Genomic DNA, 61,661 nt, shown 5'->3' with positions numbered 1-61,661 from the left:
AGGCGAGGCAGGGGCGAACGTGACAGTCGCTGATTTTTCTGTTCTGTTCTATGCTTATCTGATCTGTTTTATTCTAACCATGCGTTATTTTGCCTGACATTCCTACCGCTGTGTTTCTTTTGTGGTGTAATTCTCGATTGCACCCTGATTTGGTATTCTGACCTGTTTGCTGAATTTTGTAAGGGTTCACATACTCCCGGAGAAAGTAGCTTGCTAGGTATTCCACTTTATTTGTGGGACACCATTGTGGAGATTCATCCTAATTACCTAATTGATTATAATATGGAGATTCATCCTAATTGCCTAATTGATTATAAAATATTGCCTTTGAATATGTGATCCTGGCCCTCTCTTTGTTGCCTTACGGTATTACGGTATTACGGTCATGTCCCGCGAATGTGGGGATACACTTAGCAGAGACCCTCCGATTAAATCATCATGTCCCTATAAGATAAATCATAGTCCCTCGGATGTTGCCTGCGAATATATGATTTTTGTCCCTCGATGACCCGTCATTGTAGCCTACGGTTAAATGATGATCGTCCCTTCGAATGCTAAGGTATCCTTACAGATGTTGCCTTCAATGACCAATCGATGACCCTACGATGTCCCGTTTACATCCAAAGGATAAAACTACTTACTTCTCAATAGAAAGGACAGTTTTACCCTCATAAGGATAGGAAATGCCCATAAAGACCTTGGGTAGGTATAACTCTTAATTGCTAACTCGCAACCTAAAACGTTTTTTTCATACATCACACTTTGCAAAACATCTACTAGAAAATCACCACTTGGTATACATTCATACTAGAATCATTGCCAAGTTATATTTTTCTAAACAACTTTCAAAATTAAACGAGATAAATACTTTGTATACATTCGTACAAGAATCATTACAAAGTTAAACTCTCTTTTCAAAACATTTTCTAAGCGATTCACAAACACTTTTTTCAGACAAGGAAAATAACATAAGTGATCAAGCAATTAAGAGCCCATGGATAACCATGGATACAAAGGGTGCTAACACCTTCCTTTTGTATAATGTACCTCCCGAACCCAAAATCTAATTAAGGTCTTTCCTGTTCTTTTCCACCTTTCCTTATTGGATAAAAGAAAAGTCGGTGGCGACTCTTGCTAACCGCGACATTTGCTTTCCAAAGCAAAAACACACAAAGTCAGTTCACCGTATGACACATACATAAACCTATTTTCATAATCACTCAGATGAAACAGAAAGTGGTCTAGAGTCTTCTATTCCTTTCCCGAGTATTAGGATACGAATTATCTTACTCGACTATTCGAGTATTCGTCATCCATTCAAAACACTTTAATCATCATTAAAATCCTTTTATAATTAAGGATGAAAAAGAAAGTGGTCTAGAGTCTTCTATTCCCTTTCCCGATGCTTGGATATGAGTTGTCTTACTCGTTTATCTGAATATTCGTCATCTATTCAAAACACCTTAATTACTATCAAATCCTTTCTATAATTAAGGATGAAAAAGAAAGTGGACTAGAGTCTTCTATTTCCTTTCCCGACTATTAGGATACGAGTTGTCTTACTCGACTATCCGAGTAACCGTCATCCGACCAAAAAACATCTCAACCAACCAAAATATCTCAACACAACCAATCAAACAAAATATCCAATATATTAATCCAACTTGTCGCCCCCGTGTGACCAAAAACTCTTTTCAGAAAGAACACTATTTAAATCCTTTCTAATGCGCACAAGAAACTAGTGCTTAAGCCTCCGCCGAGAGTAGACAAGTCAACGTTTAGCCTTTAGGATGTGATCTAAACAGTTGTTCATTAAAAAACACCAACCAATCGTAGTTCCCCGAACTACGAATGCTCTGATTTCCTTGTTTAAGGATACGTAGGCAGGAGATTGATGTATCTTCGCGAGCACACTAATAAAAAACCTCCCCTTTCTCCTTTCTGAGGTTCTCATCCATTTCTACTTTCAATATTTTATAACCCAAGGATAACAAACAAACATAAATTAACACTCGAAACACAAATTAGAACTGAAAGGTTCCCGTTGGGTACAACGGACGTAAGGGGTGTTAATACCTTCCCCTTACGTAATCCACTCCCGAACCCGAATATGGTTGCGACGACCATTATTCCGTTTTCTAAAGGTTTTATCGATATTTTCCTATCTCTTCATTGGGATAAATAAAGTTCGGTGGTGACTCTGTTCGAACATTAAGTTTTTCCGCGACCATCGCGAGGAATCGTATTTTTCGAGATGCGACAATGAGATGAGAATTCAATAGCCTTAAGTGGCACATGTCTAACCTAATTTTGAGGACTCCTACGATCTACATGTTATGAGAAACATTCCAGAGGTAAATTATTTTTAGGGTTAAATATATTTTATCCCATGTTATGTGAACGAATTTCAGTTTACTCCCTTGTAAATTTTTTTATGGATTTAATTGATATACACTGACAGTGTAAAAAGATTTTACACCGTCAATTAATCATATCCGTTGGATATTGAAATAAGTTTGACTTTTATTTTAAAAATCTATAAAGTAATGCAAACGGGTGATTGTGATGAATCAACAGTGTAAAAAATCTTTTTAAGCCTAACAATGCATAGTAATTAATCCTTTTTTTTTATTATCCCCTTGTAATGTTTAAAATTTGTTTCTTTGTCCCCCTTCGGTGACGTGACAACTATGTAATCCTTATAGTTATTGATTGGGCAGGCCACATGTTTTTTTTAAATCCACGTGAATTTTTTATTTTTTATTTCTTTTTCAATTTTTTAGTTAAATATATTTTACTTGAGCGAGCGAATTTTGATTTATTCTCATGTAAAAAAAATTACAAGAGAATAAACCGAAATTCGCTCACATTACATGGAGTAAAATGTATTGAATCCAAAAAAATATTAATAAAATAATTTATAAAATAATTTTATAATTTTTTTATTTAAAAAAATGACTTGAATTATAAAAATAAATAAATAATAAAATTAAATGTCACATGATCTGTCAATCATCAAATATGAAGATTTCATAGTTGTCACGTCATCAAATAGATTCAAAGAAACAGAATCTAAACAAAATTTTCTTTTAAAGAGATAACCAAAATTAGTATTTAAACTTATTTTTATATGTATATACTTATTAGACCTTATTAATCATGTATATTAATTAGTATTTATTAATTAGTTAATGGTTAGGGTATATAGTCTTTTAAGATCTATTTAGCGTTTTAAAAGCATCATGTAATTTCACGGGAATAATTGTAGAACATTTAGTGTTCCTAGTTCACGTTGCTAATCGCTTATAATAATGGAGATATATGCATGGTTGGTCATGTCATAACGTCATTATGGCATGATCTTTTAATCTTGTTGAATTTATTACTAAAAGTATAGTTATCAGATTTTTTAATCAACATAAAGTAATTTAATTTCATAGTTTCCTTCAAAATATGGTAGTAATAAATAAATAAATGCAAGGCGATCCAAAACATTCGAGATTCAATTGCGTTCGTAGAATCTATTGACACCGGTAGTAAATGATATCTATAATAAAGTTGTTTGAATATGCTAATATATATATATATATATATATATATATATATATATATATATATATATATATATATATATATATATATATATATATATATATTATTGTTAGGAATCAATTTATTAATAGTTATTTATTTTTCGATTTATGTTTTATGTAAGATCCTTATACAAGAAATTCATTCACTCGAATGAATTAACTCATAAATATAAATTCGTCAACTCTTAACTCACATATGTCATAACAACACAAGTGAATTAAGAGACATTCTAGGTTGTGGAAAGACTTTAAAAATATGCTTGTATCGATACCTTATAATGTTAGGAAATATTTTTATTTTAAAAATTCTTATAGATTATCAAGATCGTCTTAAATAATTTGAAGGTTCTGTTTTAAATTTAAAAATCGATTAACAAAAAATATAAAAATATAAAAATGAATTTCTATAAAAACTAGATAATATATATTTTAGTAGTTTAATACATCTTTAAATATCTAATTAAAAAATATTATTTATTTATATTAAAGAAATGAAATAAAAAATATTAAAGAAAATGAATATTATTTATAATAAGAGCCTATACTTTTATAGAAATATGTTAGATCAATTGGTAAAGAACTATATTATTAAAATAAAAAATGCATGTTAAACCGTTCGAATTAAAGATGTGTAAAATATTCGGTTGTGAGGTTTAAATTCATACAAATCAAATTCATTTGAAATATTTGATATAATTAAATAATTATTAATCAGTTTAGTTATTAATGGTTGGTTATTTAATTATATTTTATTATTGAATCCGATTATAATTTGGTTATCAAATGTCTCAATTAAAATATAGCTTTTTTTCATAAATAAATAATTTCTTTTTAATTTTCAAAAAAAAGATATTTCAAATATTATTATTTTTAAACCATTTAAATAGTTTGGATTCATAACCATAACAACATTTCAATTAAAACTGAATATAAAACCGATTATAAATTTGGATATGTTTATATAACCGGTTTTCTTTTAAAAAATCAGTTTTAAATGATTTTCTATAAAATATAATTTTAACTAATTATTCAAAAATTTGAAAAAATAATAGATTATTTTTTTATTTAAAATTCTTTTATTTTGTTAAGTTTTATTATTATTTATTAAAAATATTGGTTTGCAAAAAAAGTTATAGATTTGCAAAAATATTGTTAAATTTTTCAAGGAATAAAATGTTTTAAAAAAACTATTTATCGGGAAAATAAAAAAAAATGAAAAACCAATCTGGAAATTTATTTTTCAAACAAAAAATTGAAAATAATTATTTACTTTGGAAAATACAAAAATATTTTTACTTTCAATTTTTTTATTTAATTCAGAAAAAAAATCTGTATTATTTTTTAAGAAAATAATAAAAATCGAAATTTAGAAATATATATATTCGGAAAAGAATTCTTGGAAATGTATTATGAATAAAAAATTATTAAATTCAGAAAATAAAAAAAATAGTATTTTTCAAGAACAAAAAAGTTGGAATTTTTTTCATCAAATTTTAAAAAAAATAATATATATATATATATATATATATATATATATATATATATATATATATATATATATATATATATATATATATATATATATATATATATATATATATATATATATATATATATATATATATATATATATATATATATATATATATATATATATATATATATATAAGATACATGATTTTTGGAGTGGTCTAATTTTGATCCAAAAATATCTTTTAATTTCTTTTTAAATAAATGACACAATATAATTTAAAAAAATTGTGTACTTTGTAATTTTCAACTACAAAATTAAGTGGTTAATAACTTCCTTATCTTTCTATGTAAACTAATTCTCATTTTCTTTTACTTACAAATTAATTATTTCTTTTTTTCCCACCCTTTTAATTAATTCGTAAATAATTTTCTTCACTATAATTTTTTTATATCATTTGATTATTGAAGATGTTATATTAAAAATGTAAAATCAACAACTTTGACAATGTAAGTTCTTTTTCTTTTAGTTTATATTGCATCATATGAACATCAACGAAAACTATAAGCCTTTAATTTTTAGACTCGTCTATTTTTATTCCAATGATACACTTTAGAAATATTGTAATTATATTTAAAAAAGTTAATTGTTTATGTATTAAGATGTTTAACGGAACACATACAATAACACTCAATTCTTTGTCTTTTATTGTTATCAATTCTTCATCTCTCTATTTCTTTTTTCTCTACACTTCCTCATCTCTCTTCTTTGCCTGGCTAATTTTTTTTCCTTTCTTATTTTCAATTCTTAATTTTCTTTTACATAAATTTGATAAAACATGAAGATAAAGTCATGCGGGAATTATTCATTCAATTAATCTTTCTTTTTAATTCTTAATTCACTCCATCTATTTGATCCTTCTTAATAATTGGGTTTTATTTTTTATGACCATAATCTTCCTCTTATGATCTTTGTATTTGATGCATTTCTCCTTTTGTTAATTTTGTTTGGTGTAGTTTTAAAGTGTAATGGTCACGTTTTAGAGAGAGATAAATTTAAGAAAGGAAAAACGGTGCACAAACATGGAAAACAAACCTCTACACCGACGAAATCCATACTCTACCATGATGATGATGATAACATATGCACTTTTTCGTTTAATTATTTTATTTTTTTAATGTGTTATATATTATTTTATATTAATCTTTCATGAGTAAAATATAATAGAGAATCACACCGGAAATATGAGCCATGAGAATATTTAATTTGACATTCTCCAATTAAATCTAACATATATGTTTGGAGTGAAATGATCATGATATCTTTGTAAAAATTTCGAAAATTTTGTGAATTTCCATGTTTTTACCGTTGTTATATGACAAATTTCAAAATTTTCAAATTTTGGAATATTGAACATTATTTAAAAAATAAAAAATTGAAAATTTAAATGGAATTTGATTTTCGTCTAAGTAGTTATCTTATCCCACTTGTGCGTGTGTGAGAGAGAAATATATAGGGAGAGAGTTTTATATTTCTCATTTACGCACTAAAAATGAAAGGATAAACATAACCGTGCATATCAAAATTTATTATATAAATAATTAAAATTAAAATTAAAATTAATAAAAATAGCGATTATATTTTTGACGCGTGTGTTTATTTAAAAAGTGGACAAACCTCGTGTCCGTTTGAACGTTAGATTCAGCATAAATTATATATAATAAATTTGTTTATGTAACTTTTAAAGTCAAATAAAATAATTTGAGACCCCTCTTTTTTTTTAGATACTGTGCAATGGGCTAGGTTGGTTGCAGAGATACCAATCTTACTGAATATTATCAATAATTGTATATGAAGGTGAGTTTTAAGTGGAATATGTTATTTTGTGCCGTAAACACTATGTGTTGATTTATATCAATTTTATGTTAATTTATTTAAATCTTATAATTTATTTATATTTATATTTTTTATTCACTTTTATTAAAACAAAAAATCAATAGAGTCATTTTAAATCTTGAAAATAGAAGTATTTTGAAGTCTTAAAAATCTATCTTATAAATAGGACACAATCCAAAGTTAAGAATTTTGATTATAAAAAAATCTTCTAAGTTTTTTTTAAAAGTAAATACAATCTTACAAAATCTTATAAAATCTCTAAAATAAATTGTTAAAATAATCTTTTAAAATGTCAATATAATGCATCTCTCATGTTCACTTCAGTGGCATATCATGATTAAGGTTGTAACCTTTCTAAACTAGTTTCAGAAAGAAAAAAAATATTGCATATGAAATCAACACTTACATTTAGTTATTTTACCGTCGTTGGTTAACACCCTCTCATGTAAAAGAAATGTTGTGTTCCCAACATATGTAAGAATCTCATTTTTGTTGATTTTTCTCTTGTCAAACATGCATTATTCGTCGAGTTCATTTGTCTTTTGATAGACTTATAATTTGTCCATAGGTAACTTTTATGAAAGTCATTGTCTTTTTTTTTCTTTAACTCAATTCTACAATTCTGACCTTTTAATGTAGAATTAATTACTAAAAAACTTCAAAATAACTGCACTAAGATTTGTTGGTTTTATGACTCGTTTTTTATTAGACTTGAGTGGAAAAAAACCGAACAGGGAACGATGATATTGTGTAAGAATAGTGAATGACGAAGGATGTGAGCAAAATATGCTCAAAGGTTGAAGATTTCTCTTTTCCATTATAAAAAATTTGAAGTTGTTGTTGAATAGAGAGATGACTGGTCATTTGATCTCAAAGTAAAAAAAAAAATATGACTAAAACATTATTTATGTAAGTTGGCAAGCGCACGCAATTATTCTTTGTTGAACGTGTTACTTTAGCTAAAGTTGTTATAGAAGTTTTGCCCACTTCCTCCATGATGTCTATGGTTGTCCCAAAAGTTTGTCTTAAAAAAATGTAGCATTATCAACGCTCCTTCATTTGGGGTGACACTCAAGATAGGAAGCATCTCCATTCGATTAATGGAATACTGTGTGTAAAGCAAAGAATCAAGGTGCTATGTGTTTGCGTAACCTCAGTATTATAAATACAGCTTGCCTTGCCAAGTTGGGTAAGAAATTCAAATATAAAAATTCTTCGATTTGGGCTTTTATTATGAAGAATAAATACCTTTCGAGGAGGATTGCTTTTGGCAGAATTATTGTTAAGCCAGCGGATTCTTATCTTTGGAAAGCCATTGTTGAGATGCGTCCCAAGATTAATTATCTTTCCTATTAGGAGCTTGGTAATGTGAATTCTATCAATGTGTGGGACGTTGCGTGGGTTGCGCCGAGAGTGTTTCTCAAAGACCATGTGCAGCCCCAAGTCATTCCTAGGATGTCATCTTCTACTGTGTCTGCGTTCTCTACTTCTGTAGGGCGTTGGAAATGGAATATGTTTAACAAGTTATTTCCTCCGGCCATTTTAGATAAAATTTGTGCCACTCCTACTCCTTTGAGCATGGAAGACTCGGTGGATATTTTCCTTTGGGGAGGCACCAAAACTGGTATATTCTCCATCTCTAGTCTTTATGCCATCCTCAGTAATTATTCTAAAGACTCTACCTCTAAGTTATGGAAGACTATTTGGAATCTTAAAGTGCCTAAGCGAATCTATTCTTTCATCTGGAAAGCGTTTCATAACGGCATCATTTCCAACGCCTATCATAATCATTTGCAACTGCATGACAACGTTTGTGACATATGTGGTGTTCAACCGGATTCCATTTTACATGCTCTTCGGGATTGCATCACTCCAAAAAAAGTTTGGAATCATTTAATGAGTATTAACCATAAAATCCTCTTCTTCTTAAGATCTTTTTCTAATTGGTTGGTCCTCAATTTGACGCAGCAGATGCATCTGGTCTCTTCTGATTGGGTTGCACTATGGGTCACGGGCTACCATTTCATCTGGTCGTGGTGGAATAAATTCCTTCATGGTTCTAATTTTGTGCATCCTTTCAATTTGAAGGGGACTATTAGTAACCAAGTTCTTCTCTATAATGCTAGCATACTTCTGACTCGTAGGCTTCATACGGTGTGTTCTAAGTCGCCTTCGAGTAAGTGGTGTCCCTCTCCCATCGGTTGGATATGCCTTAACTCTGATGGTTCTAGTAAGTCTTCTGGTGCCGCTCGTTGGGGGGGCATGTTTCGTGATAATCTTGGTCATTGGCGTGGTGGTTTTCATAAATACCTCATGATAATCTTGGTCATTTGCCCGACAGCTTATTGTTCAAGTGGAAAATAAATATGTCGTTGATTCTCTTGTTGAGAAGGTTTTCGTCTTTAGTCAAGGATCTTCCCTTGTTCGGCGCATCATGCTTCTCTCTAATCACTTTGAAGAGGTTATTTTTTTAAAAATTCCTAGAGATTCTAATAATTGTGTTGATTTGTTGGCTAAGTTGGAGCTTCTTCTGTGTGATGGGGCGGTGGTTGCTGGTTGGAAGTTTGTCTGCATGAGATGTCACATTTGGTGTTAGCTGATAGTGTGGGTTCGGGTGTTGCGCTTATTCCCTAGCCTGGTGTGTTTGGGATGTTGACCCTCTTATTGTAAAAAATAAAAATAAAGTAGTCGAGAATTTTTATTGTCATTTGATCTCAAAGTTTATCTTTTTAATAAAGCATTATTTATGTAAGACAAGATTTTAAACAAAGCAGTCAAGAATATTTATTGTCAGTCTTCTTTCATTTAAACTCACTATGAAGTAACAAACTTGCATACCGCTTCTTCACAAACTTCCTAACTAAATCAACAACTTGCACACAACTTTCAAATGAACATTCACTTCTTCACAGATTTTTGCATATAAAAATGTGTATGCACAAGTTGTTGTCCGACAACAACCTGTTGTTGTATAGTCACAACAAATAAGGGAGCAAGAAGAAGAAGAAAGAAGAAAAAATATGCTCCAAAGAGCACAAAACTACTTTTTAATAGTTATTTTTCTATTTTTGTTTAGATTGTGTGTTGAAAATTATGGATAATTAATTCTCATGGGTGTGTTCCAATATGACAAGAAAAGTGAAGTTGAGTTAATGACAATAAATACATTGCCAACAAAAGTGGTATTCACTTTAAAAGAATTTATAAAGACTTCAAACTATTAAACTCAACAAAGAAGCTAAAGAGGATAAAGTGTCACATGGATAAATATGGTGGCCCCAAACATTATGCCACATGTCTCATCCAAACAACCCATCGTCGGTGTTGCCACCGATGACACTGGCTCTAGCTCTAGGACTGGGTTCGAGGGAGTGGGCATAGAGGCGCTAGTGGCGGCTTATAGGGGGCACTTGAGCACTTAGGCACGACGCATCGGTGGCACTTCGGAGGGAAACAGCTTGCGACCTCCATGTAACAACTTAATTTTAATTACTTCTCCTGGTTTTGGTCGTTGCTTAGAGTTTGTATTTCGAATTCGAAACATGCAACACTTCATGAAGTGGTGCATAATGTATCCATAGGCGAACCATTGCAAACCTAAGCTGAAAAGGTGTTGTTTCATCAAGAGTTGCAACCTTGTCAAACAACACATGCATGACCTATAAATACATAGTTCAGTATTCGAAAATCAACATCATCAAAATCATGCATTCTTTTCTCATAAATTCCATACACACTTCCCTGCATTTGAATCTTCAGCAGTCTTGTGTAGATTCGATTACGAGGATAAATTATCCTGGGTATTCTTGTGTTCAACTATAAGAGAATAAAGAGAGTGATTGAAATACTTTTAAGGAAAGTGACATTAAACACGATTCAGGCTTGGATCCGTTCAACTTTACAGACTTATCTAACAATCCTAAAAGTATTCAAATAATGGCTTCAGATGCTGCAGTTTCAAGCATCAAAGTTATGAACCAATACCTTTTCAAGTTGGATCGCTTTGATGGAACCAATTTCACCAGATGGCAAGACAAGATGACATTCCTAGTGACCGCTCTAAAGGTTCATTATGTCTTAGATCCTGACTTGACACATATTCCTGAACCAATCGAGGATGACTCTAATGAACTCAAGAAGGAGCGTAAGAAACATAAAGAGGATGAATTGCTATGCCGTGGACGTATCTTGAATACGCTATCTAATCTTCTCTACGACCTGTATACGAATACTCACTCTGTAACAGAAATCTGGAAAGCACTCGAATTCAAATTCAAGGCTGAAGAGGAAGGTACGAAAAAGTTATTAATATCTAAATACTTTGATTTTAAAATGATAGACTGCAAGCCTATTCTTGCACAAGTACACGAGTTACAGGTTCTCGTGAATAAAATGAAAGTTGTAAAAATAGACATTCCAAAAGCTTTCCAAGTTGGTGCAAGCATTGCAAAGTTGCCACCTTCGTGGAAAGGATACAGAAAGAAGTTGTTGCATAATTCTGATGATTTCTCCTTGGAGAAACTTCAGAAACACCTTCGAATTGAGGAGTAAATGAAGGTAGATAAAAGTCAGAGTCTGTTGGATACTCTAAAGCCAATGTTGTGATTGGAAAAGGAAAGAGGAAACATGATGGCATGAAGAACCATCTTTGTCCTAAGAAAGAACATAACAAGTTCAAGAAATCTGGTGGACCAAAAGGAATAAAAGGAGACTACTATATGTGCGACAAACCAGGCCACTATGCTCGAGATTACAAGAATAACAAGTCCAAAAACAAAGGCAAAGTGCAAGATTATGGCAATCAAAGGAAAAGTGTAAGGATGGTGGTATGATACGTGTGCTACCGTGCATGTTTCTTATGACAAAGCAACATTTAAAAACTATTATGAAGTAAATGATGGACAAGAAGTGCATATGTGAAATGACATACGATCTAGAGTCGTTAGAAAAGGATCCGTCAAACTGAATTTCACTTCTAGAAAGAAAGTTACTCTTGTAAATGTACTTCATGTCCCCAACATGAATAGGAACCTAGTTAGTGGGGACTTGTTGGGAAAACTTGGTATTAAGTCTGTATATGAATCAGGCAAACTAATATTGACCTGTAATATTTTATTTGTAGGAAAAGGATATTCCGCTGAAGGAATGGTCAAACTTTGTACTATCGATAATATTATTAATTAAATTTCTAATTATGCTTATATTCTTGAATCTACTTCTTTATGACATTCTAGATTAGCACATATTGATATTAGTACTACGAATAGACTAATTAAATCTGATTTGATCTCATGCAATATTCATGATTTCAAAAAATGTGAAATATGTGTCAAATAAAAAATGATCAAGAAATATTTCAAAAGTGTTGAAAGAAAATCAAATTTTCTTGATCTAGTGCACTCTGATTTGTGTGAGTTTAATGGCATGCTAACATGTGGGGGGAACCGGTATTTCATAACCTTCATTGATGATTGTTCTAGATCCAGACATGTATATCCTCTAAAGCATAAAGATGATTCTTTTAATGTATTTAAAATCTATAAAGTGGAAGTAGAAAATCAATTAAGTAGAAGTAGCAAAGTCCTTAGAAGTGATAGGGGCGGTGAATATTTTTCTACGGAATTTGATGCATATTGTGAGAAATATGACATTATACATGAATGTTTTGCGCCTCGTACACCATAACAAAATGGTTTAGCCGAGAGAAAGAATCGAACATATAAAAAAATGATAGATGATATGTTAATGCATTATGAATTTCCATTTAATTCGCGGGGTGAGGAATTATTATCCGCATGTTATATAATGAATAGGATTCCTTTAAAGTTAATCGGTATCTCTCCATATGAGATATGTAAAGGTAGATCGTCAAATATAGGTTATTTTAGAGTGTGGGTGTGTGGCATATTACAAAAATATGGATCCTAAAAGAACTAAATTGGATCCTCGAGGGATCAAATATGCTTTCATAGAATATGCATCCAATAACAAGCCATATAGAATTTTAAATCTAGAGTATAATGTAATTGTTGAATCCCGAGATATGGAATTTTTTGAAAAACTTATCACAAAGGATAAGGAACCTGAGATTCCCACGAATGAAGAATCTCGTGATGAAGACTTTTCACAAATTGTTGGAGAATAACCCGAAAGTATCTCGCGGATTATTGAAATACAACCTGAGCCTAGGATAAGCAAAAGAGTCCGAAAAGCTAAAGTTCTAGGACCAAATGAAATCGATTCTCAACTTATTTCCTTTTATCTAGTTGAAGGAAATTGCAATAATGATGTTCATAAGATCCCTATTATTCTCCAATTAGAAGATGACCCTAAAACCTATAAAGAAGAAGCGGCTTCAAGGGACTCTTCTTTTTGGAAAGATCTTATCCAAGACGAAATGGATTCGATCATCTTAAACCACACTTGGGAACTTGTCGATCTTTCAAAGGGTTCAAGGCCCATTGGATGTAAATGGGTGTTTAGAAAAAAGTATCATCGTGATGGTACATTAAACACCTACAAGGCTAGATTAGTAGCAAAAGGGTTCAGGAAAAAGGAAGGCGTTTATTATTTCGACACATATGCACTAGTAGCAAGGATGACGATAATAAGAGTATTGTTTGCATTGGCTTCTCTGAATAACCTTATTGTTCATCAAATGGATGTTAAAATAGTATTTTTAAATGGAGATCTCAATGAGGAAATCTACATGGAACAACCAGAAGGTTATGTGCTTCCTGGAAATGAACAAAAGGTATGCAAACTTGTCAAATCCTTATATGGTTTAAAACAGGCACCAAAACAACGGCATCAAAAGTTTGACTCTGTCATACTTTCAAATGGATTTACTCCAAATTCTTGTGACAAATGTTTGTACACAAAGGTGCGTGGAAACATTGTAATATTTTTGTGTCTATATATTGATGATATGTTGGTCATTAGCAATCAGATGAATGGAATTTTAGAAACAAAGAGATTTCTAACTTTCACGTTCAAGATGAAAGATCTTGGATTAGTTGACACTATTTTATGGATAAAAGTCAAACAAAATAGTGGGGGTTATGAACTACTCAAACACATTATATTGAGAAAATGTTGGATAAGTTCAAACACTTACACTTTAAGGAAGTAAGCACTTCATTTGATCCTAGTGTCAAACTTCAAAAGAAAAATGGGAGAATTATGGCCCAAATGGAATATGCAAGTGCAATTGGATGTCTAATATATTTAATTTAATGTACCAGACCTGGCATAGCATTTGCAGTTAGTAAGATGAGTAGATTTGCTAGCAACCCAAATGGTGAACATTTGAAGGCCATAACTAGGATTTTCGTTTACCTTTTAAAAACTAAAAAATTCCGTCCTTCATTATGGTAGGTTTCCTGCCATACTAGAAGGATATACCGATGTGAGTTGGATATCGAGTGCTAGAGATCATAAATCTACAATAGGGTGGATATTTACATTGGATGGAGGTGTGATTTCTTGGAAAATGAAGAAACAAACATGTATTACTCTTTCGATCATGGAATTGAAGTTTGTGGCTCTTGCTTCCGCTGATCAAGAAGTTGAATGGTTAATGGACCTTCTGTTGAAAGTTATGTTGGCTAAAGACAATGTTTCGAAAGTGTTGATACATTGTGATAGCCAAGCCACCCTAGCAAGAGCATTCAGTGAAGTATATAATGGAAAGTCTAGGCACATAGGTCTTAGACATTCTTTCGTGAGAAAACTAATTAAGAATGGAATCATTTCACTGACATATATACAAACAAGCTATAATTTAGTTGATTCGTTTACTAAGCCACTGGCCAGAGACTTAGTAAAGACTATCTCGAGAGGTATGGGATTAAAACTCCGAAAATAAGGGTCCCGAAAACGGTAGCAACCCAATCTGAAGTTAATAAACCTTAACCGAAGATTCAATAGGTAACAACAAGTCCTTGAGTTGGATGATTGTGCAACAGCTTGTGACAATGTTGACTGTTACATATTGAGGGTTGAGTTTTTCAAACTCTTAATGAAGTTATTTTTTCGAGGACATGTATCTTAAGAAATAGATACAAAATGAAGTTCATCTATATGAATTTCGAGATGGTGTCGTCTCAAAGTGAAAGTTGGAGTTTCTCTCATGAAAAATTCACGAAATCAGGAAAAACACATGGCCATAAATAGTGTTAGGAGAGAGATGCAAGTGAAGAACTATTAAAGAGTGTGTGTAAGGTAATACCGATATAATCACAAGGGATAACAGTTCAAAGCATTGTTATCTAACATTCCGATTAGACTTTGTGTTATCCATACTAAGGTTAAGTTCAAATCGAAAGATACTTAACTGTATTAACATTCTTTATTTATCTTTTCTGAAATTGGTCTTGTCATCATTAGAACATGTTGGAAATTATGGATAATTAATTCTCATGAGAGTGTTTCAATATGACAAGAAGAGTGAAGTTGAGTTAATGACAATAAATGCATTGTCAATAGTCCCACATAGAAAGTGGTGTTCACTTTAAAAGCATTTATAAAGATTTAAAAATATTAAACTCAACAAAAGAGCTAAAGAGGATAAAGTGTCACATGGACAAATGTGGTGGTCCCAAACATTATGCCATATGTCTCATACAAACAACCTCTTGTCGTCGACTCCGAGGACGTGGACGTAGAGGTGCTAGTGACAGCTTCTTGGGGGCACTTGAGCATCAGAGCAATCAGACAACTCGCGGCGGCATGCAACAGACTAATTTTAATTATTGTTCCTGATTTTGGTCGTTGCTTTCATGGTGCATAATGTATCCATAGGCGAACCATTGCAAACTTATGTTAAAAATGTGTTGTTTCATCAAGAGTTGCAACCTTGTGAAACAACACATGCATGTCCTATAAATACATTGTTCATTATTCGAAAATCAACATCATCAAAATCGTGCATCCTCTTCTCATAAATTCTAGACACACTTCTCTGCATTCGAATCTTCATCAATTTTGTGCAGATTCGATTAAAATGTTGAATTATCCTGGGTATTCTTGCATTCAACTCTAAGACAATAAAAAAAGTATTTGAAATACTTTTAAGGAAAGTGACATCAATCACGATTCAGACCTAAATCCATTCAAGTTTACCGATTTATCTAACATTGTGATCACATATAAATCTATAAGATGTACGTGGAATTTCAAAACAATTTAAGTGCCCATTTGATAAGATTTTGATGCTAGTTTTTAACATTTTATAATATAACTTTTTGAGTGAACTTTGGTGCAAAAGAATTTAGCAGTGTTTTGTAGCATTTTTATATAATTTGGTCTTCACTTTGACACTAGTTTGACAGATTTTTGATGGTTTGTGATAGTATTTATGGTCTATTTGATAATTTGAGAGCTAAAACGTACAAATTAAACTTCAAAATCAAAATCGCATTTATAAGAGGAAAAGAGAGCACATATGAGGCAAATGCAAAACGCTAATAGTAGAAGAATAACCAAATATTAACTCGTGTCAGTCACTGATTCGTAGAATGCACTATTGTAAGTGTTAAAAAAACATGTGTACGTGTTGCAATCAAACCAAATGTATCAGATGCTCTCAACACACATCCAATGCACCTTAAAAATAAGAATAATAAAGGAAAAACTAACCCACCCACCCTTAATCCAATGGTTTTATTATACTGCCTCACACGCTTCACGCTCCCTTTCTCTTTGTTTGGGATACCTAATGCGTTGTTGGTAACCAAAAACCCATGGTTTTTAGCCATCTTTTACACTAAACCACTCCCTTCTTCTATACACATTGCCGTATCTAAATTTCTAAAGGACCTTTTCTTTATCTTACCAAAGTGCATCAAATAAATAAACAATAAGATACAGGATCACAGGAAAAACAACATGTGCATTAAAAAAAGTTAGAGTATTTTACTATATTAAGAAAACAACAAAAGAATCAACTGATCATAACAGAAACCAAAGTGAAAACAACTGTCTCAGACTGTGGATTTCATCTGAAACCATCAAACTCCACCAGCCATAGTGCCACTCCTTTCTCTTTCTTGGCTTCAAAATCAAAATACTTTTGTTAATCAACCTACTCTTTCACCAACTCACTATAAATATGCAACCAACTTCATACACTCTTCATTCAAAACGACACCAATTATATATTCACCTCTTTACAAAGACTTCTTTCATTGTCAGCTTTTGTGCAACTCAATTTAATTCAATCTTTGAAGATGGCAGAGAGAAATGTTGCTGCTAACTCTTCTATTGATAGAACTAGTTTGGCTTATCTAGATCAGAGGATGGCCATGGCCAAACGCTGTTCTCATCGTAATGCATACTTTACCAACTAGTTACTATCAATCTATAATATAATCTTTTGTTTCCTTTGTTTTTTATGTTTTTGTTTCTCCATTTGTTGTGTAAACAGAAGGTGTGATGGCTGGAGCTAAGGCTGCTGTTGTTGCTACTATCGCCACTGCCATTCCAACTGTAACTCCTCCCTCCTTCCACCTTTTCTATTTTCTTTCATTCTTTTTCACACAGATCTCATTATTAGTTTACATTTTGAAATATTCTAAGAGGTTTTTGATATGCAGCTGGCTAGTGTTAGGATGCTACCTTGGGCAAGAGCCAACCTCAATCACACTGCACAAGCTCTTATAATTTCAACAGGTTACTTTACTCATCCTTACTGTCAAAACATTGAGCTATTATTCTCCTCACAATCATTGTTGGTTGGATACTTACTCTCATATTCTGTTTGTTTCTAGTGGCTGGAGCAGCATATTTCATAGTAGCTGACAAGACTGTCTTGGCAACTGCAAGAAAGAACTCCTTCAACCGACCCTCCAATGCATGAATTCCAAACGCATCATAACTTAGGATCGTGGTTTCGGATGCATTTTTGCATCCAGCTAATCTTAAATTCTTAATCAACATTAAGCTAGTTTCGTCCTGTACTCTTCACATATGTAATTATAAATAATGATTTGCATTTCAATAGTGAGAGTTCTTATGTACTACCAACCAATCATAGTTAATCATTGATAGAATCAATTCAGTATCTAAAAGAGAGATTCAGAAACAATACAAGAAAACTGATAAAATTACTGATTTGATTAAAGAAATAGGCTAGAGTTCAAATGGGATCTAGCAAAATCAGTACAAGGAAAAATGCAGAATGCCGTAAAAAGAAGAAAGATGATAGAGGCACTTTGAGAGGCCTTTTCTCTCCTAGGGTTCAGATCCAGTGGAATATTTTCCTCCCTCACCAATGATTGGGACCCCGTCATTTATGGAATTATTCCTAGGTCCTATTACCATACAGCTGCTGCCAGCTGTCTCAACCCATGTGCTACTGCTAACAGAATTTGTCCTATTCTCTCTCTTTCTCTTTCTTACGTTTCCTTACATATTGCCTCCCATATCTACCAATTCCCCTCCCTTCAAAAACTTCCTTGACCTCAAGGAAGAAAACTGGAAATTCCTCTTTTAACCTTTCAGCCAACTCCCAAGAATTCTCAAATTCCGGAAGGTCTTTCCATTTCACCAAGACCTCCCAATCCCCTTGATCATTCCTCCTGTAATCCATTCCTTTCTCAGGCACGGGTTCTAAATACCAATCCTCATTCATACAATCTGGAAGAGGTTGGGGTTCTGCAGAGGCACTAATAGCTTTTTTTAGCAAGGAAACATGGAATACTGGATATACTCTAGTATCATCAGGCAGCTTAAGCTGATAAGCCACCTCTCCCACCCTTTTAACTATTTCATAAGGTCCATAAAATCTAGGGCTCAGCTTCTGGTTCAGCCTTTTAGCTAAACTCTTCATTTTGTAAGGCTGGATTTTTAAGAAAACCTTATCTCCTACTTCATAAACCACCTCCCTCCTGTGCTTGTTTGCTTGATTTCTCATCATATCCTGTGCTTTGAGTAACTGCTCCTGCAGTTCCTTGATCATCAAGTTTCTTTCCATTGTCAATTTACTGATTTCATCAACTGCAGACCCAGGGGTGTCTCCTCTAATTAACACTGGAGGTGCTCTTCCATATAGGGCCTCAAATGGAGTGGTCTTCAGTGAGGCATGGTAGTTGGTGTTATACCAATATTCTGCCCATGCTAACCACTTAGGTCATTGCTTAGGTTTGAGCCCTGTAACACACCTAAGATATGTCTCCAAGCACCTGTTGACTACCTGTCATACCCCAAAATTTGCCCGTTGATATTATAAAACATTTTTCAAGATACTTCGACTTATTCTGCAAGGCACTAGTCTTCAAGGGACGAAAGCACAGCTCACAATAGGCCCAATCCAGAAAATGGCCCAAACTGGCCTGCTCGCTAGGCGAGCAATTCCTTCGCCTAGCGAATCCCTCGTTATGATGCTCGCCCCAGCGAAGCATCAGATCCAGTAAAAGCCCAAACTAGCTGGCTCGCTAGGCGAGCAACTCCTTCGCCTAGCGAAGCTTGCGAATAGCAGAATTTCTGGGCTTCATTCTGAGCCCATTAGGTCATCACAATCACTATAAATAGCCAAGTTTCAGTCATGAAAACGGAGGACCAGGACGGGAAAAAACAAGAGGAAGACGGACGGAAACCCTGGCACAGAAACCCTGGAGGCTACTTTAGAGAGTTCCGAGTGAAGAAACCCTGAAGGCCGCCCCTCCGCTCCGAAGCTACCGCCGCCCAACTCCATCCGATACCAAAAGCGATCAGTCTCTTCAACATAGCAGCTTAGTTGCAAGCAGGTTTGCGCATCACTATTGTTTTATGCTTTTAATCGGTAATCTCTATATACATAAAGCATCATGATTGAAGTTTCGAATATGTAATTTGATTTCACATGCGAATTTAAATATGCTTGAATATCATGAATGTTTGTCCATGTTATTCCTGTAATCAAGTGCCATACAAGTTGAGGTTTTCGGAGGTCATGCTGCTGTCAAAATCCAAACCCGTGGCCGCTCGCTAGCACATCGCTAAGCGAGCCTATAGCGAGCATTCGCTGAGCCTTCGCTAGGCGAAGCAGAGGCGAACGGGACAGGGGCTGCTTTGTTTCTTTTCTATTATGCCTTATGTCTATCTAACCAAGACTTATTATAATTCTGCATCGTTTGGACTGAGATTATGACTGTTGTGTTGTAGTGCAATTTTCAATTGTACTTTACTTTGATGCTCTAACCCGTGTGTTGAATTGTGCAAAGGTTTACATATTTCCGAGGAAACGGCCGGCTAGGTATCCGACTTTATGTGTGGGAGATCCTTATGGAGATTCACCCTGAATTACCCAATTGATTTTAATGTATTCATTTCATGGTGAAGATTCACCCTAATGGCTTAATTGATCTTAATGTATTGATTTTAATATGGACCTAATTACCTAATTGATTACGGCTATCTAAGTAATTACAACACATTGCCTTTAAATAAGTGATCTTGGACCTCTCTTTGTTACCCTACGATTACGGTATTACGGTCATGTCCCGCGAATGTGGGGATATACTTAGCCAAGACCCTTCGGTTAAATCATCATAGTCCCTCGAATGTTGCCTTTGTCCCTCGATGACCCTTCGGTGTAGCCTACGGTTAAATGATGATCGTCCCTTCGAATGCTAAGGTATCCTCACAACTGTTGCCTTCAATGACCAATCGATGACCCTTCGATGACCCTGCCACATCCAAAGGATAAAACTGCTTACTTCTCAATAGTAAGGACAGTTTTACCCTCATAAGGATAGGAAATGCCCGGAAAGACCTCGGATAGGTATAACTCTTAATTGCTTATTCACAATTTAAAACTACTTTTCACACCTTACACCTTTCAAAACCTCCATTAGAAAATCACCACTTGGCATACATTCGCACTAGAATCATTGCCGAGTTATATTTTTCTAAACTATTTTCAAAACTAAACGAGATAACCACTTTGTATACATTCATTCAAGAATCATTACAAAGTTAAATTCTCCTTTTCAAAACATTTCCTACACATTTCCCAACCACTTTTTCAAACTAGAAAAACATAAATGATTGAGCAATTAAGAGCCCATGGATAACCATGGATACAAAGGGTGCTAACACCTTCCCTTTGTATAATGTACCTCCCGAACCTAAGAATCTAAGTTAAGGTCTTTCCTGTTCTTTTCCACCTTTCCTTATTGGATAAAAGAAAAGTCGGTGGCGACTCTTGCTAACCGCGACATTGCGATTAAAAAAAACACATTAAAGTCAGTTCACCGTATGACAGAACTGGCGACTCTGCTGGGGATATAAAGAGAGGTCACCTTAAAAATCATTTATGTTTTCAAATTGTTCCTTCTTTTAAGGGAATTTTTGAGTGAAAGATCCTACACCCGGATCTAGTGTACCTTAGGTAAGTAGCAATAGATCATCGCGACTATCCGGCGTATACTGGAATGGTTAAAATGATGGCTACGGTTAATGTGACACTTTGGATGTCCTGATGTTCCTCATGTTTACTTGAGGAAAAATTTGGCATTCGCGTGGTGTCATCAAAGCATTAACCAGACCTTTAGAACCCTAATTGACTCATCCTAGCCATTAGAAAGTAGTGAGATAACTGACTTCGGTTCCGACTGGGGTTGGTTGATACTCGATACTACACTCTTTGAGATTGGACTTTAGGGAAGCTTTGGTCAACCACTTGGCGTTGCACTGAAGTGGACTTAAAGAAAGGTCGATGATCTGAGATCCTTCTAGAACCCGGTTACTATTCTAGGACAGGTTGAACCAACCAAACTTCAGTGGGGAGGGTACTTACCTATGGAACTCATGCAAGCCTTAAAACTTAGGAATGATGGTTGTGTGACTTGCTTGTGCTTGTTATTTACTTAACATCATAACATCATAACATCATGACATCGTGACATTGTACTAACCATTTCAAGGACTTTGAACATTGAAAACATTTCATACATTGCATAGCATAACATCGCATAACAGGTATTCTAAGGGATCAGTGTTCTCACGGTTTTCCTCCAAACAGAAAAATGGACCTCGAACAAACTGTCAAAGCTCTCCATGCTCAGAATGCTCAACTCCAGGAGATGATCTTGAACTTATCCAAGGGGCAGGAAGAACTGAAGGCTCTCTTGCTCGAGAAGAAAAAAGAAAAGAAATTTGTGAGGCACATTAACCCGGGAAGAAGGCAGTTTACGAAGATCAATATGACTTTAGCACAAGCACTGCAGGGTATGCTAAAAGCAAATTTAATTACCCTCAGAGATCCTCCTGCAAAACCCAACACTACTTCTCCTAGTTATAATCCCGACGCCAGGTGTGCGTATCACTCCGATAGCCCCGGGCATAATACGAACGATTGTTGGTCGTTGAAGAATAAAATTCAGGATATGATCGACGCCGGAGAATTTGAATTGGATCCGCCTGAGACTCCTAAGGTCATCACTGCTCTTCTGCCTAATCATGACAAAACTCTTAATGCTATAGAGGATGCTGACAGCGATTGCGACCTGGATAGCTGGGTCTACCCAACAATTGGTGACAGACTCAATAATTGGAAGGCTGAAGACACTATCCCGATTTCCTTTAGTCGGGAGTAATTGTTATTGCTATTTTGGTATTTCAAAAGCATTGTGTCTATACCCGGGGCATAATAGCTAATTTTAAGGGTTTGTCATTTTCATAAGCATATTCATATTCAATAAATCAATGGACTTTTTGCATTCAAATATTGCGCTCTTTATCTTTCCTGTCATTTTTCAAACAAGCTATGTTTCTTGCACACACTCACGTAACAATTTGCCGATCCATATCCACTCTGGATCCTGTTGATAATAGTTCTGCTACTGTTCATTATGACTTTGAAAATCCGATCTACCAAGCCGAGGATGGAGGTGAGGAAGATTGTGAAGTACCTGAGAACTTGCCAGACTGTTGCTGCAAGAAGAAAAAACTATACAGCCGCATGAGGAGTCAATTGAAACTGTAGATCTAAGTACTGAAATAGACAAGAAAGAAGTCAGAGGTTTCTTGGGGCACTCGAATTACATTGCCCGATTCATTCCACACTTGACTGCTACCTGCAAACCCATCTTCAAATTACTAAAAAAGAAAAATCAAGAGATGGTATGGAATGATGAATGACAAAATCAAGAAGTATCTCCAAGAACCTCCAATTCTGATACCACCAGTTGAAGAAAGACCTCTTAGCACGTATTTGACCGTGTTAGAAAATTCAATGAGGTGTGTGTTGGGGCAACATGACGAGTTTGGTCGAAAAGAGCATGCCATATACTGCCTTAGCAAAAGGTACCGACTGTGAAACAAGATACTCACAGCTCGAGAAAGCTTGCTGTGCTTTGGCTTGGGGCTGCTCGCCGACTAAGACGGTATATGTTGAATCATACCACTTTATTGACTTCTAAGATGGATTCTATCAAATATCTATTTGAGAAACCTGCCGTCTCCTGAAAGAGTTATCACTGACAATGGTACTAATTTGAACAACAAGATGATTACTGAACTTTGCACGCAGTTCAAAATAAAACACCATAACTCTTCTTCGTACCAGCCAAAGATGAACGGTACCGTGGAGGCTGCTAATTAGAATATCAAGAAGATCATACAAAAGATGACGGTGACGTACAAAGACTGGCATGAGATGTTACCGTTTGCTCTTCATGGTTATCGCACTTCAGTACGCACTTCGACAGGGGCAACTCCTTTCTCTTTAGTCTACGGAATGGAAGCCGTCTTACCGGTGGAAGTTCAGATTCCCTCTCTAAGAATCATGAAAGAGACAAGCTTAGATGAGGATGAATGGATTCAGACTCGACTCGATCAGATAAATTTGATTGATGAAAAAAAAGACTCGCGGCTATTTGTCATGGGCAGATATATCAGAAGCGCATGACCCAGGCATTTAACAAAAAGGTCAAGAGGCGGGTGTATCAAATTGGCGACTTGGTGATCAAGCGTATCGTTATACCACAAGGGGATCCCAGAGGCAAATGGACTCCCACATACGAAGGGCCATTTGTAGTTAAGAAGGTATTCTCTGGTGGAGCCATGATGCTTGCTACAATGGATGGCGAAGACTTCCCGCATCCTGTGAACGCTGACATAGTTAAAAAAATACTACGCATAAAAGAGACCCGCTAGGTCGACGTATCTAGGCAAAAGTAAGGGCATCCCGGCGAACCAAAAGGGTTCGGGCAAAAATTAGGGATAAACATATAAAGACGTACACCCGGCAAGTCGAAAACCTGAAAAGGCGGCTTGGGCAAAAAAGGGTATCCCGGTGGACTGAAAACCTGAAAAGGCGGTCCAGGCAAAAATTAGGGATTAAAGCGTAAGACTATGTCCCGTTCTCAGTCAGCTTCAACCAAGTTCCAAGGACTGAACAAGCCAATCACTTCTATCCGACAACAGGAGATGAGACGCTTGAAGACATAATGACAGTAGTGGAATTAAAATCAATAGGGCCTTTTCTGCATAGCTTTCTCTTTGTTTTCTTGACGATTTCCTCTTACTAGGATTTCTGTCTCCTTGTACACAAATTGCCTGTTTACAGGCCCTCTTTCAAAATCAATACAATTTCATTTCCAAAAAGATGCTTTTGTTTTACCTTCTCTGTTTTGTTTACGTAAACGTCCATTGATTTAACTTGAATTGATATATGCATTTGAATATGATCAATGTTTATCAAAATACATGCCTAAAATAGCAATGGCAGTTACTAAAAGACTTCAGGATTGAGGATAAGGTCTAACCAGGCTTTCCAACAAGTCCGGTTACAAATCCATTCCCCAACAAAAACCAGCTATTTCCCAGAAGAGGTTGGCATCGCCAGACAGACTGGTCATCTCTTCTACCCCCAGCAAGGCTCTGTTGAATATCTCTGCCATCAGATAAAAGTCAAATACCCCTAGCTAAGGAAGGATCATCAATACAAATATCTCCGACCAGAAGACTGAGATTTATTTCCCCAGTAGAGTCCCCTGGAAGAACGCTTCAGACACATAGTGCATTCATTACATCATTTCACATCACATACCTACATACAATTTTCATTCCGCATCATATACATTACATCATTTCATAACATATACATGTATACAATGCTCTCATTTATTCCAGACGCGTAATTCACTCATTACATCATTTCACAGCACACGCATGCATACAACATTTGCATCTCATGCATCATGACATGGCATGAAGCTAACTTTATTTTTCAGGTTAATTATCCTCTTGATACAGTCAAAACAAAGGTCCATTCAGACGGACAGCTTTATCAATTACATTCAGGATTCAACTACATCTTTCAGATATACTCCATGTCAACATTCATTCTGACATCCTCCTAACGATGGCATCTATAAGCTCATCCCAGACATTTATCGCAAATACGGCATACACAAATACTATCAGATTCAGCCTAACGTACGGTTCGTTCTGATTCAGCCCAACATATGACTCCTTCAACTCAGATACGATCTAGCGTACGATCCATTCTGACCTTCAACAACTCAGATACGATCTAGCGTACGATCCATTCTGACCTTCAACCACTCAAATACAGTCTAATGTACGACCAAGTTAGACCTTCAAGTCCTCAGATAGTGACAGATACGGTTTAATGTACGACCCAGTTAGACCTTCTGCTACTCAGATGCTACCTAGTGACAGGTACATTTCTGAATTGTAGTCTAGTGTACGACTACCCCTTTTATAAGCAGATTCAGCCTAATGGACGGCTCATTCTGCTCAGATGCGGTTTAATGTACGACCCAGTTAGACCTTCATCTACTCAGATGCTACCTAGTGACAGGTACATTTCTGAATTGTAGTCTAGTGTACGACTACCCCTTTTATAAGCAGATTCAGCCTAATGGACGGCTCATTCTGCTCAGATGCGGTTTAATGTACGACCCAATTAGACCTTCATCTCCTCAGATGCTACCTAGTGTACGGTACATTTCTGAAGTGTAGTCTAGCATATGACTACCCCCTTTCATCGTCAGATTCAGCCTAATGGACGGCTCATTCTGCTCAGATACGGTTTAATGTACGATCCAGTTAGACCTTCATCTGCTCAGATGCTACCTAGTGTACGGTATATTTCTGAAGTGTAGTCTAGCATATGACTACCCCCTTTTATCATCAGATTCAGCCTAATGGACGGCTCATTCTGCTCAGATACGGTTTAATGTACGACCCAGTTAGACCTTCATCTGCTCAGATGCTACCTAGTGTACGGTATATTTCTGAAGTGTAGTCTAGCATATGACTACCCCCTTTCATCGTCAGATTCAGCCTAATGGACGGCTCATTCTGCTCAGATACGGTTTAATGTACGACCCAGTTAGACCTTCATCTGCTCAGATGCTACCTAGTGTACGGTATATTTCTGAAGTGTAGTCTAGCATATGACTACCCCCTTTTATGATCAGATTCAGCCTAATGGACGACTCATTCTGCTCAGATGCGGTTTAATGTACGACCCCATTAGACCTTCATCTCCTCAGATGCTACCTAGTGTACGGTATATTTCTGAAGTGTAGTCTAGCGTACGACTACCCCCTTTCATCATCAGACACAGCCTAACGGACGACTCATCCTGCAACTCCAATACGGTCTAGCATAAGACCCATTTGGATCTTCAACTCAAATACGATCTAGCATACGATCCGGTCTGATCTTCTATCCCCAGTGAAATCACCCGCTTAATGGAGGTTTTCGTTCTGCAACTCAGAGACGATCTAGCGTACGATCCATTCTGATTTTTCATCCTCAGCAAAGTCATCCGCCCAATGAACAACTCACTCTGGTATTCAGATGCGGTCTAGCGTATGATCCATTTTGATCCCTTATCCCCAGCAGCGTATAACACACTCTTACTCCCCAACGAAGTCGACAGCATAATGGATAACTCGCTATACGGGCTAGCGTATGACCCGGTACGACATCCATGTCTTCAGATATCGTCTAATGTACGACGCACTCTGAAGCTCTCATCATCAAATTCCCTGAATGGCATCTTTAAGCCCATCTCCATCAAGATTAGCACCTGGTTGACAAGCGCAAATTTTTGGGGCATTTTAGTGTTCAATAATCTTCCACCTCCAACCCACGAATGGTGCACATACCATTCTACTCTCTCGGTTCAAGAATATTGAACAGGGGCAGCTGTCATACCCCAAAATTTGCCCGTTGATATTATAAAACATTTTTCAAGATACTCCGACTTATTCTGCAAGGCACTAGTCTTCAAGGGATGAAAGCCCAGCTCACAATAGGCCCAATCCAGAAAATGGCCCAAACTGGCCTGCTCGCTAGGCGAGCAATTCCTTCGCCTAGCGAATCCCTCGTTATGACGCTCGCCCCAGCGAAGCATCAGATCCAGTAAAAGCCCAAATTAGCTGGCTCGCTAGGCGAGCAACTCCTTCGCCTAGCGAAGCTTGCGAATAGCAGAATTTCTGGGCTTCATTCTAAGCCCATTAGGTCATCACAATCACTATAAATAGCCAAGTTTCAGTCATGAAAACGGAGGACCAGGACGGGAAAAAACAAGAGGAAGACGGACGGAAACCCTGGCACAGAAACCCTGGAGGCTACTTTAGAGAGTTCTGAGTGAAGAAACCCTGAAGGCCGCCCCTCCGCTCCGAAGCTACCGCCGCCCAACTCCATCCGATACCAAAAGCGATCAGTCTCTTCAACATAGCAGCTTAGTTGCAAGCAGGTTTGCGCATCACTATTGTTTTATGCTTTTAATCGGCAATCTCTATATACATAAAGCATCATGATTGAAGTTTCGAATATGTAATTTGATTTCACATGCGAATTTAAATATGCTTGAATATCATGAATGTTTGTCCATGTTATTCCTGTAATCAAGTGCCATACAAGTTCAGGTTTTCGGAGGTCATGCTGCTGTCAAAATCCAAACCCGTGGCCGCTCGCTAGCACATCGCTAAGCGAGCCTGTAGCGAGCATTCGCTGAGCCTTCGCTAGGCGAAGCAGAGGCGAACGGGACAGGGGCTGCTTTGTTTCTTTTCTATTATGCCTTATGTCTATCTAACCAAGACTTATTATAATTCTGCATCGTTTGGCCTGAGATTATGACTGTTGTGTTGTAGTGCAATTTTCAATTGTACTTTACTTTGATGCTCTAACCCGTGTGTTGAATTGTGCAAAGGTTTACATATTCCCGAGGAAACGGCCGGCTAGGTATCCGACTTTATGTGTGGGAGATCCTTATGGAGATTCACCCTGAATTACCCAATTGATTTTAATGTATTCATTTCATGGTGAAGATTCACCCTAATGGCTTAATTGATCTTAATGTATTGATTTTAATATGGACCTAATTACCTAATTGATTACGGTTAATCTAAGTAATTACAACACATTGCCTTTAAATAAGTGATCTTGGACCTCTCTTTGTTACCCCACGATTACGGTATTACGGTCATGTCCCGCGAATGTGGGGATATACTTAGCCAAGACCCTTCGGTTAAATCATCATAGTCCCTCGAATGTTGCCTTTGTCCCTCGATGACCCTTCGGTGTAGCCTACGGTTAAATGATGATCGTCCCTTCGATTGCTAAGGTATCCTCACAACTGTTGCCTTCAATGACCAATCGATGACCCTTCGATGACCCTGCCACATCCAAAGGATAAAACTGCTTACTTCTCAATAGTAAGGACAGTTTTACCCTCATAAGGATAGGAAATGCCCGGAAAGACCTCGGATAGGTATAACTCTTAATTGCTTATTCACAATTTAAAACTACTTTTCACACCTTACACCTTTCAAAACCTCCATTAGAAAATCACCACTTGGCATACATTCGCACTAGAATCATTGCCGAGTTATATTTTTCTAAACTATTTTCAAAACTAAACGAGATAACCACTTTGTATACATTCATTCAAGAATCATTACAAAGTTAAATTCTCCTTTTCAAAACATTTCCTACACATTTCCCAACCACTTTTTCAAACTAGAAAAACATAAATGATTGAGCAATTAAGAGCCCATGGATAACCATGGATACAAAGGGTGCTAACACCTTCCCTTTGTATAATGTACCTCCCGAACCTAAGAATCTAAGTTAAGGTCTTTCCTGTTCTTTTCCACCTTTCCTTATTGGATAAAAGAAAAGTCGGTGGCGACTCTTGCTAACCGCGACATTGCGATTAAAAAAAACACATTAAAGTCAGTTCACCGTATGACACTACCTCTGTTTGGCCATCAGATTGAGGATGGTAGGCACTGCTATATTTCAACTTAGTCCCTGCCAGCTTAAATAGCTCAATCCAGAAATGGCTAAGAAACACTTTGTCTCTGTCAGAAACTATGGAACTAGGGAATCCATGCAATCTAACCACTTCTTGAAGGAAAACTTCAGCAACACTCTTGGCTGTATAAGGATGGTTAATTGGAAAAAAATGAGCATACTTAGAAAGTCTATCTACCACCACCATAACAGTGTCTACTCCTTGCACTTTAGGTAAACCCCCTATGAAATCCATAGAAATATCACTCCATACTTGTGTGGGAATAGGTAAAGGTTGTAGTAATCCTCCAGGTGTCAATGTTTGATACTTATTCCTTTGACACACTTCACACGCCTGCACATACTCTTGAATTCTCTTTCTCATACCCTCCCAATATACCACACTACTAATCCTTTTGTAAGTCCTGAGATAACCAGAATGCCCTCCTACTGCTGTATCATGGAATTCATTCAGAATCCAACTAATTCGAGGGGATCCTTTAGGCACCACTATTCTTCCTTCATAATACAACCTTCCTCCCTTAAGTTGAAACCCCTTCTGACTAAGAGGATCTGCTAATAAGGCCTGCACTATCCCTTTTAGCTTCTCATCCTGTTGTACCTCCTCTTCTAATCCATTCCAAGCTTCACTTTGGACAGTAGTTATGTGAGAATACTGCATCTGCCTGGAAAGGGAATCTGCTGCACTATTTTCCTTTCCAGGCTTATACTTAACCTCAAAATCATATCCTATCAATTTAGATAGCCACTTCTGCTGGTCTTCCCCCATCACCCTCTGCTCTGTTATAAACTTTTAGCTTTTCTGGTCTGTATGCACCTTGAAATGCTTGCCTAATAAATAGGGTCTCCATTTCTGAATAGCTGTGACCATTGCCATGAGCTCTCTTTCATAAACTGACTTTTGTTGGGCTTTAGCTGCTAGAGTTTGACTCATATATGACACAGGTCTGCCCTCCTGCATTAACACTGCTCCAATGCCTTTGCCAGAAGCATCAGTTTCCACTACAAACTCTTTTTCAAAATCTGGCATAATCAAAACAGGGAGGGTGGTCATGGCTATCTTCAGTTCATCAAAAGCCACTTGTGCCTCTGTACTCCACAGGAAACTGTCTTTCTTCAACAACTGAGTAAGGGGCCAGGCTATTTTTCCATAATTCCTTACAAACTTCCTATAGTAGCCAGTTAGACCTAAGAAGCCTCTTAATCCTTTTATATTTTTTGGAACAAGCCACTTAATCATATCTTCTATCTTTCTGGGGTCTGCTGCTACTCCTTTGGCAGATATTAAATGCCCTAGATACTCCACCTCTTCTTGACCAAAAGAACATTTCTTCTTGTTAGCAAATAGTTGGTTATCCTTCAGGACTTGCAATATTACAGTTAAATGCTCTCTGTGTGCTTCCTTACTCCTACTATATATGAGGATGTCATCAAAAAAACCAAGCAAAATTTCCTTAGGAATGGCCTGAGAACTTCATTCATGAGGGATTGGAAAGTGGAGGGAGCATTTGTCAAGCCAAAAGGCATGACAAGATACTCATAGTGCCCCTCATGTGTTCTGAATGTTGTCTTGGCTATGTCTTCATCCTTCATCCTAATCTGGTGATAACCAGATTTCAAATCCAGTTTGGAAAAAATGACTGCTCCACCCAATTCATCTAATAATTCCTCAATGATGGGAATGGGGAATTTATTAGGTATGGTCACCTTGTTTAGAGCTCTGTAATCTGTGCAAAATCTCCACCCTCAATCTTTTTTCTTTACTAACAGCACTGGGCTTGAAAAAGGACTGGTATTGTGCCTTATGATACCAGCCTGGAGCATTTCTCCTACAATTTTTTCTATTTCATTTTTTTGATAGAAAGGGTACCTATAAGGCCTCAAGTTTGGAATGGCAGCATTAGGTTTAAGCAAAATAGCATGATCATGTTCTCTCCTGGGTGGTAGACATTTAGGTAAATGAAACACTTCCTCAAAATTCCCCAAAGTCTCATCCCACTCTGTTAACTCAGCATACCTTTCTGCTGCAACCATTTGCACAGTTTGCACATAGAATCCCATCCCCTCACCCTTCAAAGCTCTCATCATTCCTTTCATAGAAACTTGTTGATTGCTTAATGTAGGATCTCCTTGAATACTATACTTTTGTCCACCCCACTCCCACATAAGGCATAATTTTCCAAAGTTAGCCTCTATATTGCCCAAACTAGCTAACCAGTCCATTCCTAGCACCATATCAGTCCCTCCTAACTCCATCAAAAAGAAATTCTGGCTGAATTCCACTCCTTGCAACCAGAACTTCAATTTTTTCACACACCCCCTGATATTTCATCTTCTCTCCGTTCCCCACCTCAATTACATATGGTGGTGTTTCCACCAACTGTAATCCCATCATTTCCACTAGCCTAGCATCAATGAAATTGCTAGTTGCCTCGGAATCAATTAGTGTCAACAGTTACCTTTCTTTGACTGTAGCCCAGACCTTGAACGATTTATTAGAAGTTAGTCCCTCTTGACTCTGCAGGGAGAGTTGCAAAGTCTTGCATTCCTCCACTTCGTCCACCCTGTCTTCTGTTTGCACCCCTTTTCCTCCTCTTTCCTCTTCCTCCTCACTGCTATTCTCACATAATTTAAAACTCATATGCTTAAATTTGCATATGTGCTCCCTATTCCATTTATCCCCACATTTGAAACACAACCCTCTCTTACTCCTTTCTTCTAATTCTGCAGGATTTAATCTCCTCCCTCTGAACTTCTCACTACCTCCTCCATTACCTTTCTCTCCCTCCTTCCTAGATCCTCCTATATCTGCAGGGTCCCTGATCTTAAAAGACCCTCCTCTATCTTTCCATGAACTACTCTTCTTGTGGACCACCTCATTTTTTTCTTCAATTAACAGGGCCCTATCCATCAAATCTGCTAAACTTTGACTCTCATGGAGTTTTAGTTCAGCTTGAATCTCCTCTTTTAGTCCATTCATGAAAATGGAGTCCAACATAATCCTTTCTTCCCTTCTCAACGGAGCTACCAGCATTTCGAATTTCTCCATATACTCCACCACCGAGCCTTTTTGCCTTAAACTTAACAAAGGCCCCATTGGGTTATGCAGTAGACCCGGTTGAAACCTCCTCATCACAGCTACCTTAAACTCCTCCCATGTCCTCAGTGGGGCTTGCTCCTCCCACCACTGGTACCAATTCAAAGCCTTGTCTTCCATAGCTAACACTACCGCATCTAGTTTGTCGCGCATCCTTACACCATTCAAACGGAAGTACCTCTCGACCCGCACGAGCCAACCATACGCGTCCTCTCCCTTGTAAATGGGAATTTCCAACTTCCTTCTGCTTCCCATGGTTCGCCCTCCTTCTCCACCCCAGTGACGGCGATTTCTGGGTCGAGATTCGTGCGAACGACTGCTTCTTATGCTCCCATCATCTTCGTCGTCGTCGGAACCTCTGCGGTGACCCGGACGCTCCTGAATGAGTTGGCGAATCTGCTCCACCGTCACCTGCGGTCTGGACTGTTTGAAATTCTGGCGTAGTCAGTATTCAGATGTTCTACTTCAAGTCATGACATCTGATCTAACATTGTACCTATTACAGCAAGACAGTTATTACACTCTGTACTAATGTGCACCTTTTCACAGTGTCACGACCTCTCCTTCTATGTCATCCTAGAATGGAGGGACACCTAGTTATGTGCACCTTATCATTCACTTCTTTTGTTTTCCTTCACAGATATCAGCAAGATGTCTCAATCCTGTTTTGGACATTATCTGTTACATTGTTCCAGTTTGTTGGTCATGTACTTGTATTTCCTAAATTAAAGGTTGTAACAAGTTAAACTAATCTCCACTTATTAAGGAGCTAACAAATAGATTATTTGCCAGGTACATTAATTGTAGCTTAGTTGTTAGTTTCCTAGATTTTAGATCAGCTGGTGGATTCCTGAAGAATAGCCTGAGAAAAATCCTGAAGCAGAAAAACTAACCATCCAACAATTTAGCATATGCAGTCAGGAGTGAATGTCACAACATTCCGTTAGACATCCAAGTCCAGAACCATATGCTAAGTCTGTTTGGTTCCTGAAAACAGACTGTGCTAAATTTGTTGTACTGTAAAAGACCAACCAGTCTCTACTTCAGTATCAGCTTACTAGAAGAACTGTCAAGACACCCAGTTTGACAGTTTCACAATGATCCTTTGGCCAGGTCTGTTATGCTTTTGAAATCCAGACTTCACTACATACTGAACTGAAATCATCAGCTTATTATACAGTATGTGCTGTTGTTGATGAATGTCAAAACATTCTGCTTGACATTCCAACAGAAGGCTATGTATCAGGTCTGCTATTATTTTGCTGAACAGACTGAGATACATGCTCAGTTGTGGCAGACATGATTATATCATACAGAAGGAAAACAAACACAGGAAATTGTTAACCCAGTTCAATCCAACATGACCTACATCTGGGGGCTACCAAGCCAGGAAGAAGATCCACTATTAGTAGTATCAATTCAGAGTTAAACTCCCCCGTTTACAACTCATCACTTAATCCCTACCCAATGCAATCTATACCTAGGAACTCCTAGATAGAAACCTCCAGTTTCCATTCCCATCACTACAAATACAATGTAATGTTACCACACCTTGAACTTGCTTCACAGCTTCATTCAAGAACAAAATCACTCTTGCCTACAGGCTTCGAGTTACAAACACTCTCAGGTTTTACCACTGAGAAACACATGGTAACCTTCCCACAGATTGGGAGGTTTACCTTACACACACCCCTAAAAATTCATTCTAGGAGGCTTACAAAAACTAGATTACAATCAGCTATTTATAACCTAATCACCCAACTGGATTTGGGCCTTCAGAAAATTGCAGCAAACTTGTTCTTTGCTGTTGCAACTTCAGCAGAAAAATTCTGCTACAAACAAGGTCTTCAAGTTCCTAAACTCTCTCCATATATATCTCCATGTTTAGAGCCTATATATATTCTGATTTAGTCTTCAAGACCTCCACATGGGAGTTAGGATACTCACCAGATATCCTTGCTGATCCCATGACATATACTGAATTAATTAATTCAGTTTCCTACACATGTGCGATGTCACAGACCTGATGTCGTGACATCGTACATGACATGTTGGTCCAGATGTTGAATTTCTTCAACCCAACATATTAAAACAACAGAGATGATTACATTATTTGTTTTCTAAAATTACTGCCAATCCTAAGGAATCAACAATCTCCCCCTTTGGCAAATTTTAGCTAAAACAAATTAACAATATACTGGACAACACATCCCAATTTGGGAATGCTCTTCATCTCCGTCATTGGCTCCACCACCACAAACACCAAAGTTGGTGTACATGGGGAAGAAGAGGGACAAGACTTAGTTGTACCAGAACCCTTCCCCTTAACCGGAGAGCTTCCTGAAGAGTATGTAATGCTGAGTACATAGACAATGTAACTCAGATCACAAGGCACAACTGTCTTCTTAACTCAGATCACAAGACACAAGTGGTAAACCCAGTTGGTGGATTTTGTGCCTGATGCCAACTTCTGTTTGCTGCCACATCCACAGTTGGCTTTCTTCTGGTACATTCTCAACCCTAGGACTATATTTCTCTCCCCCTTTTTAGCTAAACATTTGTAAAGGCACCCTTCACAAAACCAGATCCAGGCGCAGCTTGCCCAAACCTTAACATACCCCATGATTCTGAGAATGGAGTGTTTTTCTTGTGAGAGGAAGAGGGCTAGTGCATCCTTTAAATAGTCCAGCCGTGCCTAGGAATTTCCGGTAGAAATAAATGCTTGGTCAAGATGCATTTATTTTTGCTGAGAAACAGTCAGAGAATCACCAACAAAATCTCAGACTATCTTTGAATACCTTTTATAGCTCTTGACTGTTTCTTTTCCAAAACAGCCGTTCCAGTGTATGGAGACCATTCCATATATGCAGTCAGACACGTTGCACGCGATGTCTTAACATTCCTGCATTCAGCCAGTATTCAACATTTCCCAAGACCTCTGTCATACCTCCAGTAGAGACTTGACACCTAGCACTGCTACAGCCAACTTTTCACACTTCAGTTGATGGTTACTCCCCCTGTACCACACAGCTGTAGCCATCAGGCTTATTCTGGTTTATCAGACTTAGCCACATCACCCTCATAATTCCTAATGACTTTAAGATTCAGAAGGAATTAACAGCATTGTCCAGGGCAATGTCATGACATCCGGTCAGACATTCTTCTGCTCACTCAGCCTTGCCACACATCACAACATCCTGAAAACTAACAGGTTGCCATACCCCGTTATCTGAGAGCACATAGACCACAAGCTTGGTGATTACTTGCAGCACACAGACACACTCCCCCTGTCATGGACAACCTACTCTCTTGGAGGTCACACATGATCATATCCAACACCCCAAGGTTGGACCTTCACATACTTCCTGATTCAAAGAGATTCCAGACCACTTGATGAAAGGAAAACATAAGACGCATCTTCATGTCTTCAAGAGCGCACCCTCTGTCCAACCCTCTTGGCTGAACACATCCACACTCTGTGTCCATCTCTCTTCTAACCAGAACAGAAGATCACTTCACACGATGTTTTAACCTCAGCCGGGACATCCTTCACAGCATCACAAGGAGCACTATCTGATAGACTTCAGATATTGCTGAGTCACAAGCTTGGGCCAGAGGAACCCAGACATACATTGGGATATATACACTCTTATCCCATTACCAGAGACAGTCTTCCATGGATAGCTCAGAACTCCTACCACAAGCTCCAAGGGATGAAGAGAAGACCCCTCCTTTTGTCTTCAACTAACTACTTTTCTTCTCAAAAGTAAATAGTTTCAGACTTTCCTCAAGACTAATCAGCTGCCATATCGATTATCTTGATTCTTCGAACTCACTTCTGAGATAGACCAAATGTCACTGGTTGATTACCTCCTTCATGAATTCTCATATGACAAGGTCAAGTGCTGCTTTTTGACCTCCCCAAGTTTATCAGACTTCTCCCAAAGATATTCTGACCTTCCAAGTGAGACTTGAACTTCAAGCTTTTTGAAGTATCCAATCTACAACCCTGTAGACCTGTCTATCTCAAGTTGATGTGCCACTTCACCAACTAAGAATCTGATGTTGAACCAAATGCCACAACATTGTGTTTTGACATCTAGCTGTTGAATTCAGCTCCTTCTTCTGCCACTTGAAAGAACTTCCTCCCTTCATAGAACAAGAGTTCAATGTTCTCATAGACTTGATTGTGGAACCAAGTTTGAATAAACAACCTCCATCCTGCAGGTTTGCAGTTAAGTCATCCAAGCTCACACCTTGATGAATCCCTACTTCTTCTCCAAAGACATCAGACATTTTGATGTATGAGTCTTCAGAAGGAACAGTTAGAAACTATCCCTTCAGCTATGCCAAGGATTCCTCTTCCTAAAGCAAGGCTGTTTCCATGATGTCAAGACTGCTGCCACTTGTTCTTGACTTCACAGTGTGCATAAGCTAATGCACTTCCTTACCTAGATCAGAAATAAACTGATCCAAGTAACCACCATCAAGACTATGATGTCTTCTTCTTCTTGTACATACCAAGGCTGAACATGTTTCTTGCCAGGAAACCTTTTCAGAGATCATATGCTTTTGCTGCCACCAAAGAGATAGATCATAAGCCAATGTACTGTCCTTCCTGTGATTCTGCACAGGGTCTTGAAGAAGTGATGTTCCAACATCTTTAAGAACATCAGTTATCTTGAGCTCCAAGGATAATCAATTAACCACTTGCACTTGGCACAAGTAGACATTGATCTTAAATCCTTTCCCAATCATCCCTTCAGATACTTCCACCATAAGAATACTTTGAAAATACTCTTCTTGTGTCAACATCTTCTGCTTGCAAGCACCTCAATAGTCTTGAGACTCTTTCCAGATTAGATTCACCCTTAGGAGTGAGAGAGATGAATCCTTCCTTGCAAATGTGTCACACAACAACCAGAACCCATGTGACACAGGTCAACAGCCAACCAGACCCTAGGCTGACCAACCGTGAGGAGGTTAACCAAAACTCCCCCTCAAATTAACAATCATGGAAACTCCACACCAATATCCATGCATTGTACACAAATGTCTCAACATGACATCCACCATCCCTTACCAGTGGCAACTAACTCCTCCAATCACACCAATCAGACTTCAGCTGACCATAAGTACTAGTGAGACACACAGCACCAGTTGATAGTAGATATGCATTGCCAGAGCATATTACCTCAACCAACCTCTGAATCTTCATATTCTCACTCCTAGTAAGAACTGCCACTTCTGAACGTGGTGTTTGAATATCAAGATTCATGGTTCCAACCCCCTTAAATGGTATCACAATCAGGTTACCCCATTATTGACTGCTAACATCCAGGAGACTTGTCTTCCGACATACCATAGTACTTCAGGGAACAACTATCCAATCCTGATCAAACTGCAGGAAGATGCCTAACAGCAGGAGATTGCACAATGTCACATCTCAACCAGCTCAACTACTAGGGATTACCTTCTTGAGCACACACCCAGTTGACCCTGCTCTTGTCAACTTAGCACACACAGATGTCTCCTCTTCCAGGTCAGGAGTAGGTTCCAAACAGAATTATCCCTTTGTTTGAACCCTAAACACATCTGCTCTTCAACCAGTAGCTGCATACTTGTTGAACAACATGTTCTAACATCACATAGAACATTGGTTCCACCTCCTTGGAACAACCCTTCCTTGAAGGTCTTCAAGGTCTTCATATACACTACTCAAGAGAGTAAGAGAATCAGTGATTAAGTGACTCTTACCATCCTGAAGTGAGAACGTCATGATGAGTGGACTTGAGGAGACTCAAGTATCTTTGACATCTTCAGTAGATTATGATGAGATCTTGAACACAGCAGCCTTTCATCCACATGAGGGGAAACTACATCAGAGTTTGAGTTTTGCCAGGTATTATGCAGCGGAAATCATAATACAACTCAACCTATGAACACATACTTCACCAGATTGGCCTCCAAGACCATACCAGGTTTGAATGTGCTTTAGTACTGGCACAACTGTCTCACACACCGGCCAATTGCCAACCTCCAGAGACAGGTACACACCATTCCTGTCATGAACAGCCCATCCACCTACTTCAAGGGACCATTCAGGGAATTACAGAACCTTACACAGGTTCCAGCATCAGTACTAACATAACTCCTTGCCAGCTACCAGAAAGTATCACCCATGGATCTCATCCAGAGACAGAACAGGATGCCTGCTCTGATACCAATTGTAATTCTGGCGTAGTCAGTATTCAGATGTTCTACTTCAAGTCATGACATCTGATCTAACATTGTACCTATTACAGCAAGACAGTTATTACACTCTGTACTAATGTGCACCTTTTCACAGTGTCACGACCTCTCCTTCTATGTCATCCTAGAATGGAGGGACACCTAGTTATGTGCACCTTATCATTCACTTCTTTTGTTTTCCTTCACAGATATCAGCAAGATGTCTCAATCCTGTTTTGGACATTATCTGTTACATTGTTCCAGTTTGTTGGTCATGTACTTGTATTTCCTAAATTAAAGGTTGTAACAAGTTAAACTAATCTCCACTTATTAAGGAGCTAACAAATAGATTATTTGCCAGGTACATTAATTGTAGCTTAGTTGTTAGTTTCCTAGATTTTAGATCAGCTGGTGGATTCCTGAAGAATAGCCTGAGAAAAATCCTGAAGCAGAAAAACTAACCATCCAACAATTTAGCATATGCAGTCAGGAGTGAATGTCACAACATTCCGTTAGACATCCAAGTCCAGAACCATATGCTAAGTCTGTTTGGTTCCTGAAAACAGACTGTGCTAAATTTGTTGTACTGTAAAAGACCAACCAGTCTCTACTTCAGTATCAGCTTACTGGAAGAACTGTCAAGACACCCAGTTTGACAGTTTCACAATGATCTTTTGGCCAGGTCTGTTATGCTTTTGAAATCCAGACTTCACTACATACTGAACTGAAATCATCAGCTTATTATACAGTATGTGCTGTTGTTGATGAATGTCAAAACATTCTGCTTGACATTCCAACAGAAGGCTATGTATCAGGTCTGCTATTATTTTGCTGAACAGACTGAGATACATGCTCAGTTGTGGCAGACATGATTATATCATACAGAAGGAAAACAAACACAGGAAATTGTTAACCTAGTTCAGTCCAACATGACCTACATCTGGGGGCTACCAAGCCAGGAAGAAGATCCACTATTAGTAGTATCAATTCAGAGTTAAACTCCCCCGTTTACAACTCATCACTTAATCCCTACCCAATGCAATCTATACCTAGGAACTCCTAGATAGAAACCTCCAGTTTCCATTCCTATCACTACAAATACAATGTAATGTTACCACACCTTGAACTTGCTTCACAGCTTCATTCAAGAACAAAATCACTCTTGCCTACAGGCTTCGAGTTACAAACACTCTCAGGTTTTACCACTGAGAAACACATGGTAACCTTCCCACAGATTGGGAGGTTTACCTTACACACACCCCTAAAAATTCATTCTAGGAGGCTTACAAAAACTAGATTACAATCAGCTATTTATAACCTAATCACCCAACTGGATTTGGGCCTTCAGAAAATTGCAGCAAACTTGTTCTTTGCTGTTGCAACTTCAGCAGAAAAATTCTGCTACAAACAAGGTCTTCAAGTTCCTAAACTCTCTCCATATATATCTCCATGTTTAGAGCCTATATATATTCTGATTTAGTCTTCAAGACCTCCACATGGGAGTTAGGATACTCACCAGATATCCTTGCTGATCCCATGACATATACTGAATTAATTAATTCAGTTTCCTACACATGTGCGATGTCACAGACCTGATGTCGTGACATCGTACATGACATGTTGGTCCAGATGTTGAATTTCTTCAACCCAACATATTAAAACAACAGAGATGATTACATTATTTGTTTTCTAAAATTACTGCCAATCCTAAGGAATCAACACTGTTGCTCCGTTACGATCTGGCGTATCTGTTCTATCGTCCCTTCGAACTGATTCATCCTCTGTTCCATCGTTTCCACGCGATTCTCCATGATACCACGCGTAACAACCATCCACCGAGTAAACGAAACCAAGGCTCTAGATACCAAATTGATAGAATCAATTCAGTATCTAAAAGAGAGATTCAGAAACAATACAAGAAAACTGATAAAATTACTGATTTGATTAAAGAAATAGGCTAGAGTTCAAATGGGATCTAGCAAAATCAGTACAAGGAAAAATGCAGAATGCCGTAAAAAGAAGAAAGATGATAGAGGCACTTTGAGAGGCCTTTTCTCTCCTAGGGTTCAGATCCAGTGGAATATTTTCCTCCCTCACCAATGATTGGGACCCCGTCATTTATGGAATTATTCCTAGGTCCTATTACCATACAGCTGCTGCCAGCTGTCTCAACCCATGTGCTACTGCTAACAGAATTTGTCCTATTCTCTCTCTTTCTCTTTCTTACGTTTCCTTACATATTGCCTCCCATATCTACCAATCATATGAATGCAAATCAATGACATCTCTTTCTGCATAAGTGCAAATGATATATTCCATTGAATAGATAGATTAAGTTTCACCAGCAATCATTGCATGAACAAAACCCATCTTTAAAATGATGGAAACGGTTTCTATCTCTTGCAATTATTTCCCTATTGAAAATCTTAGTTATTAGCTTGGTAGCTGAATGACAGTTTCCACAAACACGAAGATTCTTCACGATCCTAATTGGAGTTCCAGGCTTTGTGCTAATCAAACCAAAAGCAATAGCCAATCTCTCACTGTGATGACTCAAAGCTCCCTCCTTCCACTCTTCATCCATATCATAGAGTACCTCAGAAGTATCAGGCACAAACCCATTTTCCTCCAAAAGCTTATCTACCTCATCCAACATTTTATAAATATTTTTGCACTCGGGATGGAACTTATCACCAACAAGGAACTCATGAACAATACCATCAATCACTATAGAGGTGCAACCAGGAACTTTCTTCATTCCTTTGTCATTTAACCTTGTTCTTATCCTTGCTACATCATCCCACTTACCAGCTCCTGCATATATATTCGACAAAAGCACGAATGCCCCTGCATTTTTTGGCTCTAATTGAAAGAGACGTTCTGCTACGTATTCACCCAACTCAACATGTCCATGAGCCTTACAAGCACTAAGAAGAGAACCCCAAATTGCTCCATCAGGCTCCATTTCCATGTTTTTCATAAGAATCTCTGCATCTTCAAACTTTCCAGCTCTAGCTAAGAGATCAATCATGCAACCATAGTGTTCCAGTTTCGGAGAAATCCCATAATCTTGCATCATCAACCTAAAATAGTGGTGTCCAAGATCAACCAAACCAGCTTGTGTACAAGCAGATAACACCCCAACAAATGTAATGTCATCAGGCTGAAATAATGTTTTGTTGAGCATTTCTGAGAAAAGTTTAAGAGCCCTCTCTGCATGTCCATGCATGGCAAATCCTGATAACATGGCATTCCAAGAAGACAAAGTTCTACAATGCATACTTCTAAAAACCCGTTCCGCCGCCTCAATGCAACCACATTTTGCATACATATCAATGAGACTTGTCCAAAGAGAAGCATTGTTACTGCTCTTCAAATTCTTATCTATGTATGCATGAACCCATTTACCAAGGTCAAGAGCACCAAGGCAAGCACAAGCATGAAGAATGCCCAAGAAGGTCACATCATTAGGCTTTACATTGGATCTAAGCATGACCTCAAACAATGCTAGTGCTTCTTCATACAAACTCAAGTAAGAATAACCACCAACCATAGTATTCCACGAAATCACATCTTTTTCCTCTATCCCATCAAACAAACCTCGAGCAGTATCAATTTCACCGCACCTAGAATACATATCAATGAGTGCATTGGTCAGCTGAAGATTCAAACCAAACCCATTATCTCTAACCCAAGAACCTATCCAATTACCCAATTCAAGCGACCCCGTGTGACCACAAGCAGAGAGAAGACTCACCATTGTACTCTTATTGGGTGAGATATTTGCCTCCTGCATCTCATAAAAGCATCCAATAGCTTCTTCAAAACGACGACTTTGAACATACCCGGCAATCATAGCATTCCAAGACACCACATCTTTGGTGGGAATTTCATCAAAAAGTCTTCTACCATCATCCACATAACCCTGAGAGACATACCCAGTAATAAGAGCAGTAAAAGAAACCGCATCTCTCAGAGAACTCTTATCAAACACCAACCGTGCAAGGTCCAATTCACCAACAGAAGCGTACATATGAATGAGCGAAGTATGAACATGTGGATGAAAATGAAGCGACAACTTCAAAGCATGTGCGTGGAGCTGTTTACCTTCACAGATAGCCTTTGATTTGGCGCAAGACTTGAAGAGGAAAGGGAAAGTGTGAGAATTTGGTTGAAGGCCATAGTAAAGCATGCGAGTAAAAAGGTGCAAAGAGGATATGGGAGAATAGCTCAAAGAATGGCCACGAATGAGAGAGTTCCAAACGAAGTGGTTGTGTTTGTTCTGTTGTTTGTTTTCTGCGAAGAGGGAGAGAGCGTAGGAGAGGTCGCCGGAAGGTGAAACGGCGCAGAATTGGATGAGTTTGCTTTGAACGAAAACGGTGTTGTTGAGCCCGGTTTTGATGACAAGTGAGTGAAGTTGCTTGAAGGTGTTGATGTTTTTGCATTTTGCGACGAGTTTAAGATAAGGGTGTTCTTCTAGAATCTTGTAAGGAGGATCGGAACCGGGAAGAAAGTGAAGGATGGAAGATGAACCTGAAACTGACAACATTGTAACTGAATTTTGTTACGTGGCGTTTGTGTTGAACCAAATCCATTTCACAGGTGATTTTTATAAAGATAAATATAATATATTTGGAGAAATTTATTTCAAGAGTTCATAAATAGTTTTAAAAAACTATTTATTCAAGAATAAAAATATAAAAATTTAATTTCTGTGTATCTAAAAATATATATTTAACATGTAATTTTCTATTCCAAAAAAAGTTGTAGTTATATTTCTCAAGGAAAAAATATATCAATTTTTATGAGAATATACATTCTTATATTTTCACATAGGAATAAAATCATGGGAATATGAAGTTATTGGAGATTATTTTATTTTCATTAACTTTTACATCAAGAAATTGTTTTTTTAACCTTGTAACAAACATAGAGATAACTAGTTTCTAGCAATGTATTCTTCTGGATGTAATTTATAAACTTGAAACAAACCATCTCTTATAAATTTATATTATCCTTCAAGAAAAATAACAAAAAAATGGAAAAGTAAAAAATAGCTACGGTCAAAAGGCAAATATATATATTAAAAAAAGTTGTATCACATGAGAAGAATGAACATAGACCACCACCAGTGAGAGAAAATTAGATATGCCCAACACTAAGAACAACTATCAAAATCTTCCAAAAACTTGAAAAAAAAAAAAAAACACTCCACCAAAAGAGAAATGAAGAAGATTTTCAAATAGTTAGTATCATATGAATTTATAATTGATTATATATACGAGTAAACTCAAATCTCAAATTGACTTATAATATTTTTCTTACAAGACATTCATGTTAATCTAAAACTCATATTGACTTATGATATAAATTAATTAGGTTTTCGGATAGATACGAATAACAATCTACTTACAATCATGAATACATATCACCTTGAGTCAAATTTGGCTTCTATAATTTCTTGATAAGGTATTTAGGTTAACTTAATTATTGTAATGGTATAAGCATAAGCAACCCATTCAAAATACATTTATCTAATTTGAATAAGCTTCATATAACTTTAAATAGCCTGACCACTTCAATGCTTGCTTCTAGACACATGAATAATATCATATTAGTTTACATGGTTGTGTCATCTTATTAGGTTAAGGTGAGTACCCTATATACTCTGGGTTTGGACCTCATTATTGAGCATTTTATGATATCAATATAATTAAGAGCAATTTATACTCTATTGTATTTGTTTCCGTATGTAGAACAATTTGAAATCATCTATCGAAAATAGAACAATGATCGTCTATAAAAAGACAGAAAATAAATGATCATCTGTACCACATTAGAGTCAACAAGTTTGACCAAATAATCATCTAAACCCAGTTAGAAGAAATGATCATCTGCCACACAAAAAATGATCATATGTGCTCAATTCAACCCGTTTGACCATATGTACCAAGGTTAATGTGACCATGTATACCTCGATGAAAAAATGATCGTATGTAAAAATTCATTTAGGCATTGCAAATCTAGGTTAGGCCTAGAACTTCATTTTTTATTTCCTCCGTTTATTTTTAAGTATCATTTTTTGACTTTTTATACATAGCAAGACAACTAATCATTATTATTACTTTTCAAACAATAATTATCTTTTTACCTATAATAAGAAACAATTTTTTTTCAAAAAAGTATCACTTAAAAACGAACTGAGAGAGTATAAGATTATATTTAGGTCTAGTGTATTCTAATTTATTTTCACCCCTGTATTTATTAAGAGCTAGTATCGATTTCCTAAGGATGCTAGCCCTAGCCCTAGCAACCCATATAAAAAATACTGAAAATTATTTTTTATATTAAAGAAGTTCATTGGTTTATTAAAAGTCAAAGACTTAATACAAAGTAAAAGACATGATAAATAATAAAGATGTTATAAATAATATTTCACTCTTTATTTGTTGTCTAACACAACCTATACTAGAGTTGAAAAAAGGTGGAAAGAATATAAGAAGACAATCACTAACAATCATCCCAAACTATGAGCACTCCACCGTTTTAAAATCAGCTTCAAATGAATGAAAAACCTTCAAAATTCCCAAGGACAATTCACAGAGGAGGCAACATAACTCACACCCTTGATTTTGAGTGGGTTCTTCTTGTAAGAAGAGAATTATGACAAGCGCACTTCAAAAACATCTTAACATGTACATCACTTGCTTTCTCAGAACAAGAAGCCGCAACCTCAGAATACATAATTTGTTTAGCTAACATGAAATAAACTCCATTCACCGTATTGTGAGCCAGAATTACACTCTGAATTGGTGGTAGAGTTGCTTTTAATTAAACATAGTTCACTTAACCACATATTATATATAAAAAACACAGATATGCTAATCACATTTTCACATATGAATGTAGTAAACTATTTAAAATATGGATTTTGGTTCAGAAATTTGACCCATGTTCACCCAACCTAGAATCCCACAAAAAGTTGCTGAATTCATCGAAACACCCCTCAAACTGACAAATACAACGCACGCGTCCGTGACTATAAAAATGTACTAATTACCATCGCCAATGACCATGTTTCCAAAATGATTTGCCAGCGGAGAAGAATCCTTATCCAGATGTGGGCTGTTTCAAAGAGCACGAAATCCAACTCAGGGCTCCCTTGACAAATCAGGACGATCAAGAGGTAAATCATCAATCCAATCGCCATAAATATGGTTCATCTTGTTTAATTTCTTCCAGAGTAATTCCTTCTTGATCTTCTTCTCCTCTTCCGTTACCGAAGGTACACTTGCTGGTAGTGCATCATGGGCAGAACCTGACAAGGCTGTTGTTGGTAAAGTTGGAATGACAGCTTTTGGTGAATTTGTCATTGCAACTGCAGCTTCAGCTTCAATGCCTCCACCGGGAACTAGTAACTCTGAATAGCAAAACAATCAATACATGAGTCAGAAGAAGATACATGGAAACAGAACAGTTGCAACTGTTATAATCATCTTTTAATTTTTGTTCACAGTATGCATATACAAGTTATGACACGAAAACAAACAAGATATATTAAAAAACATCTATGACCACGATTGTGGCGAAGACATTAAGGTTTTTGATGTCTCCACCATCGAAATTGCAGCTACATTGACCATATTTAACTCCAATTTTAGGATTGCAACATAGCTGTGTTTTAAAACTTGCAAATGAGCAATGTACTGCCTCCAAATTGCTAACGGGTCGGACATCAAATTTATAGGCAACTATCAGCAGAAACCAAAAAGGAGAAGCAGACTTGGAAAAGATGAACATAATCTAACTGTCGGTTATTCATAACAGAATCGCATGCAAAAGCCATGTCTCAATCATTTATGATATTATTGAAAGATAAAAGCAGCCGAGTAGTTCATAGTCCCGTGATCCTATCGTCCAGTCACTTTGGTGTGGGAATTACTAAGCACCTATGTTGCATGGATACAGGTACTCCAGCAACCACGATGCGATATGAGGATATGAGGTTTTCATTAAAATAAAATAAAATATTGGTATGTTAGTATAAATTTTATAAACATGAATAGAATGTAGAAAAAATAGAATCAGCAAATAAGTATAACATATAACAGAAATATACCGGGAGATGTCTTTCCTAATCCTAATTTACTACATTACATATTCACCTTTAAAAAATGAATCATAAAGTAAATCTTAGAAAGCGAGATTAGTAGGATAAGAATACAATATTTCCGTAAAAAGAAAAAGGAATGTACAATAGAATAGGAAACATATCAACATCAGAAAAAAGGAATGAGAAAAACTTTATTTTAAAATTCTTTACTATACAAAACGACGAACATATTTTTATTTATTGGACCACGGTTACATACCAAAAGTATCCACATGTACCAAAGTGGAGTAAAAAAATTATTTGAAAAGTAATTCCAGTACCTACTTGTGTAACCACGATTATCTGTTAGAAGTACAATGGTACAAGGAATAATAGTGTTGTCCATGACGGATGGCAAAAATATAACTGAACTCCAAAAATCCATCATATAAACATGCTATTGCAGCCTATGGCGACGCCGTGGCGGACATACCTTTACAAATTGCCTATGGCGACGCCGTGGCGGACATCCCTTTACAAATTGCCTATGGCAGCCGTCAAAAAATCTGTCACGCCCTATGTTGCTAGATAGCCGCTATAGCATAGCGGAAGTTGGACAAACAACTATTGTTTTGCGATGCAATATGCTATTTATTCCAAAATACTGTCAAATAGCTGCTATAACGGCGCTATAGCAATATTGCATAGCAAAATTTTATCAATCCTTAATAGACAATACTGGCCATGCCATTTAACTACATTAATATATGAACCTTAGATAAAACAGTACTGTCAATAGCAGATGGCAGATTGTAGCCACCAACCAAAAATTAGCCATATAAACATTGGTTTCGCGCCCTATGGTGGCGGCATAAAATCCCTTGCGCCATGGCGCCACAATGACTGAAATTTGACGACACGGCAAAAAAAAAAAATCACTAATCATACAGATAAGTGTCTATTACTTTTAAACTGAAGCAGCATCTGTTGTATACTCAAAACACCAAAGGATCATCTGGGACCAGCTTTTGCTAGAAGCAAATGTGTAATCAGGTTCCTTTAATATGATCAACTATCTAAGGAAGACACTTTTTGTGGAGACAAGGCAAAGGGACAACAAGTGGGAGGAGCAAACATAAAAGCAACATACATTCAAACACTGTATTTTGTGCATCATATAGCAAAAAATGACTTTCTACTCATCATCACAAAAATAAAAAACAAAAAACAGAATTTACATGATTGAACAAAACAAAACAGTAGAATTATATGATAAAAACCAAAATCAACCCTATTACCTGCATCTCCATGAGCAAAGTGACAGCCATCGCGAAAGGGACAGCTACCGGTATTCATCCACTTGAGACACATCTTAGTCTTCCAACAAGTACCCCTTGCTGGCTTAGTCCCAGCCCTATTGCTTTCCAAACTATTAGAACCATCCCCAAAAGACTTTGGGAAACCAATGCTGATTGCAGAGGACTCTCTTGTTTTCCAAGAGTCGTCCCTAAACTTAGCAGGATCCTCATGAAGAAAGTTACACTTATCACCATAAGGACATTCCTCACCATTGTAATACTTCTTGCAAAGCTTCATTTTGTGAATGATTTTCTGATCATCATTCCAATTCCCGCCCAATTGCGGCTGTTCTTCAGTGCGAGGACGGACAAGCTCCTGCCAGTTTGGTGGTGGCTGCCTTATCTCTTCAACCCCATGAGCAAAGCTACAAGTTTCACCGTTTCTACAGCTACCAAACCCGAACTTGGTACAAATGCGGGTCTTGAAGAAAATGTTGCCTGTAGGTCTGTTTGGTGGAGGGCCCATCAGTGCATTGGAATGGCTGTTGTCAGACATTCTTGGCCTTTTGAAGGAATTCAAATGATCCGAAGCAGAATGCGGTTCAAAGCGTTGATTGTGTTCAAAGCCTTGATTGCTCATCGGGAATTGAGGCCTGACCTCAATGATATCGCCGCGGCTGGATGATGAGAATTGCGGTGGTGACATCTTAAACGTTGGAATGTTGTCCCAATAACTCATGGCTAGTGACAAAACCGAAAAAAAAAATGATCAAATTGAGTGAAATTTTGAGTCTTTTGATTTGATTATACTTGATCAATGAGATCAACGTTCAGAACAATTTTAGAACTGAATTCAAAACTTGTATGAAGAACGAAACAGGGACATGCAATGTTGATGAAATAATGAAACGATCAATGCAAAACACTGAGGTGGAGAACAATCAATCAAGAATTATGGGGGAATGAAAAACGAGAAATCAGGATGAGCTAGACGAGAATATTAAGAGAAAACATAATGGGGATGATCAAGGTTTGGTTTTTTTTTTTGAGGTTTGAGTGCCGTTTGATTGAAAAGAATGAGTAGTTTGAGGGTTTAAGGTTTTTCTTTGGGTTAATATAGTCAAAACCCTAGTTGCTAGAAGGACTAATGAGTAATTGAGTAAGCATTTATGTTTAATTAAGTTTATTGTTTTATCCAAACATAGCATACGGATTTATCGTAACAGAAGATAACAAAGTTACATGAGCAGCAATAACCAAGTTTTCCATTGCTTTGAAATCGATGGGCACCATCCATGAGAGTTTGGAGAAATGCAATTCCACGTTGGTCTTGGTGCACAGTTGGGGTACCATAGCAGAAACATCCATTGCCCACTAAACGGCGTCGTTCTCTGCACTCGAACCCAAGCACACAAACGGTTCTCCATATCCTGATTGTAACGGTTAAATATTTGAGATGCTTGCATGTGAAATTTGGGGGTTAGTATTTATTGTGGCGTCGGTAGAGGTGAAGTTGGAGAAAGGGTTAGTGACGGTTTATTCTAGTCAATCGGAGATTCAATGAGTGAAGTATGTCAAAAGCCATGAGATTCAATATGAGTGAAGTATGTCAAAAGCCATGATAGAAATTTTGAAAAAGCATGGTGCAAAAAGAAAAGGTTTATGCACCCAACTAAAGAAACACACAACAAAGAAATTTGTTCTTTTTACACACACATGATATGCAAATCTTATGTAAATAAAAATATATGTAACACTAAGCTATATCAATAATTATAATAATCTACACTTTTATGTAACACTATATGTCTGTCACATACGGGTGAAGATTTGGGTCTTGAAAATGTGTTCCTCTCAAGGTTTTAAGTTCAAATCCTGCTAGATGAATTAGATGTAGAAGATGAAGTGGTGGAATTATATTTCGTATTGATAGAACAATACTTCTGATGAGACGTTGCTAGCATTGGAAACATATGCAATAAATATATTTCTATTGATCGATAATATTTTGTTTGTTGGAAAGTCTTGACGCATGTCCCTATATCTGATGATAATGATATCTTCTCTGCCCTAGGACACTCAAGTACTCTGACCAATTTACGATGAGATCTTGAGCACTAGTGGTGTGGTTTGCGATTCCTAGTGTAACACATCGCACGATTCATCCTTGTTTGAGATGTATATATATGAAGTTCTAGAACTGCTAGTTTTTCTTTCTTCGTCTTTTGTGAATTTGAACTTTTATTTTCTCTTGCGGTCATTCTTTCTACACTGTTCTTCATATTTGACATGTTCACGTCACTCTTTTTGGAAGAATCTATAATGTTTGTGTCGCACCTCGAAAAAATGGGGATACGACTTCAAAGCGAAGCGCGATCGCACGCTCGCAATGATTGACTGAACAGAGTCGCCACCGAACTTTATTTATTCCTGAAAAGGAAAGGGGAAATATCGATAAAACCCAAGACAAATGAAAGGATAAGATATGGTCATCGCAACCAATATCAGGGTTCGGGAGTCGATTACGCAAGGGGAAGGTATTAGCACCCCTCACGTCCGTTGTACTCAACGGGAACCATTAGGTTAGTTGTGTGTGTTAGTGTTAGTTGAAATATTAGGCTTTTCGAATTATTAGGTGGGAAAGAAAGAAAGGATGAGAAGAGAATGTTTTTGGATTTTTGACGAAGGACTAAACCTAAGTTTTTATTAGTGGGCCTGACAAGATTTAAAAATCCTGCTCCTACGTATCTCAAAAGAGAAATCAAGGCTTACGTAGTTCTGGGTAGAAAAATGGTTGTTTGTTGGTCGATTTTAGCGAAAGCTATATTGTAGTAATCGACAAAAACATTGTTTTACCCAAAACAGATGAGGAGTGGACGCGGTACACATCGAACGGATTTATAAATCTACATTCGGAAAAGCGTCACTTATCTCTACTCAACAATCGTGGCCGAAACATTGTTTTGCATCACCTTAAGACAATATATCTTTCGTTTATGAAAAAGGTTTTTGATTAATCGCACGGCGGCGAGAAAAGAGTTTGATCGGTTGGGTGTATTTTGAGTGATGGCGAGAACTTGGATGAGCGAGATATACATCTCGAATCCTAGTCTCAGGAGTGCGTAGTATACACCACATTCCATTTTCATCTTATTTGCAAAAAATGTTTAATAAGAATTAAGTGTTTTGAATTTGATTGAGAAAGGGTTTGAAGAAACCGCATTGACAATTTTAGACGATGGCGAGAGCCAAGATAGGTGAGGCATACGTCTCGAATCTTAACCTCAGGAGTGCACGGTATACACCATGTTCCATTTCCACCTTTATTGAAAAAGTGTTAAATAAGAATTAGGTATTTTGAGTTTTATTGTGAAAATGACTTGACCCTAGATCAAGTATTGATGGACGTTTAAGAGAAATTTGAATGAGTGTTTGAGAGAAAACAAAGTGGATAAATTTGGATGATGGCGAGAGCTAGGATTGGCGAGATATACATCTCGAATCCTAGTCTCAGGAGTGCGCGGTATACACCACGTTCCACTTCCATCTTATTGAAAAGGTCTTAACTGTGAATTAGTATTTTTTGAGTTTTTATTAGGAAAAAGGGTTCGACGTTGAATCAAGCGTTTGATGAAAGTTTGAAAGAAATGGAATAGAAATAGGAGGGAGAAATGAATTGATTTGTTTATTGAGAAAATACTCGACGTTGGATCGAGTCATTATTTTTGATCTTTTGGAAATGGTTGATTTTATTCTTGTGTTAGTATCTGACTAAACAGTCAAACAAATAAAGAAATAAAACAGTACAAAATTATTACACACCGAGGGAGTGGAGTACATTTTGTCAAATGGGGATTCAAAATCATGAAATAATTAAATCGGGCCCAAACAAAAAATAATGCAAAGTATGAGTGTAAGTGCAAGAGAACTGGCTCATTGTAAGAAAGCCAAAGAGTAAGCTATGTGAGGTTGATGGCGATGCTTAAAAAGAAATTAAAATAAATAGCAAGGTACTACATAGAAAAAGAAATTAAATAAAATAATAAACATAACAAATATAAACATAACAAATATAAACACAAAAACATGTTATCCCCAAGTATTAAACCCGCTCCACTCAAGACCACGAAACTATCCTCTCTCCACTAAACCATTTATGATTAGTTATTATTTACAATAACAACTTGGATATATAAACCAGCACATATTAAAATTAAAATTTAAAAAAAATAAAATAAAAACTAAAACAAAATAGTCTGTTGGACTACCAAATGGGAGAAACCAAGAAAAGATACCCTAGTCGTCTGGTTGTTGGGTTTCCAAAAAGATTGTGGATTGGGAACACTAAACAGCATTAACAAACACTAATATACACTATAAAAAAAACAAGGGAATACTAAACGTATTAATTAATTTTTATGGTTTTTTTTAATAGCTTAAATGTTTGTTTTTGCTTAAAATAAATAAAAGAAAAACAAAAAAAAGGGAGCAACAGTAACAGACATCGTCACTCCCTCTCACAACATCTTCTGTTTCTCTCAAACGCTCTCTCAATCTCGCTCTCAACGAATCTCTCTCTCGCCCTCAATCATTCATCCTCAACCTTCGCTCACTCAATCGCGTCCTCAACCTCAACCCTCTCTCTCACCCTCAATTATTCATCACCTCTCAGGTTCTCTCTCACAATCGCTCATCCTCTTTCCAAGAAATGCACAAATTTATGGTTTTCAAAGAGACTCAAGTAAAAGCTCACCTTCGGCGACGACGACGGCTCAGGTAATGATTGAATCTTCTCCCTTCGCCTCTTCAAATACCGGTTTCTTTTTTATTTGGGGATTAGGGTTCTTGGTGGAGTTTTCGTCCGCCTCCAATTTTTCGTCCTTAGGGTTTCGTTTTGAAGTTTTTCCTCCTCCTCTCTTCTGATTCTCTCCTCCTTTTATGTCCTGCAGTTAGGGTTTTTGATTTGGTCTATGGTGACCCAGAAGGGGCGTCCCTACGAACTCCTTTCGTGATCCTCAGATTTGGATTGCCCTGTTTATCGTTAAATTCGAAAAAGGTAAACAGACCTACACTTTCTCTTTGAATTTTGTCTTCATTCCATTTTGAGATTTTTTTGAAATTTTAACTGACTTGGTAATTATTCGTGTTTTACTGCAGTGAGATTTGGAGCATTCATGAGAAACTCTCAATTCTTTCAACGGTGATTTCGACCTCAACGGTATCGAGTTTCAGAAAACCCTTTCTTTCACGAACTGATTCCAGCATTGACATCCCCCTTTCTGGACCGCACCACCACTTACTGGTCTGGCCATGACGATACACCTTCCGGCTCACCACGAAAACAGTCATTTTTGTCATTTGTTTTCTCATTGTTTCGAAATGTTAGGGCTGGTCACAGGTATATGAAGAGATTGTTTTTTTGATCTTGCTTAATGTTGCTTACTCTACTGTTGAGTTGCTTATCAATTTCAACAACATCAGAAACAGATGCGTTCATATCCAGAACTGCAGGCTTTGTTGTTTTTAAAAATCTTCCTTTGGCAAATTTTCATGTACAATTTGCTAGGATCATCCGAAGGTATAATTTGTTTCTCACTCCGGTGTGGTTTTTTCAGTGTCTAACAAATTACTTGAGATGCACAAGTCTGACGGTGAATCATGTGTTTTTGCTTTAAATAGGGAACAATCAACATCTGAATCGATGGAATTCTGAATCACGTGCTTTGGAAGCTTTCTTTCGGCAACTATCCTTCTTCAGCTCAAACTCAGCTAGAGGCAACTCATCAATTTGGATTTTCAAAGAGAAGCCTTTTTCAAAAATGCTTCTCAATTCGTCAACAATATTATGATGATCTCCCGGTCTGTGAACTCTCCCTAAAACAACATTAAAGTGAGAAACTCATGACATAGCATCTGAACGGTAATTCCTTAGTAGCCTCAGCTCCGGTACATCTACTGTAAAACTGTTGGCTCATCGTCTTCCTGCTTCATATTTGCAAATTATTCAAAATGGCTTGATGAATGAAAATCAACTTTCAGGTGCGGCATAACTGCTGGAGGTATAACCCTATCAAGAGCTGTGGCAAAATTTGCACTTGGCTGGACAGATGCCTTCGGAACTTCAAGAAAGTCCAACATGCCAGAGTCCGAATCAGAATCAAATTGCTCTTTTTGGGGCGTATCATGAGTGGAATACAACTGCCCATCATGTTTTCAATGCTTATCTTGACAAATTGAAAACTGGCGTTATGCTGTGAATTCATTTGAGTAGCCAATCTTCTACAATTAGCTGCCATTGCCGTAGTGCGCTCTTTGCCATAAGCTGAATGGCAGGTATGACAAAGACTCTCAATTTTATCCTTATGTACCATTTTCATTATGATGCTAACGCCACAACATATCTCATCACCGTATTTTCACTATTTCAGATGTTGATCAGTCAAGCCCATCTCCACAGTGTGAATCAGACATGACTTTCCTCCTTGGTCACTCATGGTTGTCCTTCATATCTTAGCAAGTTTACTTTTTCTGTACCCATCATTATAGCCAGCACAAATGTAAAGACTGGAGTCGCTGGCTGAATTGCAGCAGCATAAGTTGGATTTTGTCTTCCTGTCATGAAAAAATCAAATGCAGGTTTATTGGAATTGTCTTCCTGTCGTGTAAAATCAGATGCAGGAAGATCTAGCAATCTGGTGTAATGTACTTCCGTCATCAACCAAACAGACTCACAAAATCAACTTCAGATATATCGATCAACAGATAGTTGGTACGGTTCACATGGGAAACATCACAACTGTGAGATGAAGGAAAAAACTTCAAGCTTTTCTTTTATTGAAAATATCAATGTCGTCAAGTGACACTTCGCATATCCATGCTGTTATATGCTGCATTTCCAAATTTCATTCCAATATCGCTTGTTATATGTTGTATAAACAATGAAACATGGGGTTGTGAATAACAAATTCATATGTTTGTGGATCCAATGTTGCAGTTGTTTCAAGTCCTTGTACATTGGATTCATGACCAAGTTGGTTTGAGCATAGCATCCAATTATTTGCGTCTTATTATCAAGAGGCGAAACTCTGCCTACTGCTCATCATTTCCTTGTCTTTTGATAACAGGCACAACATCCCCCAATAACTCGTATTTCAATGGATCACCTAGCTCTCCTTATAGCGGCGGAGGTGGCTTGAGTTGGTGTGGTGGAAATCCAGCTTTGGCATCCTTCATGACTAAACAACTTGGAATTGGGAACATGCCAACATCTATTTGATAATGTTGTTGCAATATCGGCAATGGCATCCCCTGGAATGGATCCAAGAATCCTTGGAGGTGGCTTTCCTTCTGGAATTTCTTCTCCATCTGATGTGAGTGTTTTAAGTAGAATGGGAAATCAATTGCAGACGGTGGTCTTCAGGCTCCTTATGTTGACCCACTGTAGACAGGAATTACTTGGGAAATTGTAATGAGTGGAGCCAGATAGTAATCCCTTCTTTGTCTAGTAACCGTGGTAGCTCTTGAATATATTATGTTTTTTGTTTTTGTTTTGTTTCATCCTAAGCTTAGAACTTTCCAATATTCATGTGATGAGATACTTTATCCACATGCCATATAAATGGATGATTATGGTTAGATGAATGAATGATTTGGAATATGAATGATAGTGTGGGGAGCTTTAAACATGAATGAATGGAAAACCTCAATGTGAAAATGAAGAAAATATGAAATGCAAATTTAAAAATGTGACAAATGTAAAAATATGAAATAGTAAAATATGCGCATGAATGAAGAAGTATGTATGGAATTTCTTTGGATTATGAATGAATGTTTACTGAATTGTATTGAATGGAATTGGATATATTGAACGAAGGTTTGAAAGTTTGAATGAATTGTATGCTTATGGTTGTAGTTTGAACTTGATTGAAGTGATGGTAGAGAATAAGAATGGTTGTAACTTGGTTTATGGAAATAGGTGTTTTGGTTATAAAATGGATTTGGATTTTTTAGAAATAATCCAAGACTAATCTACACGTCAATTAAAAATCAAAAAACAATAAAAAAACAATTAAAATCAAATTAATCTATAATTTGTTAAAACTACTTTGATGTCAAATTCTAACATTTTATTTGGAAATTAAAAATCAATTAGAGTTTGAATCATTAGTAAAAACACAATTAAGATTAAATTGAAATTTGGAATTAGACTTAATTTGAACTTAAAATTGAAAAAAATAAAAAAAGTCAAATATTTAGAATCCATTTTATAATCAAAAAACACCATGATCAAGAAGCTAGATAATGACCAATGTCTATCAAAAAATATGGATTTGGGAATGGATGGTTGCCTTTGGTCATGAATGTATGCAAATGAACTTCAGGCCGAGTGCCAAATAAAAAAATGAAAAAATGGAAACAATTCAGGACCAAAATCGGGGTATGACAGTTTGGAAAATCAACTTCGTTTCTTCGAGGTAACACACTTGCCCCCTTTTCTTCTATTCTTGTTTTCTTCATTAGGGTTTTGGGAGAAAGAGGTTTATAGAGTTTTCAGTCTTTCTTCTTTTCATTTCGCTGAACCTTCTTGCTGTATGACTGATTTGACAGAGATGTTAAATTTATCTTTAAATCTGTTTTTGGGTGATATTCGTATTTATGTTTTTTATGTGTTGACAGAATACCTTACAATAAAGGATCTCTAACCTGAAGTTCTAAAGGCGACTGGAGACAACTCTTTAGTGTGGGTGGTCTAAGAGACGTTGGATACAACCTTTGCCTTATTGGTGAGGCCAGAATAGACATTTCTTTCACGAAGGTGGGGCCTTCTAAAGATTGGGGGTGATTCCCCGTGAAGAAGACAAGAGGATATGTAACAAATGTGACGGGTGTATCGTTCCCCTTCAGGAATGCTTATTATTTTTTATAGGTTTTCGCCTCCCTTTCAACGTTGAGGTAAACTTGATTAATCATTTATTAATCGCCTCTTCGCAATTACATTCAATGAGACGGGCTTATATCAAAATCTTTTAGTATTGGTGTGAGTACAAGAAGAGCATGTTGAGCATATCGCACTTCTTACATCTCTTTAAAGCCCGACACATCTTTGTTGACTCGGCGCGAGGCCAATGTCTGATATCTCATAATCAGTGTACCAAGATGTTCGAGGTCTACTCGCAAAGCGTGAAATATTTTAAAAGATCGACTCTACTTGGGTACCCCCCCCTAACGAGGCGACTCATGCTAGCATATGTACCATAGAGCATGTATTGCCTTACCAATGTTCGAATATGTTCTCCAAGTTCTTGCATTAGATTCATTTCTTTGCATATTTTGGATCTTACGTTTATAAAATGGATGATTTGTCTCAAGAGGATGTTTACCTGAAAAGGAAATCGGTATCCTTCTTTAAGGGTCTGAGCTTCGTCGATGGTGTTGTCCCTTTTGATGTGGCGTCGAGGAAACAAAAGAAGTGATACATAGAGGCATGTTTGAAGGTGGATGTCGGCTAGGAAGATCATGTTTGTGAGTATCATGCGGCATCCCTCTTTTCTTGAATTTTCTTTTGGTGGTTGGCTTCTAACCTATATAATTTTAGCTTCTATATAAGATGAAATGTTACAAACCAATGCACCAGATGAGAAAGACTCCTTGGGTCATACCTCTCTTGGTGGGTGATACCAATGCTACAACTATTTGGAGGGATTCAAATTGTAGGGCCCTCTATTAGGTTGGTTACTCTTTGTTAACCTACCCTGATGCAGGTGGAGATGCGTGATTCTTTCGACAAGGTCATAGTGGAAGATGCTCTATGCTCATCAATGGTCGTGGATGGGGGTTATATGGTTATTAGTCATGAGCTCAAAGTTTTCTTGGAGGAAGTGATGCGTGCTTTTTCGCAAGTATACGAACGCGTCAGAGTAATATAAAAGATTATTGAATCCACAGAGACCAAGTGTCAAGCTATCGTTATCTGTTGTTATGGTGTTTATCAAAGGCAGTCAAAATAGGTGTTTTGTAGTGTGCAATGAAAAGTAAAGTGTTGAATAAAGATTAATTAATAAAGACAGGGTCGAATGTAATTCACGTAATTAATTGATAATCCAAGTACTTGCTAATAGAGCTACTTATGGGCAATGTTTCCTACTTTGAAAAGAACTAATTTGACAGGAACTGCCGCTTTCGCGTATTCAGAACCGAGTTGTACTCCCTAATCAAACCCTCTTATTGTCACTTATAAAAAGGCGCGCATTGCGTTAGAGTAGTAAACCTATTTTTAAGAAATATAGTATCTTGACTAAGTTGAAAAGTATTATAACCTGGATTTCTTAACCAAAAGAGGTTCTTACGAACCAGACTCTAAACTTATAAACGCGTCCGAAAATAGTTTTAAAATCTCTTTTCTTCTTAATGTTAAAATCTCCTAATGAACTAAACAAAGCGCTTTCGCTGTTTTTGAAATAGTTAAAAACAATTAAGTTTAAAAAGACGTTAGACGGCTTTCGATCTTACCCAACGGAATTGAAGTGCGGGAAAACTTAAGTTGAAAGTTAAAATAGCCCTTAAGTGCTTCTACGAACAATTGTACGGATTATCGGTTCAATTACGATCCTTACATTCTAGCCTTATAAATTTAGCTAGATATGGTAAAGTAAAAGTGCATTAAAATAAATAAATGTAGTGCGAGTGCGGAAAGTAAATAAAAGTAGTGCGAGTGCAGAAAGTAAATAATTTAAAGCGAGTGCGAGAAATAAATAATTTAAAGCGAGTGCTGGAAATAAATAAAGTAAAGGCGAGTGCGGGAAATAAATAATTTAAAGCGAGTGCGGGAAATAAATAAAGTAAAAGCGAGTGCGGGAAATAAATAAAGTAAAAGCGAGTGTGGGAAATAAATAAAGTAAAAGCGAGTGCGGGAAATAAATAAAGTAAAGGCGAGTAATAAAAACGTGTTCCAATCGGAGGGCTGAGTAAATTGCAATGCGGAAATGAAAATGGCAGCATGATTAACTTCCTTCCAAAGTGCTCCAAACTCGATTACAGACTCTATCACAGACTTGATTACACAATTGTGGCAACACTCCAATACGAAGCGATTACCACTTTATAAAACTGAATATATGCCTAAGTGAAACAAATTTGCTTCTGAGTTTGCCTCTGTTCTAAGTTTGGATGGTTGTAAAAGTGAATTCGCATTTCTATTTATAGGCAAGTAAAAAGATGGAAATGACTTGGATGCCCCTCAACTTGAAAATAGGAGGAAACCGTTTTTCCTCTTGTGGCGCCCGCCACAAGGCCATGGCGCCCGCCACAAGCACAATATAGGGCACCTTAGTGGAAGTAGTGGGAAAACGTGGGAGTTGATGGAAGTTGAATTTGACACGTCATAGCTTGGTCTGTGGCGCCCGCCATTGGGTAGGCCATAAGAACAAAATGCTGAATTTTAGGGTTTTTAGCCCTTTTTCGCTCCTTTTCTCGATCGGGGCTCCGATTAAAGTAAAATCCTGAAAACAAAGAAAAACACAGTAATAACACAACAAAATGACAATAAAACAACTAGAATGCATGTGAAATCGGAGTTGAAAATACGTAAATTTTAGTGTGATCAAACTCTCCCAAACTTAAACCTTTGCTTGTCCTCAAGCAAAACATTGAAAAGCTCATAAAAGAAAATTTATGTAAACGAGTGCTTCAGGTAAAATTCTAAGTTCAAGTCAGGATGCAGTGATAGGTACTAACTGAGTGAACTAAGGGTATCATGATGACACTAATCCGCAAATACGGACATAAACTTCATTCCTATATTAACCAACCCATATTATCCCACAATACCTAGGCCTGCCTCTTCATCTCTTTTGTGTCCTTTTCATTCAGGCGCAATCACATTAAGCCCGTTATACGTACATGCTTCATAGTAGAGTGGCCTGTTAGTGATTATGATCAGAACTTGGGGTTTCTGGCACATAAACATGTGTAAACCCTTTTATTGGACCCAACTGTAGTTGTGGGGGATCGGATCGTAATCCGCCCTACCGAGTTCAGTGCCAGATACCTCTGAACCAACTAGCAGTGGGTAAGTTTTTCTTTTTCTTTTTCTTTTTGTAGCAATTTTTACAATTCTTTGGTTTAAATGACTTTGTGAGGGTCACCTATACCGGAGTTGCCTTTTTGCTTTCTTTTATTTATTTATTTATTTTTGTTTTTCTGGATCATTCACTTATTTGCATCGGTCCCCTACGTAGAGGATGCGTAGGCCGGAGCTGACTGCTGAGATAAACTACTAAGGACTTATACGGAGATGATGATTAAGGCCATGGTATATGGGGTTTCGGGAATGATTCCTATATTTACGAAGCTTATGGTGCTAGAACAGATACTGATGTTTCGCAAAGTTCTCCCAAGTCACCGCATCCTTACTCAAAACATATCCTTAAAACCTGAAAATTTTCGAAATAACACTATTTTCTTTTGCAAGAATTTGTTGGTGGGGCTTAAGGTATGGGGAGGTAGGATTGTACTAAAGATCTACTGTATTTGGTGACTCGTCAGACTCATGCATTATACTAAAAAGCAAAATAAACAACTAAAAGGAAATAAACTATCTAAAAACAGTAAAGAAAAACGATAAAGGAAAAGCGAGAAAAAAAAACAATAAAGAAAAAACGATAGAGTCTCCTCCCACACTTAAATCGAACATTGTCCCATATGTTTCGAAATAAGATAAGGAAGAGTTACCTGGCAACCTATTGCTGACCACTCGTGCCCTCGCCATCCTGAGGTGGACGACGGGATCGGGTACGACGACGGTCTCTCTGATCCATCCTCGCCTGCAGGGCATCCTGAGCGGTCCTCACCTCTCGAAGGTTACCTATAATGGAACCTTGAGTGGCTTCAATTAGTGCCATGTGTCTCTGGTGGTAGTTTTGTTGACGGGCTTGTGTGTCGGTGATCACTTGCAGAGACTGTAGAACAGTGTCGTAGGACCTGTCTGTCCTCCGCTGTGATTCTTGCATGAAGTTCATATTATCCGTCATTTGTTGCTGGAGGGTAGAGAGTAGGTCGTCACGCCTTTGCTCTCTAGCCAGGTGGTCACGCCACATCTCCTCTGTAATATAGAAGCCAGGAGTGGTACCTGCAGAGGAAGAAGATGGTGCGGTGTGTGGTGGTGAAGGATGATGGGGGGACACATGTGGTACGTGAGATCTCTCTCTCCGATCATATTCATCATCGGTGTCATGTCCCGCCTCATCAGGCATGTTAGGAGGAAGAGGACCCAAAACAGGTGGAGCATCTAAATCGTAGGTCCAATTCCTCTCATCACGTATATCTGTACGTCTAGTGCAAGGTAGAATAATAGATGGGATGGCTACACCATGAACCATAAGTGTATAACCTCCTTCTCTCCTTGAGCGGCACAATTTCATGTCTCTCAGAAATTTTAAGTTAATTGTGCGAGGAGGTAATGGGTCTAGGGTAGCCATCTCATTGTTCAGGTTAAGTGCCCGAGCAATAGCCGTAATCAATCCACCAAAAGAAATCGGTCCCGCCTTATTCAGAGTTAAAATCATATGGGCGAGCATGAACGGAACCGAATTAATTCGCCTATTTGTGAGGCTTCCTTGCAAATATAGAAGCTCTCTAGTGTTAACCTTATTTGGATTCTCCCGGCCAAAAATAGTGCATGCCAACAGATATCTAAAAATTC

The 61,661-nt window shown here is 37.2% G+C and overlaps 3 protein-coding genes across 3 annotated transcripts; 1 reads left to right on the top strand and 2 right to left on the bottom strand.

The window, feature by feature from the left end:
- Window positions 1–17,012: 17,012 nt before the first annotated feature.
- Window positions 17,013–17,959, top strand: LOC127073588 (early nodulin-93). The gene is made up of 4 exons (XM_051014765.1): window positions 17,013–17,286; window positions 17,387–17,448; window positions 17,556–17,631; window positions 17,730–17,959. Exons 1-4 carry the CDS (start codon window positions 17,190–17,192, stop codon window positions 17,816–17,818), a joined length of 324 nt encoding a protein of 107 aa, XP_050870722.1. The 5' UTR covers window positions 17,013–17,189; the 3' UTR covers window positions 17,819–17,959.
- A 22,537-nt stretch (window positions 17,960–40,496) lies between these two features.
- LOC127073586 (pentatricopeptide repeat-containing protein At1g08070, chloroplastic) lies at window positions 40,497–43,157 on the bottom strand. Its single transcript, XM_051014760.1, has one exon. It carries the CDS (start codon window positions 43,119–43,121, stop codon window positions 40,911–40,913), a length of 2,211 nt encoding a protein of 736 aa, XP_050870717.1. The 5' UTR covers window positions 43,122–43,157; the 3' UTR covers window positions 40,497–40,910.
- Window positions 43,158–45,248: 2,091 nt separating this feature from the next.
- LOC127073585 (zinc finger CCCH domain-containing protein 39) lies at window positions 45,249–49,653 on the bottom strand. The gene is made up of 2 exons (XM_051014759.1): window positions 47,963–49,653; window positions 45,249–45,992 (listed from the first exon to the last, which is right to left on the bottom strand). The coding sequence occupies exons 1-2, from the start codon at window positions 48,699–48,701 to the stop codon at window positions 45,724–45,726; spliced, it is 1,008 nt and encodes a 335-aa protein (XP_050870716.1). The 5' UTR covers window positions 48,702–49,653; the 3' UTR covers window positions 45,249–45,723.
- Window positions 49,654–61,661: the final 12,008 nt, after the last annotated feature.

Source organism: Lathyrus oleraceus, chromosome 4 (genome assembly GCF_024323335.1).
Source record: "Lathyrus oleraceus cultivar Zhongwan6 chromosome 4, CAAS_Psat_ZW6_1.0, whole genome shotgun sequence".
NCBI classification, from domain to species: Eukaryota; Viridiplantae; Streptophyta; class Magnoliopsida; order Fabales; family Fabaceae; genus Lathyrus; species Lathyrus oleraceus.
The sequence above is the reverse complement of the archived record's forward strand: the minus strand, read 5'-3'. Positions and strand labels throughout refer to the sequence as shown.

Bases quoted from the DNA above. Each gene is read 5' to 3' on its own strand.
- LOC127073588 (XM_051014765.1), top strand. From the start codon at position 17,190: ATGGCAGAGAGAAATGTTGCTGCTAACTCTTCTATTGATAGAACTAGT. The intron at 17,287-17,386 runs GTAATGCATACT...TTGTGTAAACAG, and splicing joins GGCCAAACGCTGTTCTCATC to AAGGTGTGATGGCTGGAGCT. The intron at 17,449-17,555 runs GTAACTCCTCCC...TTTGATATGCAG, and splicing joins TCGCCACTGCCATTCCAACT to CTGGCTAGTGTTAGGATGCT.
- LOC127073585 (XM_051014759.1), bottom strand. From the start codon at position 48,701: ATGAGTTATTGGGACAACATTCCAACGTTTAAGATGTCACCACCGCAA. The intron at 45,993-47,962 runs GTAATAGGGTTG...TTTGCTATTCAG, and splicing joins CTTTGCTCATGGAGATGCAG to AGTTACTAGTTCCCGGTGGA.
- LOC127073586 (XM_051014760.1), bottom strand. From the start codon at position 43,121: ATGTTGTCAGTTTCAGGTTCATCTTCCATCCTTCACTTTCTTCCCGGT.